This window comes from Rattus rattus, chromosome 11, assembly GCF_011064425.1.
Source record: "Rattus rattus isolate New Zealand chromosome 11, Rrattus_CSIRO_v1, whole genome shotgun sequence".
Taxonomy (NCBI): domain Eukaryota; kingdom Metazoa; phylum Chordata; class Mammalia; order Rodentia; family Muridae; genus Rattus; species Rattus rattus.
This window is the reverse complement of record NC_046164.1, coordinates 10,899,965-10,971,812: the sequence shown is the minus strand read 5'-3', so window position 1 is coordinate 10,971,812 and position 71,848 is coordinate 10,899,965. Positions and strand designations below refer to the sequence as shown.

General features: G+C 46.8%; 1 protein-coding gene and 1 pseudogene across 1 annotated transcript; both read left to right on the top strand.

Annotated features, from left to right (window-relative positions):
* The first annotated feature begins 26,685 nt into the window (after nt 1–26,685).
* On the top strand, nt 26,686–66,718 carry Hpse (heparanase). The gene is made up of 12 exons (XM_032916734.1): nt 26,686–26,999; nt 35,633–35,778; nt 38,634–38,759; nt 49,183–49,356; nt 51,618–51,786; nt 52,751–52,798; nt 54,198–54,291; nt 54,676–54,782; nt 57,437–57,551; nt 60,271–60,389; nt 62,357–62,503; nt 66,532–66,718. Exons 1-12 carry the CDS (start codon nt 26,794–26,796, stop codon nt 66,689–66,691), a joined length of 1,611 nt encoding a protein of 536 aa, XP_032772625.1. The 5' UTR covers nt 26,686–26,793; the 3' UTR covers nt 66,692–66,718.
* Nucleotides 47,414–48,683, top strand: LOC116912610 (annotated as a pseudogene).
* Nucleotides 66,719–71,848: the final 5,130 nt, after the last annotated feature.

The window sequence follows — 71,848 nt, the reverse complement described above, 5'->3', positions numbered from 1 at the left end:
TGCTGTCCCAGCTGAGGTGCATAAAAGGGGCAATGAGCCACACCATCTGTATCCTGCATTCTTAAAACAGTCACGAGAAACCCAGAAGGTCCAAGGTTTGTGCTGAGCCATCTCTGCTCTCATCTGGTGTCCCCTGTGATCTAGGGAAGACAGGGAGATGACAGATGTGACCACAATGCTGGCAGAACCATCTGGAGATTAAGTTCATAACCTCAGCCTTCTTAGCTCTGTGGAATGTCTAAATGTATGCACCCCTCCGTCAGGGGTAAAGCTGGACGATAGCTACGACACTGTGTGAACCATTTAGGTAACCAGGCTAACCCACTGCGAGGGCCAATGAAAACAGCAGGGCTTGCTTCCCTGAGGGCAGGGGACTGAGGACAAGGTAGGGACAAGTGGAGGCTTGGGCACGGACTGGTGTGCTGACCGGTGCTTGCTTGCTTGGAGCAGAAGCAAACTTGTCAGAGCCTTTTGGCTTGACAGGAGGTGACTGAGCAAGCTGGAGGCAGATGCTGACAGCTGGGAGGAGTTAGTTCCTGAATGTCAGCATTTCTAAGAGACTCTGAAATCCTAAAGGCAACAGACGAGAGACTCTGTGCATGCGTGTGGGAGAGAGTGCATATATGAGTATGTGTGAGCAAGTGTATGTGTGTATGTATTATGTGTGTGAGTATGTGTGAGTGAATATGTGTATATGTGTGTCAGTGTATGTGGGTGTATATGGGTGTGAGTATGTGTATGTGTGTGAGTGTGTGTATATGAGTAAATGTGTGTATTTGTGTGTGTCAGTCAATGTGTGTATGGGGGTATGTATGTGGGTGTGTGTATGTTTGTGAGTCTGCGTGTGTGAGTATATGTGTATATGTATGTGTCAGTGAATATGTGTCGGTGTGTGTATGTGGGTGTATGTTTGTGAGTCTGTGTGTGTGAGTATATATGCGAGTGTGTGTATGAGCGAATGTGTGTGAGTATGTATGTGTGTGTATATGAATGAATGTGTATGTATATGTGTATGTCAGTGAGTGTATGTGTATGTGAATGTGTGTATGTGTGTGACTCTGTATATGTGTGTGTATTTGTGTGTGTGTATGTTTAGGTGTATATGTGAGTGTGTATAGTGTGTGGCTCTGTATATGTGTGTGTATTTGTGTGTATGTGTACGTTCATGTGTATATGTGAGTGTCTATGTGTGTGAGTGTGTGTGAATGTGGTGTGTCGATGTGGTGTGTAAGTGTGTGAGTGTAAATGTGTGTGTGTGTGTGTGTGTGCGTGTGTGCGTGTGTTAGAAGATCAGCGGAGTGGAAGAAAGGGGCTGGTCAGCAGCCCAGCTCTCTAAAGGAACCATCCTAGGTTTATCTCTCAGCAGATTTGGCTGGAACAGAATCCCAGCGAAGCTCTGAGCTTCACCACACAGGCATTTTAAGAGGAGCTGGGTTTATCTGCGAAGCAGCGGCGTGCGCCGTTAGGCGCTGTGCCGACTTTTAGTGAATGGCAAAATCATTCATCACTTTCAGACCGAAGCTGGGAGCCTCTGTCCAAAGTTTCGTCAAGGGAGTCTTTGCTCTCTTCCAATCTGAATGCCGAGTGTTCTGCTTAGATCACTGTTTAAAATGACATCACTAAGACCCACGCTGCCTTCTCTATCACAAGCCTGGGTATCCACCTCAGCGTCTGCTCTTCTCTCTTGTACAGTCACGGGGAAAACGGGGACGTTTGGCAACTGTTCTAGCAGCCGGCATAGCTCTTCGGTTCCACTTTCAAGAGTTCTGCAGCAGCCTCTAGAAGCCGGGTGACCTTGAAAAGCTTCCTGTGCACATCGCTTGGGCCTGAGCAGGTGCAGTTTGGAATGACCTCAAGAGGACTGAACTTTTATAGACAACAGCCTGCATTTAGCTGGCCCTGCCTGTGCGGACTTACTAAATCAAAATTAAATGTTAATGCCGGCGGTATCTGTGCCCCTCTGCTGGGGAAATGCAGAGAGAGGAGACTCTAACAGCTGTCAGTAATCGGGTCACTGCCTCCTCTGAGCCTGGGCTGTTAGGATTCACACCAACACCTAATAATCACCCAGCTCTGTGAAATACTCCCCTCTGTCACCATGTCTGACTGGACGAGTGCGTTCTTCAGAGGCTGAGGGTCCTTGAGAGAAGCGCGGAGGAAGGGACAGATGTGAATAGAAAACAGACTTAAAACAGCAGAGCGGTCCTCCGCCCCTCACAATGGTGTCACTCCCAGGAAGCCCTCAAGCTGCCTTGCAGCACCGTGAGGAGCACATTCTCCAGGGCTGCCGGCTTCCCCACAGGCCTAGAAGATGTGCTTTCTGTGTCTTTTCCTACAAAACGAGAACATCCTATCATTCTGCAAAAACGTTCTCGTCAGTGGAACCCTGAGAGATTCTTGTCCCTCATTTATCCTGAATGTATGATCGCAGGCTATGGACCCCCACAAAGGACTCAAGGCTCCATTCACAAATAACGGCTGGCTGGATTCCAGTGTCTGTTGTAGGCCACCGAGGAGTGGATTTCAGTGACATATGGCGAGTGAGGAGTGTGGGTCCCGGCCTTGGGGACAGCCCTGGATCTTCTGCGTGACTGTTTCACTGGTAACTCAAGTGGCCCTGAGACATGAACTCCAGCCCAGGTCTCTTAAATCAACAAGGGAATTTTACCGGGGTCAGTAGAGTTCTCATGGATTTAAAAAGAGGAAAAGAAAGAGGGGAGGGTGGAGAGGGCGGAGGAAGAGGAGAAAGGAAAGAGGAAGCGGCAGCAGCTGTGCTTGCTTCTGAGGCAGTGCTGTCCGCTCAGCTGATGGAATAGAGCGGGGCCAGGAGCGAACAGTGGGGTTTGTTCTGTGCAGCTCCCGTTCCTTCAACCCAGGATACTTGTAAGAGGCCTGTGGAAAACGGTCATACGTGACTACCGGAAAGGACACGGACTAGGCGTGGTGGCCTGCAAGTTTGAGTTAGCTCCATCCACATAGCAAGTCCTAGGCCAGGCAGGGCTACACGGTGGGACCCTGCCTAAAACAACACAAGCTTAACTCTTTACTGCCTGGAAGGATGCTTCAGGGATTGAGAGGACTTGCTGCTCTTAAAGAGAACCCGACCGAGTTCAGTTCCTACCCATCACATCCAGAGGCTCACGACGATCCATAACTCCAGCTCGAGGCTGCCCAGTGTCCTCTTCTGGGCTCTATGCTCACCCTCGCTCATGTGTACATAGCCACAAACATACCACACCACACACATACACACACACACCACACCATACACACACACCACACCATACACACACACACCACACACACACACCACACACACACATACACACACACCACACACACACACCAAACACACATACACACACACACCACACATACACTCACACACATAACATATGCACTCACATTCTCACATATACCATACACACACCATATACAGACACCACACCACACACACACACCACTCACACACTCACACATACATACCACATACACACAAATAGACACGCGCGCGCACACACACACACACACACACACACACACACACACACTACACACACACACACACACATACACACACACTACACACCCACATACACACACACCACACATACACATATACCACATAAACACCACACATACACACCACATACACACCACACACACACAAATACACACACACACCCCACACACCACACGACACACACACACATACACACACACCACACCACACACACACAGACATATACACCACACACATACCACACACACACACACACACACACACCACAGTGCACACACACACCACAGCACACACACACACCACAGCACACACACACACACACACATACCACACACACCACACACACCACACACACACCACACCACACACACACACACACACACACGCACACACACTCATGCATACATGTACACACATAATAATAAACCTCAGAACCCTGGTGTTTGGGGCCATGCTGGGTCTCAGAGATTGGTCCTCCCAGAACATCTGTGGAGGGCGTTGCTAAGTGACTTGCTCTAAAGGAAAGGACAAGGTCCTCAGAGCAGCAAAGAATGGAGGTCCTTCTGATCCTGCCTTGCTCCTCCCTCACGAGCTAGGAGATGCTCTTTGGAATTCCCTCAAGTTCTGCATTAAGGCTGGGCCGCACAGGAGAACACACCGCCTGCACCCCAACCATCCAGCCATCTCAGTCTGGTTCAGAAAAGAAGGCAGACAGACGGAGTCACCTGGGATGGACCTCACCCACGAAGTAATGTCTGCCCCTTAAACTCATTCAGATTGCAACGAGGAGCATCTCGCAAGCGCTGCCTCTGATGACCTTCACCTCACCCTCACCCACAGGCCCTCCACACTGTCCACATCTCCCACTCGCCCTCCCTGAGGGAGCAGGGACGCAAACTCATGAGGCATTGTGCTGCAGGTCCTACACTGCCATCGCCTTTCTGCGAATAAAACAAAAAAGGTAGGGTCCTTGTTCCAGTCAATCTTTGTCATTTCGCTGAAATTCTACATCAGAGAAGAAAATTAAGGTTACGTTAGGGGCAGGAGAGGAGTCTGTCTGTAGGGCTGGACTGTACATGGTCTTCTGTGTCGTCTGTGAAAAGCCACACTAAGGCCGTGGCCACCAAGTATTCCCACAACACACCTCAGTCAGGCCGGGCTATGGTGAAATTTTAGACAGATTGGCCTTCCAGACCTCGCTGGGGCCCAACCTGTCTGTGCGTCTTGGTGACTGTCTCCCATGAGCCAGTGGGGTCAGGTCCTCTGGAGTTAGAGGTGCCACTTATATACGCGCTGAGAACTTGACCTCAGTCCTCCTGGAGAACATCCTGTGTTTTTAACCATTGAGACATCTCTCCAGCCCTAGACCTCACTGCTGCTGTGACCTATCCCTCGGGTTCACTCACTTTTCTCCTTAACCGCCCACTCTTCCTCAGACCTCTCTCTGCACAAAAGCTCACACTTAACCCCGTTTCTCTGGGCTTTCACTTTCTGAAGGCTCACATGTCCCATAAAACTGCTCAAATGAGCTGTCGTGCTTCTCTCTTATTACTTTGTTTGTCCTAGGCGCGTGAGGCATGGGCATTGTGACATTGAGGGGAAGATGCTACTGTTTCTCCCTTACGTCTCTCTACTAATTGCATAGTTTGGATCTTAAATGGCCCCCAAAGGCCCACGTATTAAAGTCTTAGTCTCCGGCATGTTGCTATTAGGAGGTAATGGAGTGGTACCTCGTTGTGAGGTGTTTGGGTAATTAAAGGTATGCCTTAAAGGAAATCGTAGGACTCAGGCCTCTCTCTCTCTCTCTCTCTCTCTCTCTCTCTCTCTCTCTCTCTCTCTCTCTCTCTCTCTCTTTCCAGCCTCGAGATGAGCAACTTTACTATACTACAAGCCCCCACCATGACAGGGTGGACAGGATGGTATACAACAGGACCAAAAGGAGCAGATCCAGTCATTCGAGGACCAAATGTTCCAAAACCACAAATCAAAACAAACCTTGGCCAGGCACAGTGGGGTATGCCTACTTAGGAGGACAAGGCCAAGAGTCCTTGGCCTTAGGAGGACAAGTCCCAGACCAGCCTCTACCTCGGAGTGAGGCCTCCCATCTCAGACAGCAAGAAAGGCAGGGCCAAGTCAGCAAGACAGTATGTTCCCGGCACATGGGAGACTCCAAGCTCAGTAGCAAGCTCTGACACACGCGAATCCCATCATCTTTCTAAACTGATTGTCTAAGTCGATTTACTACAGTGATGGAAAACTAACACAACCCCCAACACACATGTACGCACACAGGCACACACACATACTTTTTTAAAATAAAAATGTTCATCTTTTTTTTAAAATATTTTATTTATTTATTATATATGAGTACACTGTAGCTGTCTTCAGACACACCAGAAGACGGTATCAGATCTCATTACAGATGGTTGTGAGCCACCATGTGGTTGCTGGGATTTGAACTCAGGACCTCAGGAAGAGCAGTCGGTGCTCTTAACCGCTGAGCCATCTCTCCAGCCCATGTTCATCTTTTATTAGCAGGAGGTTTGCTTAAAAAATAATTCCCATGGCTACAAAAGGTAGCAATTAACTGTTCAGCTGCAAAACAAGTCAAGAAAAATGAGCTGGGGGTGGGAGGTGGGGGGGGGGGCAAATGCCGCCCCTTGCAGAGACCGCGGAACTCCAAGCAAAGGCCTTTCATCCTGTTCGCTCACACCGGTCAGAGAACAGGAACGCTGCCTAACCGTCAGCGCTCACACAGTGGTGCAAATTCGGACTAAAGGTATGAGAACAAGACAAGAAGTAGTGGCTAACTGGGGTGACCCAGAACAGGTCTTGCCTATCTTACACCATTAATGTCCCTTGTCATTTACTTAGTGTGATTGTGCGAGAAAAGCTCTGCTATGTGGAGAAAACAAAGTCGCCCATTAAAAATTTAGAACACGGAGAACATTTAAAAATTTCCCCCATCCAGAAATAATTCATGCTGACGCCAGCACTCGGTCATTCTGGTTTGCTTCAAACATACACACTTTTACAGTGTGCTCGACTGTCCTCCTAATTATTGGTCCTGCGTGAGGGAATGGGGTCACGGTGGCATCTTAGAGTGCGACAGTTGCCACAAGTTTATGAGAGCACCAATGTCACACCTCTCGGGTGACATCCTCCACCTTCAGATAATGGCGGTCTGGGGTGGCGTTTGTACACAGCAAACCTGTTATGCTGATGTGAAAAAACCAGAAAGAGGAAACCTCTGCCTCAGTGGGGAAAAAGGTGGGTGCCTCCCAAGGACTGACACGTGAAGTTGATCTGTGATCTCCACAGGCAGAGTGCATGCTTGCACACGTGTGCACACACAGACACAGGCACAGACACACAGGCACACACATACATGTACATACATACATGCACATGCATACACACATGCACACATATATAGCACACAGACTCACAAGCACAAATGCACATACATATATGCACATAATACACATATGCATGCACACACACAGATACACATACATACAAGTGCACACACAAGAAGACATGTTGGACTGGGCCATGTGCACATACAATACACACATGAGTATGCATACACACACGAGTATGCATGCACACACACACACGCACACGCACACGCACACGCACACGCACTCACATAAAAGACATGTTGGACTGGCCCAAGCTGGTCAGATATGTGCTCAAGGCAGGCCAGTCAGCTCCCCTTTCTGAGCCTAAGCTAACCAATCCAAAATGAGGGGAGAGGGGCCGATCTCAGGTGTGCTGGTTTGAAAGAGAATGTCCCCACAGGCTTGTAGATTTGAATGCTTGGTCACCAGGGCTATTTGAAAAGATTAGGAGGCGTGCCCTTGTTGGAGGAAGTGTGTCACTGGGGTAGGCTTTGAGGTTTCAAAAGTCCTGGCCACTTCAAGTGCCTCCCTCTCTTTCTGCTGCCTGCTGACCCAGATGTAGGACTCTCAGCTCCGTCCCCAGCACCACGTCTGCCTACATGCCACATGGTGACGATGGACTAATCTGAACCTGTAAGCTAGTCCCAATTAAATGGGGTTTTTATATGGGTTGCCGTGGTCATGATGTGTCTTCACAGTGACAGAACACTAAGACGCAAGGCCGTAAAAACACTTCAAGTTAAAAAAAAAAAAAAATAATAAAAAAAAAAAAAAAAACACTTCAAGTTCCAAGCCCTGCAGGGAAGTGGATTTCCCAGATGCCCTTCCCATGGGAGTCTCCCCTTCTCTCCTCTCCTCTCCTCTCCCTCCTCTCCTCTCCTCTCCTCTCCTCTTCTCTCTCTCTCTCTCCCCCCTCTCTTCCTCCGTGTGTGTGTGTGTGCGCGCGCGCGCGCGCGTGCGCACGTGCTCGCGCAGAAGAAGCGGATGTGTGCACAAGTGTACTACCTCACTTTTAATGATTATTTACCTGTCGCTGCCTTCTATGGGAGAGATTTGAGATTTTCCATGCCTTTTAATTATTTAATAGTTGGAGAAAAAGAACCTAGTCAGGACCCCTAGATAGAAATAGTTTTGTGACTCCCCTTAGTAGAATGCATGGTCAGCATGCACCAGGACTTGGGTTCCTCCTTTCAACACACACACACACACACACACACACACACACACACACACACACGAATGCACACATACATGTGTATTCAAGCAGAAAGAATGTCACATACAACGGCAGAGGCAGAGGTAGGAAGGGTGGGTCTATAATCCAAGATGGCCTCTTTGACCCTTGGACTTTGGTCTCTGAGTCCCCAGAATATGTTCTTGTTGTTTGAAACCATGCAGGTCAAAGCACTTTCTTACAGCTCTTCTAGGCTATAACTCCCCAGCGTCACTTTAGGGGGTGAGGATGCTCCTGCCGCCTTCTTCAGTCTGGTCTCCCCTCTGGGTCCTGAGACATCCTGCAGTCTCCATAACCTCACCTCTCTCCGTCTCTTCTCACCCTTTGCCCAGATCTCTCTTCCACCTGGCTCTGGGGTCTCCTGTTTGGCTTTGCCATGCTACGTGTGATAGCTTTCCAGAGAAGTAGAGCCTGGGACAGTATCTGAGGCCATCTTCTCTGAGGCCCCTCTCAGATGTATCCACCTGTGTATTTTTGTCAGTTTTTTTTTTTTTCCTTTTTTCGGAGCTGAGGACCGAACCCAGGGCCTTTCACCAAGCGCTCTACCACTGAGCTAAATCCCCAACCCCGTGTATTTTAAAATGCCTGATTTACAACTTCACTCTCCTACCATAAAGCTTCATGAAGCTGCCTCTAGGTCGGAACATGGAACCCGGGGTAACCCGGCTCCCTGTTTCCAAGGCTGTGGCCACTCAAATTTGCCTCCAGAATAAACTATCTCTGTAAGAAACAGTAAAAACTTTTCTATCGGATATTATAAAACCTGTTAATTAATTCAGATATGTTTATCATCCTCTCTTTGTTACCCCCCCACACACACACACTCACTCAATAAGACGTTTGTTCATACAGAGGCCCCACTACGTTCTCAGGTAAAGTGGCTTATCTCCCCCTGCTTTTCTTCCTTTGCCCCGATTCTTTTAAAACTAACAGCCTGTGAGGTCAGCCCCAGCCAAGGGGAAACACAGTCAACCACCTGCATGGTTAGAATAAAAACCCATGACTTCCTGTCTCTGCAGGCCCCCCCTTCCGAATGCATCCTCTGGATCAAGACTAAAGGTTTGTGGTCAGTTGAGTGGTGATCTCTTTTCTGCACCCCAAACTTATCCTTAACCCCTTTGCTGTGCGAGCTCTGAGAGCCCTTGCAAAAGAGGTGACGGTGATTTCGCTCCTAAAATATGAAGGAAATGGACAAACAGACGTCCATGGAGCTTGTGATCAGCACTTAGGGTTGTTCGCTTGTTTGGAAAGCATTCTTTTTAATTAATTAATTTATTTATTTTATAATCATAGATTTCCGTTCCCCTAGCCTATATGTCTGTGTGAAGGCATTGGAATCCCCTGGAACTGGAGTTACAGATTGTTGTGAGCCACCATGTGGGTGCTGGGAATTGACCCAGGTCCTCTGGAAGAGCAGCCAGTGCTCTTAACCCCTGAGCCCAAAGAAAGCATTTCTTGTTGTGCCGAAAATCAGTGAAGCTGAAACTTTAACATTTATGTTAACCATGTGACTTCTATCCACACAATAAAAGCAGACAACAAGCTAATTTCAGCCTCTGTCTTTTTCTCTTCTTCATTACTGGGTTTGTTTGTTTTTGTTTTTCGTTTGTTTGCCCTTGAACTTGTGTAGGTGAGATCGCCTTGGGCTCCGGACGCCCTGCCTTGACTCTCAGGAGGAGATCACAGGGCTGTACGCGTCTTGGGCCTTCGTTATCCAGATGGGAGTGTGTACCAGCTACAATCCAGACCCCGTGAACTGCTGTGATAGGGCTCTGTGGTGAACTTATCTTAGGGCAGCAGATGGCACGCAGATTAGACTCTGACCGCTGGCTTTCGCTGTGGCAACCCAGCCCTGCAGCTGCCGCTAGTGGGTGGATAGGGCGGACAACCACACGGCCATGAGCAGAGCCTCGCGTGCTTAAAAAAGAAAAAAAAAAAAGCCATGAAAACCGAAACCCCCTACTTCAAGGCTGGGCATGATGGTACACACCTTTAATTCCAGTATTTGGGAAGCAGAGGCAGGAGGATTTCTGTGAGTTCTTTGAGGCCAGCCAGGGAGACACAGGGAGACCCTGTCTTAAAACAATAATAACAAAATCAACGCTGTTTATAGCTAGGTCTCACTTCCACCCAGGGGATGCAGTCCCTTCTACTGTTTTATTCCCGTGTGACTTTCCGATTACTCTCCTGCCTCAGCTTCCTTGTCTGTACAATGAAGTTAATAACTGAACACAAAGATGAATAAAGGGGGTGGGGAGGGAACGACCACACCTAAAGTATGGAGAAGAGTTTTATTGTAGATGTGAGAGAGAAAGCAGGCTGAGGGAAACTTTCAGACTGAATATGGCCAGAAGACTAAACCGGAGAAGAGCAGGGGAGGGTGGGCAAGAGAGGAGCTACCAAGCAAGAGACCGGGTCCAAGAGGTCAAGGGAACAGAAGAGCCAAAATGGCTGAGTTATGTAGGGATCAGGCTGGAGGATGGGAAGCGGAAGCCCCGCCCCGGAATGGGTTTGGAGTAGGGGTTGGGGTAAGAAGTGCTGGGAGGAGCCACGGGTACTGAGGGATGCTGGGAGAGCTGGCGGGCATCAGCTTTATATGTTTATAGGCACCTCAGTTAGCAATAACAGCATGTGCCTCGCTTATATAAGAGCCAAGCCAGTTATACAATCCTTTTGCCAGGTAAGTGGTATCCGTAAGCCTTAGCTTTATTAGAGTCTCTCTCGACGACGTCGCTGTGTTCTACAGTGGGCGTGAGGAAGAGGCCATCTTCCCAGTGAGACTGACCTTCTGGCAAGAGCTGGGACAATTCTCCAGGGGGCCGAGTCTGCCTTGTTCTTAGGAATCATTCCAGAGGGCTGGCTTTGAGCCTATTTTCTAGCTCCCTGAGCAACTTTGAAAGTGACTAATTACCTCGATAAAAAGCCCCTAGCCGGGCTCGGTGGGTAGGAGCATTTGCTGTGCAGACGTAAAGGACCTGAGTTCAAATCCCCGGGACCCACTGAAAAAAGCCAAATGTGACTGAACCCACTTGTTATTTCTGTGGAGCTTGCTGGCTTGTCAGCCTGAGAATACAGTGGAAAGGGGCAGGGCAGGACACTTGATGTCCTCCACACACACACATAGAGTCTCCCTAAGACACATGAGTTGTGCTTGGCTCTTACAAATATACCCTTAGCAACCTGCCTGTGTCCCTGTCTCAGTCACTGATACACTGCCATGAAGAGTCACCGTAACCAAGACAACTTAGGAAGGAAAGCATTTACCTGGGGGCTTGCTTATAGCTTTAGAAGGTGACTCTAGCCCACTGTGGCAGTCGGACAAGCATGGTGCTGGGACAGTAGCTGGACAGACAGAGGCAGACAGGGAGAGACAGAGAGACTGGGCTTGGCGTAGGCACTTGAAAGCCCAGTCTGGCTTCAGCTCTTCCATTGGAGGCAGTGTTTTTTCGTTGTTGGCCCAGTGAATTTACAGGAGGAGACTTAGGTAGAAGTCCGTAAGAGCAGGCATCTTATAAACAACCATCGTTTCCCAGAGCCCTAGAACCTGAGGTTGAGGTCTTGGTCCCCACCGGTTCAGTGCCTGGCGAGGGTGAGCTCTCTGCCTCAGGGGGCGCAGTTCTCTAGGGTTTTGTTCTGGGTCTTAAAGGTGCTTCTGTAAGAAGACTGATTTCATCTGTGAAGACCCTGCCTCTGTGTCCTGTGCATGCCTTCCAAAGCTGCTGTCCCCAGATGCCATCGCTCTGGACTCGAGCATTCAGTTTAAGGTAACGATATTCTCTGTTTGCTGACACGCGCTTTCGATGCCAGAGCCTGTCCTGTACCGCCAAATTACACAGTCTGTCATAGGCTTATCAAATGCCTGAGCTCCTGGCCTCAGGCTATGATGGGATTGATAAAACTCCACTGCAAAGTCAAAGTTTCTGAGATGACCAAGAAGACAATGTAATACGGTGGTTATCTCTAAGCGTGTGCGGTGTAGCATTTTTTTTAAAAGATGTATTTATTTATTCTATATAAGTAGCAGTCTTCAGACACACCAGAAGAAGGCATCAGATCCCATTACCGATGGTTGTGAGCCACCATGTGGTTGCTGGGATTTGAACTCATGACCTCTGGAAGAGCAGTCAGTGCTCTTAACCACTGAGCCATCTCTCCAGACCCTCTTTACTTCATTTTATGCATTCTTAGTTTGCTGTGTGAGAGTTTTTGTCTGTGTGTGTGTGTGTGTGTGTGTGTGTGTGTGTGTGTGTGTGTGTGTGTGTGTGTACCATATGTTACAAGAGGCCAGAAGAGGTCGTTGATCCCCTGGAAACAGAGAGACAGGTGGTTGAGATCTCCCTAATGTGGGCGCTGAGAACTGAACTCAGACCCTCTGCCAAAGCAGCCTTGTGCTCCTAACCAGGGACCAATCTCTCCAGCCACCCCTACCAAGGCCTTTACATCGCTCATTGCCACGGCTGTTTTGGTTGTAATTAGTGAGAGCTAAGCAGTGTAACGGGGGATAAAGCAGAGGCTTCGCAGTGATCCCAGAGTCGCTCATAGTTCCGACCAGCAGGGTTCCTTGGGCCTGGACCAAGGAAGCAGAACGCTGTCTCTCTGCTATGCCCCAGGCTTGATCTACCTTTGCTGGGCATGTCTGCAGAGGGGGTCCTCAGCCACTGTAGATACAATGCTGGGGTGTGGGGGGCTCCTCAGCAGTGACTCCAGCATCTGGCATACGCATAGCAACAGGAGCTCATAGAGCAAATCTACCAACCCAGAGTCACTTCTGTATAAGTGTGTGGGGGAAGGGTGGCGGATACAGCTTTGGGAGGTACGAGACGAGGTAGGCGCTGAGGCATGAAGGTAAGAATACTTCAGGGAACAAGGGCTTTGTCAGTTTAAAGAACTCTCTTTTCATGCAAGTAGAGCTAGTACACTGAGCAGTCTCCCAGCCCTCCCAGCCCTCCCAGCCCTTTTCTCACAAGACTTTGCCATGTGATGGCTGTGTCCGCATATAAGAACATGGTGGCCTTCACATTTAAAACAGATACTCGTATCCCCAATGTAGCCTTCTGAAATAGCTCAAGGCTGAAGCTCCGTGTTAGAGTCTTCCTTATCCAAAAATACCATCTGGTGAGTCTGAGAAGTTATCGGAGTAAGTACAAAGATAATAATGAGAAAAATAAAAATAGAACTCTGGAAGTGGTCCAACGGCCAAGTCGTGCTCGGGATGCAATTAGGCAGTTGGAGCGGGGCATCCATTTACCCGAGCCACTGGGGCACCATTGACGAGATCCTTACGCCAGTAAATGAGGGTAAATGAGCCTCTAGTGACAGGGAAACTTGAGGCTGTTTTCAAAAGTTCTGATTTGCACCCAGGGAGTACCGGGAAGAATCTGGGTGGAATAAATAACCAGATAAATAATGCAAGAGCAGAGGCTGGGCCAAGATGGAAGCCGGAACTGTGATAGCAGGTGCTGGCGGACGTGCGTTTCAAAGGGTATGTATGTCACAGGAAGGTGATCACAGCACATTGATCGGCTTTGACACCGGGGTGTCGCAAGGGCAAGGGTGCGCACGGATTCTCTTATATATTCCAACCTGAAGTCAGGGCCGAGCTGAGGACAGAGACCGGCGCCAAGAGAAGCATGAGGCCCAGAGGCGAGTAGCGGGTGCCTCCTGGAGCCCCTGCGTCACACCGGCTTTCCTCGGCAGACCCAACGCCGTCCCCTGAGGAGCTTACAGTGTCAAGAACTTCTCTGTGTCTTCGTGGGTCGTCCATTTGTTATTTTCACTTTAGAAGTTAGTACTTGGGGCACAGTGAGGAGCCTCGGTGGATAAAAGCACTGGCTACCCAATCCGAGTTTGAGCCTCCAGTGAGAGGCAGAGAAGGCAGTACCGGAAGTTGTCCTCCAACCTCCACTCATGTGGCGTGGTGGCCCACGCTCACACACAGATCACGCACTACACTAATAAATAAAATTGAACGGTAAATGATGTCAACATTTTAAAGAGTTTTTAGTTAAGTAAGTAAGTCCCGTTGGCTATTTCCAGATAGACTAATACATTCACCATATTTTTATTGCTTCATCATTACTATGTAAACAAACACGACGTTCCCATGTTCTTGGATATCTTAAAACCTAACAAACCGTTAACATGTCAACTGAAAAATACCAGTTGTTGCCTGGCAGTGGTGGTGCACGCCCTTAATCCCAGCCCTCAAGCTGACGAGCAGGCGACTCTCTGAGTTCAAGGCCAGCCTGGTCTACAGAGTGAGTTCCAGGACAGCCAGGGCTACACAGAGAAGCCCTGTCTCAAAAAAAGCAAAAGAAAACGAAAGCAAAAATGAGCTGTCACTTGCTCAAGAGCTCAGATAATCTGGATATTACTCTGATAGGCCAAGTTATTTTAAGCATATCAAAAATGGACAGTTCAGGCGCTAGAGAGGTGCCTTGACAGTTAAGAGCACTGGTCCAAATTCTCAGCACCCCAAGGTAGCTAGTAACTTCTGTGTCCCAGGGGGTCCAATGCCCTCTTCTGGTCCCTGCAGGCATGAGGCATGCATGTGGTGCATAGACAGACTTGCAGGCAAATGCTCATTCACATAAAATAAAAATAAGCAGACCTTTAGAAAATCTACTGCTTCGTTAGCCTGAAATGTTTGTGTCTGGATGTGGTTTTCCTCAATGACTCTACCTTTAATGTATTCTAAGAGTATGAAATTTACCTCAAGGATGAGAAAACATGTTCTCCCTCCTCCAGAGGCTAATGCTCTGATGGTTGAGGGTCCAAGAAGCACCCAGAGAGTCTTGAGGTCCCTAATGGGTCCTCAGGAGCAGCCTCTAGAACGGCTCCGCTCTCAGCCTCAGCTTAAGTCGAGTTCTCTCTTTTAACTACCGCAACCTTTAGAGTTTGGGGTGTTTGGCTTTGTAGGTGCTGAGGAGTGAATCCAAGGCGTTTTACCGGCTCAGCGAGTGCTTTGCTACTGTATGCTACTTCTATGTGGCTGGAAAAGGACAGCTCTGTGTCCCAGTTGCAGGAGAGCCTGCTCACTTACAGGTAAGTTACGCCTGATGTGTGCAATGCCTGGGAGGTTGGCAAACATGTTTTCATTTCTTTTAAATTAGAGGGGAAAGCTCAACCCAGTCGTATAGTAGTAAGGATGAATACCAAATTCATAGGTTTTTGTTTTGTTTTTGAGGAATTGTCTCCTGTGGCCCAAACTGGCTTCCAAGTCACTGAGTAGCTGAGGACGACCTTGAACTTCTGGTCCTCGTGCGTCCACCTAAGATCACAGGTGTGCACTCCCAGGAATTGTTGAATGCAGGGTCTGAGGTGGAATCTAGGAATTCTCGGGCATGCAAGGCAAATATTCCACCATCTAAGTTCCGTCCCCAGCCCTCAGCTGGGAAGGTATCATTTATATAGCAGTGCAGTGGTGAACTATGACCTCTAATGGTGAACTATGACCTCCAACGCTTTTCATGGTGGGGCTGGGAAAGTCAACTGTGTCACTGATCACCTAGCACACATCCCAGAGCCTAAGTCTTTTTTTTTTTTTTAAGATTTTAAAAACCTTTTTATTGGAGTGTGTGTGTGTGTCTGTGTGTGTATGTATGTGTGTATGTGTATGTGTGTGTGTGTGTATGTGTGTGTGTGTGTGTGTGTATGCGTGTGTGTATGTGTGTGTGTGTGTGTGTGTCTATGTGTGTGTATGTATGTGTGTGTGTGCATATGTGTGTGTGTCTGTGTATGTATGTGTGTGTGTGTGTATGCATGTGTGTGCGTGTGTGTATGTGTGTATGTATGTATGTGTATATATGTGTGTGTATGTGTGTGCATGTGTGTGTGTGTGTGTGTGTGTGTGTGTGTGTGTGTGTGTGTATGTGTGTGTGTGTGTGTGTGTGTGTGTGTGTGTGTGTGTGTGTGTGTGTGCATGTGTGTGTGTGTGTATGTATGTGTGTGTGTGTGTGTGTATGTGTGTGTGTGTATATGTGTGTGTGTGTGTGTGTGTGTGTGTGTGTGTGAACTTCCGTCATGTACCGCAGTCCCACTCATTATCCCTCCCCTCGTACCTGTCCTCCACTCTTGCAAACTCCCCTAGAACAGAGGAAAAAAATCTCATGGAAGCTGTGGTATGTCACAGCGTGTCCCACAGTATTCCATTTTGTCCACACGTCTTTGCTTGCAAATATTCATTTTGATGACTCATTGGTCTGGCATGAGGCCTCTCAGAGCCTGAGTCTTATGAGAACCTACCTTGGCCTTCCTTTTCTTTATTTCCCTCCACCTCTCTTTCCTCTTCCTCATTTCTTTTTCTTTTATAGTTCTGGAGATGGAACTCAGGGATTTAGGCTAGGCTAGCCCTCTAGCACTGAGCTACAACCCCAGTCTAGTTTATGGAGACAAGGTCTCATTAGGCAGCTCAGAATGGCCTTGAGGAGCTCTTGCTTTAGCCTCTAGAACGTTAGCGTCATCAGCAAGTGTCAGCACCCATCGCTGGGACCCAATTCTTAAGTCAGCTCACAGGGCCCTGACAGACACCTAGAATGAGTCACCAAGCCCATATAGTTTGCACTTTCTTGTCTCTTTTTACACATCTGAATTCACAGAATTTAGGGGTCTTTTTTCTATCCTGAAGGATGTATAATCCTTCCACACATTAAAATGCTGTCCAATGAGCAAAAAAATTGAATAGTCATGCATTCTATAAAGGAACCATTCAGATGGTAAATAAGTGCATAGAAACCATCATTAGTCAGCAGCGAGATGGGGATTAGGACCGTAGTGAGGTAGGCTCACACGCCCGCCACCAGAATACCTAAAATGTTTTAAACTAACAAAACACAAAATGGTAATGCTTTAAAAAATTGTTTTGGACCAACTCAAAATTTGTCCTGCCTACAAGATGTGCAGGAATAAAGATAGAACAGAGACTGAGGGGTCAGCCAACCAGTGATTGCCCCAATTTGAGACCCATCCCGTGGGAGAGAGCCAACCCCTGACACTATTGATGATTTTCTGCTAATGCTTGCAGACAGAGCCCGGCATAACTGTATCCTGAGAGGCTTCAAATGGCAGCAGATGGAGTTAGATGCAGAGACCCATAGCCAAACAGTAGATTGGACACAGGGAGTCCTGTGGAAGAGTCCGGGAATAGGGTTGAATGAGGATCAAGGACACCAGGAGATCTGCAGAGTCAACTAACTTGGGCCCGTGGGGGCTCACAGAGACTGAACCACGGACCAAAGGGGATATAGGGGCTGGACCTAGGCCCCCGACACATTTGTAGTAAATGTGCAGTTTGGTCTTCTTCATGTGGGTCCCCAAACAAATGGAACAGGGGGGCTGCCTTGGACTCTGTTGCCTGCCATTGGATTCCCTTCCCTACTTGGACTGCCTGGTTGGGCCTCAGCGGGAGAGGACGTGCCTTGTCCTGCTGGAACTAGATGTCCCAGGATGGGATGGAACCCAAGGGGGCTTCCCCTTGTCCTCAGAGACAGGGAGAGAGTAATGGGGGAGAGATTTGTAAGGGCAGGACTGGGAGGAGGGGGAAGTCATGATTGGGACGTAAAATGGATATAGAAAAAATAAATTATTGAAAACAAGTGTTTTGGCGCTGGTTGTATCGATGCAATGCCTTTAATCCCAGCACTGAGGGCGCAGAGACGGGTGGAATCCGTGACTTCAAGGCCAGCCTGGTTGACAGAGTGAATTCCAGGACAGCCAGGGGTTAAGTAGGGAAACCCTGTCTCAAACCATCAACAAGAAAACATTGTTTTGGCAGTTTCACAGCAATTCTTTGCCCATCAGTAACTCCTATTTACTCCAGAGGAAACGTGACAGTGGTGTAGCCTTGCTGGAGAAAGCGATCGCTGGGGTTGGGCTTCAGTGGTCTACAGCTCCGTCCCACTTCCGCCTTGCTCTCGCTGTTTCCTGTGTGTGGCTCCGGTCTTCTCGCTCAGCTTCCTGTTCCCAGGCCTCCTGTGGCCCTGCCTTTCCCCTACCCTTATGGATCTCGAGCCCTCTGGAACCGCAAACTAAAATGAACTCTGATAAATTGCTGTTGGTCATGGTGATTTATCACGGCAACGGAAGCACAACCGATAGGAGTCTGAACAAATTGTTTGCTGTTCTCCTGTAGGTATGCTTCATATCTGCTTAAGTCTCGGGTGCCCGTGAGATAGTTGGAGACCACCATAGACCACCATAGACCAGGGATGGATAAAGTTCTAGGCTTTGATCCATAACGTGTTGTTACCCACTCAAAAGCAACAGTGTGACTTGTCCTTATCCTGCCTTGTCTTTTTACTCATCTATGAAATGTTCTCTTCCCCGCACTGCTACCTTGACGCAGGGTTGCACTGCGATGTCTCCAGGAATAAACCAGCCTTCATAACCATAACCACAAAAGGTGGTCTTTTATCCCAGCACTAAGGAGGCAGAGGCAGGTAGATCTATATAAGCCAAACTGGTCGTGAGTTCCAGGACAGCCAGCGATGCCTAGTTTGGGCTCTGTTTGAAAAACAAACAAAGAAAATTCTGAATGAAATACTCCTGACCAGACTCCAGCCCACGCCTACAACCCTAGAAAGGGCCTGATGATTCTTCCACTTGCCGGCTAAATAGTGCTTGGCCGACACTGCTCTCCTAGTCACGGGAAGTCTGCTATAAAGCTTTGTGATGCTTCCAGCCCCTTTGGCTTGCACAGCAAATGCCCATGTTCAACATCACAGCCAAGGAACCTAAGAACACAGAAAGCTTTCATAGTGGCTGCAGTAACAAGTGTTGGAGAAAACATGGAGAAACGGATCCTTCACACCCCTCTGGTAGAAATGAATTTAGTAATGGTCACCACAGAAAACAGCTTGTTCAAGGTCCCTCCAAAAGTTACATGTGGTGTTATCACGGGACCTGCCAATTCCTCACCTCACAAAAATATATTTCTACACAAAATTTGCATAGAAATGTCTATAAGAACATTTTACATAAGAGCTGGGAAAGGTAGACATCACAAATGTCTGTCAGTGGATGAACAGGCAACACGTGTGGAGTGTCCAAGGGGATTTTGTTTCTTGAGTTTTGGTTTGGGAAGCTGGGATTGAACCCAGGGCATGCTTGGTCCAGTGTAGCATATTACATAGAAGGGAATATTACTCAGACATAAAAAGACACAGACTACAAATGCATGCTACAATCCATGGGAGACTAACAGCAGTAAGAAAACAGTGCAGGAACCCAGACACAAAGAACACTTAGATGACCGGTGCCTCCTCAGGCTTGCTACGCAGCCGAGGATGACTTTGAACCTCTGATCCTCTCGCTTCCGTCTCCTAGGTGCTGGGATTACGGGGCACACCATAACCTCAGTTTCTTGCAGCGCTCACACCCAGAGCTGCTTAACAAATGAGCTACTGTATGTACGTTTCCTGCTCTAGTCATCTGAGATCCTAGAGTTTACCTGCGAATACTCCAGCAGAGAGCTCTAAAAGTCAAGGATCCTTGAAAAATAACCACAAGGCCAACACCCTCCCCTCTAAAATTAATGTCATTCATTTTGGTTTACCTGTTCCTGGTTGCATCGTAGGTTTTCTTTTTTTTTAAATAAATAATTTATGTAACTTTATTTTATACACATTCATGTTTTGTCTGCATGCACATCTGTGTGAGGGTGTCAGATCCCCTAGAACTGCAGCTACAGACAGTTGTGAGAGGCCATGTGTGTGTGCTGAGAATTGAACCTGGGTCCTTTGGAAGAGCAGCCAGTACTTTTAACCAATGAGCCATCTCTCCAGCCCCCTTTTTTGTCCTTTGATAGTAGTCACTCACGTGTCCAGGTGGTTCTGACTCACTGGGTAGCTAAGGCTGGCCTTGAACTCCAGATCCTCCTGCCTCAGTGCTGGGATTCTAAAAGTGTGCCCCACGTTCTGCCTGTTTCCCGAGAGGTGGTTTCTCTCGGGGGTGAACGCACATTTGACTTAGGAGGGCCCAGGGACTGAACCCAGATTTCCAGGTCTGCATGGCTTTTGCCCACTCAGCCATCACGCCATCCCGAAAGCTGACTTATCTCAGGCATTTGTTAAAGATACAGAAAGCCAATGCCGATTTAAGGGAGAAAAGAAGCCAGCTCTATCTGCATCATAATGACTTCCACCTGGCTGCGGATGAAGCACGCTAATGACTTGTTTCTGACCAATAGTGGTTCCCATTTTCTAGTCACCGCGTGAAGTGATGACAGTCTGTTACAATATTCAATTGACTCCATGCTCGTGACAACCCTTAGTCTTTTTGTGCTGCTCTAACAGAATATCCGTGACGGTGATTCATAATGGACGGAAATGTATTTCAAGCTGTTCCACAGGCTGGGGTTGAGCAGACCTCAACAGGCAAAAGCCTCCTTACTGCAGTTATCTCCCAGTGGATGGTTCAAGCAGGGGCGGGGTGGGAGTCCCTTTATATAGAATCCATGTCCGGCATATTAAACTCCTATAATGTCACCAATGCTTCCCTGTGTGTTTGTGCATGTATGGACACATATATGCAAATGCATTCACGCACAGTTGTGTGCATAGGTCAGAAGATAGGTCAGTGCGGTACCTCAAGAACCTTCTATTTATACTTTGTTGCCAGGCTGACACTCTGCCAAGTACTCTAAGGTGGTTGGCCAACAAGCCATCTTCCCACCTTGCTACGCATTTTTTTTTATTTTATCCTATTGATTGATTGATTGATTGATTGATTGAGACAGGGTTTCTCTGTGTAGTCCCTGCTGTCCTGGAACTCACTCTGTAGACCAGGCTGGCCTCGAGCTCACAGAGGTCCCCCTGCCTCTGCCTCCCGAGAGCTAGGGCTTGTACTTTGGCTTTTGTAAAGTGAGCTCTGGGGCTTAGCCTCAGACTCTCATACTGGAACCATCCCCCCACTCCTGCACAGCCACCCCTTACAGAGCCTACCTCTTCATAATGTTGGAATGACCAGTGAGCTTCAGCAGGCCTGGGAGTGACTCAGTGCTCAGTGGGTAAAGCACTCAGCACTCAAGAATGAGGTCAGAGGTCAGATCTCCAGAACTCAGGTAAGACCGGGTGTGAGGCAGAGAAAGGAGAATCCTGGGAGCTCTTGAGCCATCTAACCTGAGGTTATCCTCTGAGCTCCACATGTGCACAATGATACATTCATGCGCTCTCTCTCTCTCTCTCTCTCTCTCTCTCTCTCTCTCTCTCTCTCTCTCTCTTCTCCCCCACTCTCTTACATACAAACACACATACATGCACACAAATAATTTAAAAAGTTTAACAGCATGTGAAGTGTGATGGTGAACACCTTTGATCCCAACACTCAGGAGGCAGAGGCAGGTAGATCTCTGTGAGTTCGAGGCCAGTATGGTCTACAGAGTGAGTACCAGGACAGCCAGGGCTACACAGAGAGGCCCTGTCTCAAAATAATACATATATAAATATGTTTAAAAAGTAAATATGGGCTGGAGAGACAGCTCAGTGGTTAAGAGCACTGACTGTTCTTCCAAAGGTCCTGAGTTCAATTCCCAGCAACCAAATGGTGGCTCACAACCATCTGTAATGGAATCTGATGCCCTCTTCTAGTATGTCTGAAGACAGCATCAATGTACTCACATACATAAAATAAATCTTTAAAAAATAAAATAAAAATAAACATCATCCTAAGTCTTTGTGGTACACACTAAAACCACGGTATAGTACCTGTAACACATATGTAACTACCTGACCACTCGGTGACCACTCTCCAGCATTCACTCCAGGCAAACATGCAGAGCAAACATCAGTCAGTACAAGACCTTAGTCACAGGAGTTTCTACAGCCAAGTCCAAACACCATAACCAAAAAGCAAGTTGGTACCAGGAGTGGGGTATTGCTGTGACAGACCTGACCATATTTGGGGGTATGATCATGGAAGAACTTTGGCACTTTGGGCTGGAAGAGCCCTTGAGTATTGAGAGCTCAGTGGGAAGTTCTGTGGGAGCCTGGGAGATGAGAATGTTGAGAGCAGCACAGAGCTTGCCTGGCTTGTGAGGTTCCAAAGGGAAGTTTGAAACCACACACACACACACCCAGGACCATCTGTTATTTTGAATTAAGATGCTGTGGTTCTGGTTAGCTGGGACTGAAGAATCAGCTGTGAGTAACAAGACGCCAGAACTGCTAAAGGAAACCTTTGCTTTGCTGGGATACCTGGTGCTCATCAGCTGGTGATAAGAAATTAGTGGAGATTAAGAAGAGACCAGCGTCACTGAGGTGAAATCCTCTGGGAAGTGTTTCCTGAGAGCACAGAGAAGCTGTGTTCCAGAGGCAGCCATGGTTGTACCTAGTGTTGGCAGCCAGACTTAGTAAGGTGTGAGAGACACCCACGGGGACTGGTTTTGAAGGCACGAAGGGGTCATGGAAAGCAGCTGAGGCTTGGCACTGAGAGAGGCCAAGAGAGGCCATTGGTGAAGGTGCAGCCTCAGTGGCAGTTGAAGGCCCAGGAATGAAGGGGTCATGCAAAGAAGTTGAGGGTTGGCACCAGAAGGGGAGCCTATGAGAGGCTATTGGTGAAAGTGCAGTCCAGCTGCAGCAGAAGACCCCAGGGTTTGGGAGATGCTCGTACCATGGGATCATCACTGAGAACAGCGGCAGCAGTGGAGTGAAGTCAGCTGGAGCCTGGAAGACTAGCGGTGTGTGGTACTGAGGGCGGGGCCAGAGACGCGACCCAAGCCCTTTGGAGTTGTCCAGATCATGAGTAGATCCCAGACATTGGACTGTTGGAGTTTGATATTGCTTTGATTTGATTGTGACTCCACCCTGATTTTCCCCTCTTGAAGTAGGGAAGTATTTTACCAGAAGAGCCCACAGTAGAGAGACTTTGAATTTTAAAAGAGATCAGCTATTTTAAAGGGACTGATGTTTTAATGTGCCTTAATTTGTAAAGACGGTGGGACTTTTAAAGTTACTTACGTTTTTGGTGTGAGGTCTTGGGGATGAATAGGAAGGGAAGGCTTGTGGACTAATAGTGATATGTTTGTATGTCAATTTGACAAGGGGTCAGTTGTCCTGGCTGGTTTTGTGAGTCAACTTTACACACGCCAGCGTCATCAGAGAGAAAGGAACCCCTAGTTGAGTAATGCCTCCATGAGATGCAGCTATAAGGCATTTTCTCAATTAGTGATCAAGGTGGAAGGGCCCAGCCCATTGTGGGTGGGGCCGTCCTTGGGCTGGTGATCCTGGTTCTATAGGAAAGCAGGCTGAGCAAGCCAGGGGAAGCAAGCCAATAAGTAACACCCTCCGTGGCCTTGCATCAGCTCCTGACCCAGGTTCCTTACCCTGCCTGAGTTCCTGTCCTGAATTCCTTTGGTGAAGTGTAAGCCGAATAAACCCTTTCCTCCCCACCTGGCTCTTTTTGGTTATGTGGTTTTGTCACAGCCACAGAAAGCATAACTGAGACACAGACAAGTGAGTTCCATCATACAGACTTAGGGCAGAGGCTTCCTCCTCAAGTAACTCAGAACTGAAACAAGCAAACCAGGAGATCTTTTTGCCCATCTTCAAAGTAGATTTCTTTATTCCTTTTATCCTTCCCTCCCTCCCTTCCTCTTCCTCTTCCTCTTCTTCTCCCCCCCCCCTCTCTCGCTCTCGATCTCGCTCTTGCTCTCTCGCTCTCTCTCCAGCTACCATGAATCAAAACCAGGACCCTGCACATTCGGTTTTTCACGTATGTCTACCCAAAGCTAACTTACTGTGAGCTAAAAGTCTAGAACATAGTAGAGAGCCCAGACTAAATACACCATCAGGTGAGGCCGCTCTCTCGCAGACCCTGTATTCCCACCTGTCTGACACACTCGATCGGCACGCTTCTGTGATCTCCGCACTCCAGGACAGAGGGAGGAACATCACTACAGGTTCAAGGTCAGCCTCGGCTGGCAGGCAAAACCCTTGTTTTCCTGCAAAGTCAAAATGAATCAATAAGGCGATGGCATTGAATTCTTTCACCTGAAGATATATTTCAGGTTTCACATGGAGCCTGGTGTGTCTTGTACGCTAAATAAGTAAAAGGAAAAAAGAACTGTGAACTGTGCCTGGGTACCTCCATCTGTCAAATGAACTTCAGGCTTTTCAAAACACTTTATGTCTAAGGCCGAGCAGAGCAGAGCAAGCCCTGAGTCCGGCACTCAGGAGGCAGAAGCAGGCAGATCTGTGAATCCCAGGCCAACCTCATCAGGTACTGAGCTTCAGGCCAACCAGGATAGCACAGCAAAACTATGTATGTCTCAAAACAAAGGTAATTAATTGCCAGGTGATGGCCCGTGCCTGACCAGGCCTCACAGAGTCAGTTCTAGGACAGTCAGGGTCGCACAGAGAATCCTTATCTTGAAAAACCAACCAAACAAACAAACAAAAATGGTTAACAACTGCTCCAAGACTTCAAATCCTACTGAAGGCAAGCAAGGGACTTTATCAAAATCCAGGCCACAACCCTTCCGCACGCATGTCCTACTCTAACGTGTCTGAGGTGACGATTTCTCTGAATACGGCCATATCTCTCTCCTTGCTCTGTATCTATATCATCTCTGACACAATAGGACAAAGCAACTTAGAGTGTGGAGCCAGAACTTAGATCTGCCCAAGAATTCATCTTGAGTCAGCATGGCCTCTGCTTCCTGTCTGTGTCCCGGCCCTACAGTAGCAACTCACCCATCTAGCAGTAGGTCACAGATGTGAAAACATGGAAAGTTTGCAGTCGACTTCCTTTCCAAAACACCCAAATTCTCCCTAGGAACTGGTATGGCTTCACCCCATGACCTCAGGAGGGAGGTGACAGGTGAAATTCATGTCACAACACAGACGGGAAAAGACCCCGTCTTCTGCTTCCCCTTCTGCCGGATTATACACTCTGGTATATCTGTTTTATCTGGTGTAACAGTTTTCTGTTACCATGACGTTTCTCCTTCTGAATCTCGTGGCTCTGGCATACCAGCTCAACGCAGGTCAAAGCATCAATTATGTATGTAATTTTTAAACCACCTACAGACAGACAGACGGGTACAAACTAGATACACATTCCATAAAAAATCCATTATTATTCATTGCTTTATGGTCAGTGCAATCTAAACAGAAAAACCTAAGGGAGTCATCAGCTTACTCGGCAATTAACGAATGGATTACCTACTACAGGCCAGGCACAGTACCATGCAGGAGCACTTCGTGGGTACCACAATCCCCCCATCTTTGTTTTTGAGAACTTTATAAGGCCAGAGATGAGCACTGAGCAACATCCCAAGTGCTGGCACACGTGGTCAGTTCTAACACGGAGCACACTATGAAATGTGTGTGCAGCGTGAAACGTGTGGTGATGCCTCACTCTGGGGAGCCTCTGGTGCCTGGAAGCTCAGGAAAGCTTCTTCAAGGAGTCTGCAAGGCAGAAAGAGATAGGCTGCCATCTGCTTGGCCTTGTACACCTGTGTTCACGTAGCACTGGTGCTGGAACAGGTGTGTGCGTGCGTGCGTGCGTGCTCATGCAAAGAAGAAAATTAGCAGTTGGTAAGTATGCTGTGGAAATGAGAACTAGCAAGGATAAAGCTTCTCTCATGAGCACACACACAGACACATGCACATGCGCACGCACACGCACGCACGCACACACACGCACACACGTGCACACATGCATACGCACACACATGCACGCACACACGTGCGCACACATATACACGCATGCACACGTGCGCACATGCACATATACACACACACACACACACACACACACACACACACACACTCAAGCTTCCGCACTTGTTGTTTGCCATAATTATACACCAGTGTAAATGTCAAGGGAAAACTAAAGAAAAGTTGAGGCAACCGCATAAGATAAATGCATGGGATTGGGGGAGGGGCGGCTCCGGATTCCGGGGTTGTTTGGGGGCTTCTTGCTGGGTTTTAGCGATCGACCTCGCCTCGGAGCATCTAATAACTCTTAGGATCTCCCAAGTACTGTTTTCATAAGTTGTTTGGAAAAACAGACTTTTGTTTTTGCGAGGACCGATTTCTAGCTGCATTTTAGCCAATGCTCGACTCAGGTTTTTCAAGCGACAAAGGGATACCTGAGAAGCAGATCCCGGGCAGAGGACGTCTTAGCTCAGTCAGCTTTTGGCAGGCTCAAGTGACCAGTGTCTTAAGGCAGAAGGGAGTCCGGGTAGGGGCTGGCTGAACCCTCAACCGGGGCTTTTAATTCAGGGTCTAGTCCTGACGCCAAGTAGACAGGACCTAGAAAAGGTGACCGAGTGTGCAGGACACCAGGAAGCTGGTCCCTTTCCAGCGCGGCTCCGGGGCGTTCCCTCCCCAGGCCTCCGAGGATCTTGGATTCTGGCCACCTCCGCACCCTTCGAATGGGTGTGGATGATTTCAAAAGTGGACGTGACCGCCGCGGAGGGGGAAGCCAGCACGGAAATGAGAGAGAGCGCGGAGGGGAGGGCGGGGAGAAGAGGGCGCTAGGGAGGGACGCAGGGGAGGGGTGGGAGGGATGGAGCGCTGTGGGAGGGTACGGAGCCCTGGCGCCGGAGGCAAAGCAGGACCCGGTGCTGGGAGCTTGAGCCAGCGCGCCGGCTGCCCCAGCTCTCACGGCCGCGGGCGGTCCAGCCAGGTAGGATGCTGCGGCGGCTGCTGCTGCTGTGGCTCTGGGGGCGGCTCGGTGCCCTGACCCAGGGCACTCCGGCGGGGACCGCGCCGACCAAGGACGTGGTGGACTTGGAGTTTTACACCAAGCGGCTATTCCAAAGCGTGAGTCCCTCGTTCCTGTCCATCACCATCGACGCCAGCCTGGCCACCGACCCTCGGTTCCTCACCTTCCTGGGGTAAGTGCAGCCCCCAGGTCCTGTTCCCTTGTCGCGAGGGCCAGCCATTCTCTTTGCTCAAACAACTTTGTGTTTGCTCTCTGGAGCCCTCACCCTCAAAAGCTTTTTCCTGATTCATTTACTCAGCGCGTGTTGCCTGGGCACCAGCCAGGCTCAGTTATTAAGAGGAGATTTGGAGGGGAAAAAAAACAAAAACAAAAAACGAAAACAAGGCTGTCACGAGCCCCAGCACTCCGTCTGGAACCTTTGAATTTTGCTTCAGTGTAGGACCAGTAAGTCAATGTCCTTTAAACTCTGTTAGGAAGTTTTGATTTAAAAGAAGGAAGAAAAGTCATGTAGAAATAACCTCAGCGAAGAAGAACCATTGTTCATCCTCCCACCGTTTAAGCATGTAAATGTTACTGAGCTGGGCATGATACATTCAGTTAATGGACTGACTGTGTCTCACTCCTAAGCAGGAAGACCTGGGTTCCAATCCCCAGGGCCCTGTAATCCAGGGTGTGGGCACACACTTGCAATCCAGCACTGGGGACGCATAGCAAGTTTGAGGCCAGACTGAATTGAATGGGAGTGGAGGGGGGGGGAGAGAGACCTGGAGAGAGGAGAGAGACTGAGTCTAATTGGGAAGGTGATAGGGGTCAGTGGGAAGGATGGGGGAGAATATGATCAAAATACATTGTATACACCTTAGAAAATATCGTGATGAAACCCCATTATTATATATAATTAATATATGCTAATAAAAAAAACTCTTTAAAAGCATGTCTCTCCAAGATGAGGGTGCAGACTGCCGGCTGCCTCGTCAGCTGCAGGAACCAACCACATCTATGGCTCCTGCCTCATAAGTGCACACTATCCCCAAGATGAAAGGCTCGGGGCACAGTCATAGGCCATCTAAATCTGGGAGCCTCCAGAGATGACCCCTCCGTTTGCTGTTTTGACATTGGGTAACCATCAGTACAGGCTAGCCTTGAACTTGTCATCTCCCTGCCTCGGTCTCTTGAGGGCCACCACACTCAGGTGACTGTCTTCACCAGCCCTCCCTGTCACCATTGTCAAAGGCCTAGACATCGATGGCGTGTCCGAGCCCACACTATTGGGTGTCACTGTGGATCTCACGGATTCCCATGGCTGAGACTCTGGTAGTCCGACCACCCTGCTTTCTCCAATCTGACTCACTGGATTTCTGTGATGGCTTGCTGAGGTAGTAGGCACTTCCTACAAAGCTTGAAGGTTAAGCTAGTGATTTCTTCTTGCCCAGCATACCCAAAATCCTGGGTTCAATCCTCAACATTTGGTAAAACGAGGCATGGTGGCTTATGACCTCTTATTCTATCACTCAGGAGCCAAAGGGATAAGGATCAGAAGTTCAAGGCTAGCCTCGGCTACATAGCAAGGCCAGCCTGGGCTACATCAGACTTTATCTTAAAAAAAAAAAAAAAAAGAAAGAAAGGAATGTAAAGGCTGGTTGTGATGGTGAACATTTTTAACCCCAGCATCTGGGAGGCATCAATGAAGAAATTGAGCTTGTGGGAAATTAAATAACTCATCCGTGGTCGATCAGCTAGTAAATAGTCGTGTAGTATTTGAAGCCAGACCCTGATCACAAAAATAAAGGCATACAGAAAGAAAACAAGCCAATTATTATTTTTAAAGGAACTGGGGCAGAGTGTGTTTCTTTAAAAAAAAAAAAAAAGGTTATCTAGAAACAAATTAATAGACTGATTTTTAAAAAACAACAACTTCCATTAACATTCAGATAGGAGAGTTGGGCCCAGGCCTCTGACGTGCCTCCAGGAGGTGTTATCAGAGGACTCAGGTGGTCCAAGGTTGTTACAAGCACTAGATGAATGGAAACAGGTCTCTCTCACATTTGTAACCAGAGAACAAACAATACGCAAAATTTAAATGTTAATCATAGAAGACTCTAGAATTGAAAAGGGAACATCTGTTAAATTTCTCTTCCCTGGGGAAATTAGTCAAAATATATCCCCAGCCTGGATTAGTGCAGAATACCAAGGAGACCCAGTCCTAGACACCACGTGAAGCAGAATTGGGATGTGAGGCTCATTTGTCAGACACACATGGAATTTGAAAACTTTTCAGTAGACACATTTTACAAAGGGCAGAGAGGCCAATCATGATCACTAGCTATAATCCTAGCACTTAGAGACAAAGGGATCATACATTTGAGGCTAGCCTGGGCTACATAGTGAGGCCCTGTCTCAAGAAACAAAATAGCAAAAAGGAAACAGAAACAGTAAAGAGAAATGTGTGAACTCTAAGATTGGGCAGTGATCGAGCCTGAGTCCAGGGTCCTACACACTAACCAGTCTGCTTTGCCACAGAACTGTATCCCCCCCCCCCCCCGCCGCTGTCAACGCAGTATGAGATAGCTCACATTCCCTTTCTGGAATGACGCATCTCAAATCTTGTGGTTTTCGCTCGTCAGTTCTCAGTTCAGTTAAGCCCGACTACATTTCAAGTGTCCAGCTGCTATGCCTGCTATATTAGAGGGCGTCTCTATCTGAAGTAAGACACATGTACACAGGGCCATGGCTTCCTCGTTCGGATGACACATTGTTTCAGATGTGTCAGAATGCAGTGTTGAGGAGTGGTTGAAATCCTAAGTTCTTCAAGACAAAAGAGACATTGAATGACAAAGCAAAAAAAAATGCAGCCTTTGCTTGCTTCATACTCTGATCTGCTTCTTTTCTTTCCAGGAAACTTTTTTTTTTCTTTTTGCCATTTCATTATAATTTTAATAGTTAAGCTCCCATGTCGTCATTAACAGCTGCATCCCGTGAATGGAGAATTTGTTACCAATATGAAGTGCATGTTTTTATAACTCATTTTACTGGTTACTTTTCTGTCACTGTGATGAAACACCACAACCAAAGGCAACGTAAGGAAGACCCTTTTCTTGGGCTTATGTTTCAGAGAGTCCGTAATGGTGAGGAGGAAGGGCAGTGGATGGCCAGGCCAGGGAGTCAACACAAAGCTAAGAGCTTCTGGAAGTGGGGTGAGGCTAGACGCTCTCAAAGCCTGCCCCTAGCGGCTTCCCCTAGCAAGGTCTTATCCACTAACCCTCCTCAAACAACACCGCTGTCTGGGGGCCATGGGCTCAAATAAGTGTGCCTGTCTTAGCCAGGGTTTCTGTGGCTGTGATGAAACGCTGTGACCAAAAAGCAAGTTGGGGAGGAAAGGGTTTGTTCAGCTTACACTTCCACATTGCTGTTCATTACCAAAGGAAGTCAGGACTGGAACTCAAACAGGGCAGGAACCTGGAGGCAGGAGCTGATATAGAAGCCATGGAGGGTGCTGCTTACTGGCTTGCTTCCCCGGGCTTGCTCAGCTTGCTTTCCTGTAGAACCCAGGACCACCAGCCCAGGGATGGTGCCACTCATAACAGGCTGGGCCCTCCCGCATTGAAGACTAATTGAGAAGATGCCTTACAACTGGATCTCACGGAAGCATTTTCTCAACGGACGCTCCTTCCTCTCTGACGACTCTAGCTTCTGTCAAGTTGATAAAACCAGCCAGTACGGAGCCCGTGTAGGACATCCAAACCACCAGACCCACATTGGAAAGGGCCACAGGACTGAACTGAGAACGGGACCCCTGTTGAAGGAATCAGAGAAAGAACTGGAAGAGCTTGAAGGGGCTCGAGACCCCATATGTACAGCAATGCCAACCAACCAGAGCTTCCAGGGACTAAGCCACTACCCAAAGACTATACATGGACTGACCCTGGACTCTGACCTCGTAGGTTGCAATGAATATCCTAGTAAGAGCACCAGTGGAAGGGGAAGCCCTGGGTCCTGCTAAGACTGAACCCCTAGTGAACTAGACTGTTGGGGAGAGGGCAGCAATGGGGGAGGGTTGGGAGGGGAACACCCATAAGGAAGGGGAGGGGGAGGGGATGTTTGCCCGAAACCGGGAAAGGGAATAACATTCAAATGTATATAAGAAATACTCAAGTTAATAATAAAAAAAAACCAAAGTAGAAACAAGAAAAAAAAAAAAAAAAAAAAAAAAAAAAAAAGAAAGGGCCACAGGTCCCCTGTCTATTATGAGAGAAAGACAAAAGAACTGAGAACAACCCCAGGCCTGATCCCTGAGAAGCTCTGTCCCTGACTGACCTCTTGGTATCCCCTTCCCTCCTAAGCCATTTCACCCCACTCCCTGGAGCCTCGAGCTTGGTGACCCACTATCATTTTCATGGTGTATCCCTTCACCCCCATGCCCTAGCGAATACGAGACAGTCCCTGGAAGCCTCCTCTCCCCTGCGTCCTGTGGAGTACAAGTTGTACATTCTCATACTCCACACCTGTGCCTGCTTCTAGACAATGGCTCCTCAGTTTGGATGCAGGCTGCTGTAGTTTAAATCCCCCAGTCGGTTACCTTCACTGGGTTAGCTCAGTTCCTTTTCGTTTAGGTTCTATATTTATAAAGTGAGGATAATAACAACACCCACGTCATTGTGATTTCAGGAGACCTGAGTGGGAAAAAAAAAATCCTTCCAACCCACCTACAGCGCTGGAGGAAACTGATGTGTATTAAAGACTGTATTAACACTAGCCTAAGGTTCCCCTCCAGCTCCCGTTCAACCCTTGTTGCTTCCCTAGCCTCCATTTGATTAAGGCCTGGCAGTGCTCTCAGTCCCAAGTCCTACCGTCACCTTAGGTGACATCAAGCTTACCCCCGCCCCCCCAAAAAAAACAAAACCAAATCTCTCAATTTCTTCATCCTGGCCCTTCAGATAATTGCTACTCAGTGCTGGCCCAGTTTGCATCACTTGGTCAAATGTGAGCAGTTCTTATCAAGGCCACATTCTACGGCATCACATCAATACCTTGAAAACAGTGACAGTGAGAATATTTACACCACGGAAATCGGCAAGCCCTGAATCAAGGCACTTTTTTCCCCCTGACGGTTTTTCCCCTGACGGTTGTGAGCACACACCCTCCATTCTCCTCCATTTCAATCTGCAAATGTCATGCCCCCGGCTTGACTCCTTGTCTTTACTAACATCATTTCCATCTGTGGAAACTCGAAGCTCCAACTTCCTGCTCTTGGATCACATCTCTGCACCTTCTCAGCTCCCTCATGTAATAGCAAAAGGACATGCTCAGCACCCAGAGCACCATGTCCTCTACCTCCTCCATATTTGAGCTTCTGGATTTCTCACCCGAACCCTTCGGTGATAATAACCTCTGCTTCTGCCTCATTGCTCTTTCTGAAATGCCAACCTATACTTAGTCCAATCCTATTTCTGCGCACACACACCCTTTGGAATCTCTGGGGTGGCCTTTAAGTCCGAAAATGGAAATATAATAGCATTTAGCGCATATCGCCTCTGCTTCTGTGTCAAAGAGAACCCCTGAAAGTAAAACACCAGCAGACTGGTGTGTGTGTGTGTGTGTGTCTGTGTGTCTGTGTGTCTGTGTGTCTGTGTGTGTGTGTGTGTGTATGGTGTGTGTGTGTGTGTCTGTGTGTATGTCTGTGTGAGTGTGTGTATGGTGTGTGTGTGCATGTGTATGTGTGTGTGTATGTGTGTGTCTGTGTGAGTGTGTGTATGGCGTGTGTGTGCATGTGTATGTGTCTACTTGTGTGTCTCTGTGTGTGTTTGTATGTGTGTGTGTCTGTGTGTCCGTGTGTGTGTGTGTGTGTGTGTGTGTCTGTGTGTGTGTGTGTGTGGCGTGTCTGTGTGTGTGTCTGTGTGTGTCTGTATATGTGTGTCTCTGTGTGTGTCTGTGTCTGTATGTGTGTGTGTCTCTGTGTGTGTCTGTGTCTGTATGCGTGTGTCTCTGTGTGGTCTATGTGTATGTGACTGTGTGTGTGTTTGTATGTGTGTGTCTGTGTGTGTGTCTCTGTGTGTGTGTGTGTGTGTGTGTGTGTGTGTGGTCTATGTGTGTGTGCCTGTGTGTGTGTGTGTGTGTGTGTGTCTGTGTGTGTGTCTCTGTGTGTGTGCGTGTGTGTGTCTGTGTGTGTCTGTGTGGTCTATGTGTATGTGCCTGTGTGTGTGTTTGTATGTGTGTGTCTCTGTGTGTGTGTGTCTGTGTGGTCTATGTGTATGTGCCTGTGTGTGTGTTTGTATGTGTGTGTGTCTGTGTGTGTGTGTCTGTGTGTGTGTGTGTGTGTGTGTGTTTCTTGACAGCCTCCTCTGGAAAAAGAACAGCTGCAGCTGCCTTACCCGTTCCTTTATTATTTCCTTGACACCGTGGTAGACGGTGTTTCCCCTTTCTTTTTCCTGCATATGACTGAAATACTGCACCTTTCATCAATTTTGTTTTGATGGCAAGTTTTGCATCTGTGTTAAATCTGGGGTTTTTTTCCCATCAGAGGGTATTAATATCGTACTCTGAAACCACAAAAGACACTTTACAGAAAAGGAGACAAACAAAAGATCCTTAGTAGCAAGACTGAGATGTGTGACTTGCTTTCTGTGGCGACGGCCATAGCAGTGAGTTTTAATGTCATCTTTTCAAAAACAGCCATCGGCTGGCCTTCCCTTGCCCCTTTCTCGTTCATTCACTTAACGGATATGGGCTAAGCACTGCCTCGTGCCATTCTCCTGGCACTGAGGAGAATCTGACAGAGCAGGCAAGGTCCCTAACCTCAGGAACCAGTACAAGGGCAGCAGCTGAGACAGACAGACCAGTGAGATGCTTGAGGAAGCCGATTTCAGAGCATGGGAAACCCTCTGCAGGACATAAAGCAGGCTAGGTTGATGGAGAGTGACCATGACACTGTAGTCCATACCTCAGGGGACCAGGCCATCATTGGGTGCTACAGCTCCTTGCCCTCTAGGTTCCAAAGGACACCAGTCTGTTGCGTTGTCTCAATTACAGATAGTAGGTACACACCTTGCAGATAGTAGGTACATAAACCTAAACAGATCTCTGTCATCAAAGTCAAAATGCCAAGGGAGGACCAGAACCAGTGCCTGGCCAGAGGCAGTGGATGGTGCAAGGCCTGGTGACTTGCTGAGGAGGACTTCCGTGTGAGCTGTGTATTTGCGTTCGTGGGCTGTGTGATTGACTATGTTCCGTCCTCACTGAGACATTTTTCCTAACCTCTGTTAAGACCCTTGAACACCTTCATAACTGCTACACTGAAATACTTGTTTTACACTTCAGCTAAGTTGCTTTTCTCAGAGCTGAACATAAAAGTGCACTGCTGGTTTCTGGAGGAGGCGTGTTGTTTGGGGGTCTTGTGGTTTTGCTCCAGGACCTAGGCATCTGGGGAATTGACATGCTTCTTTGTATAGATATCTCATCTCACCTTGGCTGAGTGGGTGTTCGGTTCTTTGGTCGCTATTACTCCAATGAAACTAGCGGAATGGTACTTGGTTTTCAGTCTGAGGCCACTCCGGGTTTCTGTGTTCGAACGCTAACCGGTCCCAGATCTGAAGCTCTGGTTGCGACTCTGGGTTCATACTCTGAGCAGTCCCAGATGGGGGAAGAGGGTTGGAGTGGGTGGTAGGCTGTGAGTGGGGGCAAGGGACTGACTCGGGAGATCTTTTAAGTAGGGACTGACGTCTGGCTCCACAGAAGGAGGGAAGAGGCAGGGATGGTTGGCCTTGATGGCTTCGGAGTGGGACTGATGTGGGTACAGTGGCAGGACGAGGGGTACCCTAGAAAGGTTAGAATAGGGGGAAACGAGGGCTGAGGTAGCTACCTGGGTCCCTGCCAAGTGGAGTTCCTAGAAGATATCAAGTTTGCAGTCTGGTGTGAGTGACTGACCCTTGACTATACCGAGGAGTCTACAGGAATTATCCCCAGCCTACGTGCATTTCTTGAGTTCCAGTCACATATGGCCTTCGGACCTGTGGGTTTGGTGCCCGTTTCTGTATTAGTTAGTTTTGCCAACTTCAGTCACAGAATGTCTTGCAAGAGCAGCTTAAGGGTGGAAAGGTTTGGTTCAACATATTGTTCATCACGCCAGGGACGTCACGGTGGCGGGAGCTGCAGGCTCACGTGGTCACGTGGCATCTGCATAGAGAGCAGAGAGACACCGTTCAATTTCTCCTTTTTATTCAGTCTGGGACTCCAGCCCATGAGGTGGTGTCACCAAAATGTAGGGTAGATCGTACCTTCTCTGTTAAACTTGTCTGGAAATTCACTCGTAGGCATACCCAGAGGTGCGCTTCCAAGGTGATTAGAAACACAGGCGAGGAGCCACCACAATTGGCATCTCAGTTTCTACAGATCCTCCTGCTGCTTTCTTCCTCCCGACTTTCCAACTCATGGCCTGTTCCCCATCTCAGCAAATGACCATATGGTCTTCCTAGGCGCCGCCCCCAAACTCACCCTGACTCTTCTAATCTGGATCTTTATTTCTGTGTCACCTCTCCTTGTCCCTTAGAGGCAGATAGCAGCTAGGAGTTAAGGAGTAGGTTCACCAAGAGACAAGGAAATGAAAATGTTTAACTGAAATGTTAACTAAATGTTTAGCACTCTCAGAAAATAACAATTACAAGTCGCAACAATGTTGCACATCTATAAGCCTAGCCTTCCCCGCACAGTGGCAGAGAGACCACAAGTTGGAGGCAAGCATGGGCTACATATTAAGATGTCTCAAAAAAAACTTAAAATAATATTAATTCTTATTATGCTTTCTTGTCACAGCTCTCCACGGCTTCGAGCCCTGGCTAGAGGCTTATCTCCTGCGTACTTGAGATTTGGCGGCACCAAGACTGACTTCCTTATTTTTGATCCCAACAAGGAACCCACCTCTGAAGAAAGAAGTTACTGGCAATCTCAAGACAACCATGGTAAAACTTTAAAAAGGGGGTTGGGGATTTAGCTCAGTGGTAGAGTGCTTGCCTAGCAAGCGCAAGGCTCTGGGTTCGATCCCCAGCTTCGAAAAAAAGAAAGAAAAAAAAAACCTTTAAAAAGAGTATATGTTTTAGTTAGTCTCCATCGGTCATGAGACTGCTTAGTGAAAAGTGTTACTGCTCAGACCTGACCCTTAGACAAGTAGAGAACCCCAGGGGACAGATGAGTCAGTGGACGGCGTCCCTCCTCTGATGTCTTCTTGACTATAGAGCATCCCACATAGAATGTGCTGGGCATAACTGGGGTTATGAACAAACAGTGGTTGTAGCTGGAAAATAGCAGTTTGGAGAGAATACATGGGTAGAAACAGACTGGAGAGTATTTATAGGTAACAATGTAGCAATAGACAGAAACACACAATTATGTGAGGAGAATGGAAGAAAGGCTGAACAAAGAAACAGGGAGGAGAACTTTCAAGATTAGCTTTACTGGGCATTGGTTCTCAACTCTCCCCACTGTCCTGTTGCCCAGGTGAGTCTGAGTGATGGGGTTTCAGGGATCCAACCTTAGATTCTGTGTTTACCAAGCCTATCAGACGGTTCTGATATGGGATGTGTGTGGACCTCGTCTGAGAACCTGTCCTTGCTGGCCCTGAAGATTTGTCCATGACGTGAGGCACCAGACGTCTGGACAGTTTCGAGACGTATTGCGTGCTTCTTCACACCTTAAGAGCTTATGCATTTTGTCTACGGTAGTGAGCTGCATTCAACCAGCTCATGTCTGACAAATTCCTTTCAGCTTACTCTCTCCAGTGAGGAAGTATTCAGTCAGTCAGCCGTTGGTCTCAAACTGAAGAGTGGTAATTACAAAAAGGCAGAAAGAAGGTGTGAGGGCCTCCTTTAATAATAAGTTTCTGGGGCTGGAGAGATGGCTCAGTGGTTAAGAGCACTGACTGCTCTTCCAGAGGTCCTGAGTTCAATCCCAGCAACCACATGGTGGCTCACAACCATCTGTAATGGGATCTGATGCCTCCTTCTGGTGTGTCTGAAGACAGCGACAGTGTACTCATATACATCAAATGAATAAATAAATCTTAAAAAAAAAAGTTAGTGGTTTCTGAGAATTTTCATATAAAAAACAGTAAGTTTCAGATGTTTGCTCAGCCCTTGCCCACCAGCCATAAGCATTCCTGGTTTTCTTTTCTGGATATTTGGCTTTGATGGCGCGGTCATCATTTAAGTTTAGATGGGAAGCCAGTTTTTGCATCTCGCTTTCCTTATCCTGGGCTGATGAGGAGGCTCCCTGGGACCCCCAAAGCTCCCCTGAGAGTCCTTTGTGAGCACTGGGGTAGAAAAGGGACTGTGTCAGCCAGTCACAGGGTAAGAAGTCCCAGAAGGAAGTCATCAGCTGATCACTGGTTCTGCCAGCAGCTCTGGCATCCCTGCTGTCTTGTGATAAGGCCATGCAGGCTTCCTGGGAGGAGAGTTGGGGTGGCTCCAGAAGCTTGGATAGGGCCAGCCGTCAAGGCGGAACAGTCAGTAATTTGCCAAGTTGGGTCCTTTAGCTGTAAGAGGAAGTCACTACAAGGCAAAATAGCAGCTTTCTGTGTGTTTTTTATTTTTTTATGTGTATGTACACTTTGCCTGCATGTATGTATGTTCACCACGTGTGTACCTGGTGCCTGAGGAGTCAGAGAAGGGTTCGATACTCTGGAAGGGAGTTACAGACACTTGTGAGCCATTAAGAGATTTGAACCCAGTGGTGCTCTTAACTGCTGAGACATCTCTCCAACCTTTTCTGGTTTTCTGTTTGTTTGTTTGTTTGTTTGTTTGTTTGTGGTTTGTTTTATGAAAGGTACTACATTTTATTCCTGGACAAACCATACCCCCCAATTTAAACATGATCAAGTCTCCAGGTTAAAAATGTTGAACTCTGGGGCTGGAGAGATGGCTCAGCAGTTAAGAGCACTGACTGCTCTTCTGGGGCCTGAGTTCATTTCCCAGAAACCACATGGTGGCTCACAACCATCTGGAATGGGATCCGATGCCCTCTTCTGGTGTGTCTGAGGACAGCTACAGTGTACTCGTATACATAAAATAAATAAATTTAAAAAAAAAATACTGAGCTTCATCTGGTAGGATTGTTAGGTGACCACGATTCTATATAAAGCCTTGGTTTTCCCATTGTGTGGCTCCTTACAGACCCAGCCCCGTGTTCCTCCAGTGTCCTCTCTTGCAGTTGTGTCTGATTTCGCTCCCAGTTTTCCTCCGAATCCACTGAGGAACAGAACAGTTTTGCTTTTGTTTCTTGGCCAGGAATTGCTTGATTCTGAAAGTCTTGTGAAATTTCATGGAGAGAAGCTGGTCGGGTGTTCTCTTTTGTCTTTAAGACAGGGTCTGGCTACTTAGTCAGAGCTAGCCTCAGACTTATGCCAATCCTCCTGCCACCGCCCGTGGGGACACGCTGAGATGACAAGTGTGTTCCCCCATGGCCAGCTGCATATGAGAAATGAACTTTCGCTTTTGAGCTGAACTCTGACCTCCACATCCAAATCTCTGATCAGTTCAAGCTGGGGAGGGGATATCGGGGTTGAAACCGTGTCCAGTGCTCCATGTCAGTGGACACCCAGTGCTTCTTAGGTTGCTGCCCTTTGGTTGTTTTCTTGGTAGTCCTTAGTTAGCCAATAAATGTGGTCCGTGTAACAATATATGCTTCTCTGATCTTGTATTTAATAACCAGAAACGTAAGTACCGGTGATAGTGGCCACAGAACGGTTGACTAAATATCCAGGTTGGGTTTCAACCTTGTCACTGTGAAAATGGCGTCCCTGAGTTCTCTCTTCTTCCTCCAGATATTTGCGGGTCTGAGCGGGTCTCTGCTGACGTGTTGAGAAAACTCCAGATGGAGTGGCCCTTCCAGGAGCTGCTGCTGCTCCGAGAACAGTACCAAAGAGAATTCAAGAACAGCACCTACTCACGTAAGAGCTGCAGGGCCTGTAGGTGCTCGGAGGGGCTGCACTTGGATGCGATGCCCGCCACAGGATTGTATATTGCTACTCCGCCGTATTCAAACACTGTGGAGGGCTAATGAGAGTCTGGGGGGAATGGGTGAGGTGCCTGCCACACAAGCGTGAGGGTCCCCAGCGTTCACAGAAAAACTCTGGGTGGTTTTTCTGTGAGTTACTCCAGTGCTGGGACAGGTAGGTCCCCTCAGCGAGCTCTAGTTGATTCGTAAGTTTCAAATTCAAAAAACTAAGTGGGGGACTGGCACAGCTAAGAGCGCTGGCTACTCTTCAAGAGAACTGGAGGGACTCCCAACAACCTGTAACTCCAGTTCCCGGGAATCTGGAATCCTCTTTTGCCCTCGTGCACCAGAAGCCCACGGAGTGCACCTGTACACACAGAATAAGTCATTTTCTAAAAGTTATTTGCTGTAATTTGAATAACAGATGAGAGTAATCTTTAAAAAAAAAACTCAAGGGTTGGGGATTTAGCTCAGTGGTAGAGCGCTTGCCTAGGAAGCGCAAGGCCCTGGGTTCGGTCCCCAGCTCCAGAAAAAAAAAGAACCAAAAAAAAAAAAAAAAAAAAAAAAAAACTCAAAGTGGGTAAAAGACAGAAATACCCAATGTCAACCTCTGGCCTCCATACATGTGCAAACACACACATACCTGCACGCATGAACACACATGTGAACATACATGTACACATACAGAGTTGATGACATAGGCTGGCATGAAGCTCTATGGTAGAGCATGCTCTGAGCATGCATGAGACTCTGGCTTCAATAACCGGCATCGAGAAATCGAGAAGAATCTGTGGAAGACCCCACCCCAAGCCTAAAGCTCACACGGCTTCCCCTTGACTTCTGACTTTGGCAGCCCACCAGAGTAGGATTCAGAAACCAACTTCTTACGAAGTTTTTGATCCCTACGGACGTTCTCAGTGAAGAAGGAGACAAAGCTAAAATCCAGAAATGAGAAAAAACGTGAAACATTTGTCTTACTGTGTCTAGGTTACCTCATCCAGAATGATCCCTTCCAGTGACATCCATTTACCTACACATTTCATAATTTCACCTTTTTCTCCTTTTTCCAAGATACAGTTACTCTGTGTAGCCTTGGCTCTCCTGGAACTCATTCTGTAGACCAGGCTGGCCTTGAACTCAGAGATTCGACTGCCTCTGCTTCCCGAGTGCTGGGATTGAAGGTGTACAACACCACTGCCTGGCTCATAACTTCATTCTTTTAAAGATTTATTTATTCATTATATATAAGTGCACTGTAACTACCTTCAGACACACCAGAAGAGGGCATCAGATTCCATTACAGATGGTTGTGAGCCACCACGTGGGTGCTGGGAATTGAACTCAGGACCTCTGGAAAAGCAGTCAGTGCTCTTAACCACTGAGCCATCTCTCCAGCCCTCCTAACTTCATTTTTAACAGCCAAATAATTTCCCATTGTGTAAATGTAGCACATTTTTATTATACTCTTCAGTTGATTGACATCTGAGCTATTTCCTTTTCCTGGCTGTTGAGAGGAGAGCAGCAACGAATTTGACTGAACCGAATATCTATAGTAGGACATAGAGTTCTTCCAACAGAACCCCAAGAGCTGTATAGTTGGATCATGTGGTACTCCGGTTTCTATTCTGAAGCACTGCCCTACTCCTTTCACGATTGCTGTGCCCGATTGCAGTGTCATCCGCTGTGGGACTTATGTGTCCCCTTTCCTCATATCCTCACCAGCACTGATTGTCTTTTTTTTTTTTTTTTTTTTTTTTTGGCTTAACCATTCAGGGATTGTAGGACGGCATTGCCTTCCACGGCTTTAAAGCAAGTGAAGAGAGGCATTCATTCACTATGAAGTGTTCTCGTCCGAACCTTGATGTCGGATGACATTGCCTGGGTTCTGCTGAGATGGCAGTGTGGGCTGCCATGGCCTGATTCCTTTTGTTTGTTCATTCATGTGTTTTGAATCGGGGTCTCTTTGTGTAGTCCTGAACTGGCGCTGACTAGGTGGACGAGGCTGGCCTCGAAGTTAGAGAGATTCTCCTGCCTTTGCCGCCCAAGGGCTGAGACCAAAGGCATGCTCCACCATACCCACCAACCTTTAATGTTCTCGTCGAAATTGTTTTGAGGGACCACAAGCCACATCCAAAGAAGACAATGAATTTAATTGATAAGTATGTGTGCGTGTGTGTGCGTGTGTGCGTGTGTGCGTGTGTGCGTGTGCTGACTGTCCCATCCACTTATTATTTCCTGCCCCTCCTTTCTTGCCCTCCTATTCCCTAGGACACAAACACAGTGCAGTTTGGCTGAGTCATAGCTCACAGTGGCCTCTGATTACTCAAGCAGAAAAAAAACAAGAGTCAGATGCCTCTCATTCTAAGTCCAAAGCTAAACATCGAGGACGGCTTGCGAAAGCTGAGGTAGACAGAACACTCGACCTCTTCACCAAATAATTAGCCACGCTCTGACTGCAAGGGGAAAGTTGCTTAAGGAAACAAAGTTCTACTCCAGTGAGGACACGGTTGCCCGGAAAGCAAAACACCATTATCCATAAGGAGGGAGCTTTAGGGATCGGTATGGAAGATTAAACCACCACAGCCCCTTCGCCCAAAGCCTAATGTAGAGCAAACCCTAGCTCTCCTCAGTCTGTGAAGGGGAGAGAAGTGTGCTGCAGAAGAGGTCAAAGGGGCTCAGAGTACCTCAGGGTACCTCAGGGCAGAGCATGATGTAGCTGCTGCCAATTATCCAGAAGGTCTGGCTAAGATGTTTGGTGAGGAGAGCTGTGCTAACATCAGCATAGGCAAAGCAGCCTTATCCTAGATGATGCCATCCAGGACTTTCATAGCTGGGGAGAAGTCAAGACTGGCTTCAAACCCTCAGAGGGCAGCTGGCTTTCTTGAGGTAACAGACGACTCAGTGAGCAGTGGCTTCAACTTAAAGTCCCCAGCTGTATTATTCAGGTCTGCCATTGAGACCTACTGATGGGGGTGGGGGACGGGGGACGGGGATTGTTTTCAAAAACTTACTGCACACCAGGTCATCCAGAGCTCTTCTGGAGACGTTCCAGAGGCGAACACAGTCTTCATGCCTGTTCCACAAGCACCACGCTACGAACCGCTGGCGACACTCGTGATTTCATAGAAGCACGTGGAACACGAGTTGACTCGAGAGTTTGGACGGAGTTCATTCCGACCCTCAAGGAAGATTTGGGGGGATTCACAACATTCAGTGGAGGAAGTAACTGCAGACTGTAGCTGAAAATAGAAAGAAAAGGCGGCCTGTTTTCACTTTCACAGCAAGACTTGCCACAGCTGAGGAGTTACTGTTTAGCGATGAGCGAAGACAAGATTTCCTGAGATGGGATCGATTCCTAGGGGAGATGCTGTGAGCACAGAGAAGCCCCAGGGTCACACTTAGAATGTTACAGAGCTGACAAGAAACAGCGCAGGAGCCTAGCGTTTGGCTCGCTTTGCAGAAGCTGTGTCTCTAGGTGAGAGGCTGTCAAACGGCATCACGTGGCACTGAGAGCTCACCAGTTGCTAAGACAAACTTCATTCCTGTCTTAAGAAATTGCCTTAAATCTCTCGGCCTTCAATAATCACAACCCCTGTCCGGTAACAGCTGCCCAAATCAAGACCCTCTGTGGCCAGTCAAATGTCACAAGGAGGTGCAATGATTAGTTATAGCAGTAAAGGTTTTTGAAAGATCAGTTTGTTTTGTTTTGTTCTTAGAGACACTGTAGCCCTGGCTGTTCTGGAACACACACACACACACTCTCTCTCTCTCTCTCTCTCTCTCTCTCTCTCTCTCTCTCTCTCTCTCTCTGTAGACCAGGTTGATTCACAGATTTGCCTGAATTTGCCTCCCAAGTGCCAGGATTAAAAGTGTGCACCACCACTGCCCAGCAGATCTATTTATTTTGTGCAGATTGGTGTTTTGCCTGCATGTATGTCTGTACGAGGGGGTCAAATCCAATGGAACTGGAGTTAGAGACAGATCTGAGCTGCTATGTAGGTGCTGGGAATTGAACCCTGGTCCTCTGGAAGAACAGTCATTGCCCTTAACCACTGAGTGATCTCTCCAGTCCCCCCTATCCTTTTAAATTAAGGTGTGTGTGTGTGTGTGTGTGTGTGTGTGTGTGTGTGTGTGTGTGTGTGTGTGTGTGTGTGGTAATACTACTGCATTCTAAATAGACTGTGGTACAGTATAAATATAACTGTCGGTCATGACAGACTTCATTATGATTTCACGTTTTATTGCAATGGTCTGAAACCAAACCGCTCCTAGCCATGTTTATCTGGTACAGAGACTAATTTGCTGCATACCATCTGGATTCCAGTATATCAGACCAATGTTTATTACATGCTATGTATTTTTATATATAAAGGACATGAAAACGTGATAGGTAAGAAACCCAAAATGAGCCAGGCTGGGGCGGCTCACACCTCTAATCCCAGCACTTGGGAGGCAGAGGATCTCTGAATTGCAGGCCAGCATTGTCTACAGAGCAAGTTCCAAGGCAGCCAGGGCTACACGGAGAAACCCTGTCTTGAAAAACAAAAACAAAAACAAAACAAAACAAAACAAAAGAGAAAGAAGAAACCAAAGGTGAATTATATGCTGATGAGTAATACAGTTCCCTAAACTCTGGCGTTATTTATTTATATATTTCTGCATTACATAAAATGTTATTCTGCTTGCATGTGCACACAATATGCATGCAGTACCTACAGAGGCCAGAAGAGGGCATCGGGTGCCCCGGAACCGGAATTAGAGACAGGTATGAGGTGCTTTCTGGGAGCTGGGACTAGAGCCTGGGTCCTCTGAAAAAGCAGCCATTGTTCTTAAATGCTGAGCCATCTCTCCAGCTCTAACTCTGGCCTTCTTAAGTGGAGTCAAGCTACCCAGACATGTTGGTAAGCCTAACTTATTGAGTTAAATTTGGCATGAAGCAGGGCCGTCTCTGATCCCTCTACGGGAATGACAGAAAGTGCTAGAAATCCACAGTGTAAGGTCTTACTTGTAAGAGATCATTGTGTAGGTTAAGTGAGGAGGCTGACCACATGGTATTAGGTAATAAATGATTTCCATTTCCATGGCTTGGTACCGTCGAGACACTGTGTTGGTGATGCTAAAATGTACACAAATAAAATAGAATGAAATAGAACAGGACAGGACAGGACAGGACAGGACAGGACAGGACAGGACAGGACAGGACAGAACAGGCGTCCTAGAAAATATAGGTAAGTTTCCCGGTGCAGGTCCTGTCAGACCTGCTTACGACTCTCAGCCTTCCTAATGCTGCGACCCATTAATACAGTTGCTCATGCTCTGGTGGACCCTAACCGTAAAATTACTTTTGTTGCTCCTTCATAAGTAAGTTTACTATTGTTATGAATCGTAATGTAAATACCTATGTTTCCTGATGGTCTTAGGTGACCCCTGTGAAAGGGTCGGTGGACCGCAAGGGGGTGGAAACCCACAGGCTTAAGTAGAGGACGTAAAAACAAACAAAAAAGCGTTTGCCTTGAGGGCCTGTTTGGGCAGAAAGAAGGAAGGAGCTGCCTTGTTAGGCTGGTCAGATTTGATGAGCTAGCCTCAGCTTCCTTTTCCTACCTTTCTCCTCTCTGCCTCTGTCCCCCTCAAGTGCAGCCCTATGCCGAATGTCTGTCTGCTGATCTATGTTGTAACTGGGAGGAAAGGTTGGTTCTATTTCTTTAATGTGTCACCTGGTTTATATTCATCCCAAAGATCTCTCTGCTTTCTCATTGTGTGTGTGTGCGTGCATGCATGCATGTGTGTGTGTGTGTGTGTGTGTGTGTCTGTGTCTGTGTCTGTGTCCTGTGTGTGTGCACGTGTGCCTGTGTGTGATGTGTGTGTGTCTGGGTGTGTGTCTGTGTGTGATGTGTGTGTGTGTCTGTGTGTGTGTGATGTGTGTGTGTCTGTGTGTGTGTCTGTGTGTGTGTCTGTGTGTGTGTGTCTATATCTATGCCATGTGTGCATGTGTGTGTGTGTCTGTGTGTCTGTGTCATGTGTATGTGCATATGTGTGTGTGCCTGTGTGTCTGTGTGTGTGTCTGTGTGTGTCTGCGTGTCTGTGTGTGTGGTGTGTCTGTGTATGTGTCTGTATGTGTGTGCCTCTGTGTGTGTGTGTGTGTGTGTGTGTGTGTGTGTGCACGTGTGTGTGTATCGTGTGTGAAGGGCAGAGGACAACTGGTGGACGTTGGTTATCTAATTCCACAATATGGATCCTATCGAACCAAACCTTTACTTACTGTGCCACATCACTGGACTCTTATTTTTACTTTTAAGAATATATTTGAACTCAGAAGTATAGTACCTTGGTCCTAGGAGATATTAGTGTTTATCATGTTGTCAGGAGATGTACTGTTAGGAGAAAGACCAACTCCACAGTTATCTAACTAAAGTAAGCTTTATTTAATCCTGGTCAGGTTGGTGGAGACTTTGTAGCCCAGGTTAGCCCCAAACTCTTGATTCTTCTGCCTTAGGCTTCTAAGTCCTAGGACCCCAGTTTATGCCACTGAGCATGTCTCTCGGCCTTGCTCTTTAGAGTAGATGTGTCTGGTTCTCCTTTGGGGCAGTAAATCCACAGCTGTGCCCTGAAGGGTAAACACCCTGTTCCTGCTCTCATCCGTAATTGGCAGGGATGAACCGGTGACTCGGGTTGACAATCCCTGACCCACTTCCCATGTCAGCCTTGCAATAGGCAAGCGATCGTGGGCGTGGCTGCGGCAGCTGAGCTGGTTTGCAGTGGGCTCTGTCGCTAAGTGTAGGTCCCTGGACTTGATCTTTGGGTCTGCATGGATTACGAATGACTGCTGAGGAAGAACCGACACAATCCCAGCATGGAGGCAGGCAAGCACTTGTGCTGTGTAGACCTCACAGCAAAGTGAGTGTGGGGGTTCGGGGTGAGCTCCAGGCTGTCCCAGATGAAGGCTTTAGCACTCAGTGGAATGTTAGGTGGTTTCTCAAATCCCAGTGCATGTCACTCCTTGCTGGCTGGCCACTGTGCTGTGACAGTAGGTGACAGCAGATATCTCGACACCTAAGTGTTGTAGTAAATATTATTGTGGGAGTTTTTACCGCACTTAGACCATATACTTCCCAAGTAAAAGACACAAAACCTAATAAATCTTAAAGCATTAGAGCAGGGCGGATCTCAACCCTCTGTGCCATTTTGTCTACTCCCTGTCAGTAACCTCTGGATATCACTTACCATGTTCCCCCTAGGCCACTCCTACTCGAACAGACCTGCCCTCATTGTCACGTGCTTAGGGTCTACCTACCCCATGGTGACTTCTTCCTTCTTCCTCTTTCCTCCTCCTGGTCTCTGCCCAGGACCCCATAGCCCTGGAACCTTTGCTCCGCCCCCTCTCCTGCTCAGCCCAGGATGCAGGCATCTTTATTAACCAATCAGGGATAACTTGGGGCCCAGGTTTACACAACAAAAGGCTGCTATATGTGAGGATCTCCTCATCTTGGAGCAACCAGATCTTCGGGTCCAGTACATAGCATTTGAATACATATCAGCACCAGACCAACCCTTACACCTAAGGCTGCCCGGACTCTGCGTTGAGTCTGAGACTGCATTGCTGTGATTACAAAGGGGATTCAGGCCAAAGACTTAGAAGCCAAAGAAAGCAAAGGAGAAAGTGTGGACGTTTATCAGATGGAGGGAGGGGTGTGTGTGTGTGTGTGTGTGTGTGTGTGTGTGTGTGTGTGTGTGTGTGTTTAAACTAGAAGGGTTCTTTGAATTTCTGCTGAATAAATGATTTGAGAATTTATATGAAAACCATAGAGACTTATTACATGTATGAGACTCAGTTCAAAGAGCACATTTAAAATCGTGTTGTTGAGGACGAAGAGATACCTCTGTGGCTGCTCTTCCAGAGGACCTGGGCTCAATCCCTAGCACCACACGGCAGTTCACAACATCTGTAACTCCAGTACCAGGAAATCCGATGTCCTTTTCTGGCCTCTGAAGTTCTACATACACATGGAGGAACACAGACATACATGCAGGTATGTGGAGGAACACAGACGTGCATACATACATGTGGAGGTATACAGACATGCATACATACATGTGGAGGAACACAGACATGCATACATACATGTGGAGGTATACAGACATGCATACATACATGTGGAGGTATACAGACATGCATACATACACGTGGAGGAACACAGACATGCATACATACACGTGGAGATACACAGACATGCATACATACATGTGGAGGAACACATGCATGCATACATACATGTGGAGGAACACAGACATGCATACATACACTTGGAGGAACACAGACATGCATGCAGGCATGTGTGAGTGGTCATCCATACACATAAGATAAAAATGAAAGTGTGAAAACCTAAAATTGTGTGGTCGACACTCTCAAATCCTAAGTAGAAAGCTACAGTCGCCAAGGCTTAGGAGATGGAGGCAGAAGGATGAGAAGTGAAAGGCCAAAATGTAGAGGTGCAGTTTGAGTTTGAGCCCCTGTGGCCATGAAAGGCCAAAATGTAGAGGTGCAGTAGAGTCTGAGCCCGTGTCCTGCATGAGGCACTTGTGTCCCACCTTCCAGTTCCTGCGGTGAAGATGTCCCACCCATCCCCAGAAGCCAAGCCTTCCAGTTCCAAGAACCTGAGAGTCCTCTTTGCGTGGACATTGGCAGGGAGCGGGTTGGACGAATTATTTTAGAATTGTTTGTAGATATTGTTCCTAAAACTGCAGAAAATTTTCGTGCACTGCGTACAGGAGAAAAAGGCACTGGACCCACAACAGGAAACCTCTCCATTTTAAAGGATTCCGTTTCCACTGAACTATTAAGAAATTCATGATTCAGGCTGGAGCCTTCTCAAATCGGAATGGGACAGGTGGAGAAAGTATTTATGGTGAAAAACTTGAAGATGAGAATTTTCATTATAAGCAGGACAGGGAGGGTTTGCTGAGCATGGCAAATGCAGGCCCCAATACAAATGGTTCTCAGTTCGTCATCACAACAGGTCCAACTCCTCATGTGGATGGGAAACGTGTGGTATTTGGTCAAGTAATAAAAGGGCTAGGTGTGGCAAGGATGCTTGAAAATGGAGAAGTGAATGGTGAAGAATCTGCCAAATTCTGTTATTGCAGAATGTGGAGAATTGAAGGAAAGGGATGACTGGGAAATATTCCCCAAAGATGGCTCTGGTGTCAGTCATCCAGACTTCCCCGAGGATGCAGATATAGACTTAGAAGATGTAGATAAAATTTTATTAATATCTAAAGACTTAAATAATTGGAAATACTTTTTTCAAGTCTCAGAACTGGGAGATGGCCATTAAAAAATATGCGAAGGTTTTAAGGTACGTGAATATTGAAAGGCTGTTATCGAGAAAGCAGAGCTGTCCAGACTGCGGCCTATAGCCTTAAGTTGTAGGTTCTGGTGACTATTATTTATCAAAGGCTAGTATGAGGTCCTGTCCCTTATGGTTTGTGTTGTAGCAGAAAATGAGAGAACAGGAGATCCTGGAAGACCTCAGCCTGGGAAGGACTATGGAGACCTAAAAGAAGTGGCCTGGCTGAGTTCTAGTTCTCAGTCAGGGACCAGGCGCACGGGTGCTTGTCAATTGAAGATGTCAAATTGGCAGAGGGTAATTGACAGTTGCTTGGAGGGTCTTGAAGTGGACCCTTCAAATACTAAAGCACAGTACGGAAAGCACAAGGATGCAGGATTAACAGAATATGATCAAGCATTGGCTAATCTTAAGGAAGTGCATGAGATAGCCCAGGAGATAAAGCCATTCCAGCAGAATTGCTTAAAGTCAAATAAATGATAAAGGCACAGAAAGATAAAGAGAAGGCAGTGTATGCAAAGATGTTTGCTTAATAAAGATTAAAGTTTCCTTAACTATTGTATGTTACATTGATTGTATAAAGGACAATGTGACAATGTATATTGTATACTATACAATGTATATACAATGTATATTACTGTCTACATGATTCCTGATGTGTCCCTTGATCTTTGTCATTGTTTACATAACAGTGATGACATAGGTTCCTTCTTAATCAAATGTTATGAATTACCAAAGGAAAAAAACAGTGAAAGGCCATCCTCGTCTGGACAGTGGGTCTGAGGCCTGAATGGAATCCTCAGCTTCCCACACATTAGCCAACTACGCTACCATCCGAGCTCCAACCCCAGCTCAGGCTTTCCTTTGCTTTATGCTTGTCCAGTTGTGTCACCGCCTGGGCATAGCAACAGTCATTTATTAGGAATAGGGTTCCTTCGACTGAACAATATAAAGAAAACTCGTGAAGAGCAAGCTGGGAGGAAGTCTTCACTGCGGCATCAACGTCACTAAACGCCACCATTTGTCTTTTAGGAAGCTCGGTGGACATGCTCTACAGTTTTGCTAAGTGCTCGAGGTTAGACCTGATCTTTGGTCTAAATGCGTTACTAAGAACCCCAGACTTGCGGTGGAACAGCTCCAACGCCCAGCTTCTCCTCAACTACTGCTCTTCCAAAGGTTATAACATCTCCTGGGAACTGGGCAACGGTATGTATCCGGGAACATTTCATTCATAAATGCATTTTCTGTTTTTATATTCCATCAGTCCCCACCTTATTTTTTGAGGCAGTTTTTTGCTGTTGTTTTTTGTTTGTTTGTTTATTTGTTTGTTTGGCTACTGAGCCCTGGGATTTCTGTCTGTCCCTCCCAGCCGTTGCTGGGTTACAGGCACACTACTACACCAAGCATTTCATGTGGGTCCTAGGAATATGAACTAAGGCCTTCTTGCTTTCTACAACAAGCACTTTGTTAACTGCTACCCTAAATGCTGGTGGTGTTGGTTATGTGTCTGTCTGTCTGTCTGCCTTTTCTTTCTTCCTTTCTTTTTTCAAATGTGCATCATCATCATCACATCATCATCATCGTCGTCATATATGTGATATATGTGATAGGGGAAGGTCGCATGCCATAGAAGACCCATGAATAGGTCAGAGGACAGTTTCTCGAGGTTGGTTCTGTCCTTCCGGCTCTGTGTGTTCTCTGAAATGCTTCACCAGCCAGACTATCTCATTGGCACACCTTCATGTAGTCACGAGATGAGAAAACATACAGGAGCCATCGCTCCAGGCTTCCTCCCACATTCCCATAAGCACTGCAGTCCTTTAAACCTCTCGTGCTTAGCACCCTGGACTTGTTTGAACGGTGAGGTTGGCAGTTTGATTTTCCCCCTCCCTTGCATTTGTTTTTCAGTCTGTCACGCAATCTCCACATGAGAAATGAGAAATGTCCCCGTAGGCTGGGGTATACGCAGACTGGGTCTTTTACTGGAAGAAGGGTTGGGGGAGGTAGTGTGGCCTTGCTAGCTAGAGGAAGTGTTTACTGTGAGCTGGATTTGAGGGTTTATAGCATCATCTCTCTCTCTCTCTCTCTCTCTCTCTCTCTCTCTCTCTCTCTCTCTCTCTCTCTCTCTCTGTCTCAGCTTCCTGAGTTGGTCACTATAAAACATACCCTCTAAAACAATAAGCAATATAAATTATTTCCTCCACAAGCTGCTTTCAGTCATTGCAACAGAAAGTACTTACTACACTCCCGACCACATTCCAACTTCCACTTCATGCTCAAGCTGTCTAGAACTTTCCAGCGTAGATTATAGAGAGTTGTGAGCCACCAGGCGGGTCCAGGCCAAATGAAAGAACAGCCTATGTTCTTCACCGTGGAGCTATCTCTCCAGCCCCAAGGAACGTATAAGTTCTACCTAACACGTTAATGATTAGTCAGATTTATTCAAAAATATTTGTAGAAGAATTTCCCATGCATCAGTCGAAAAGCTAAATGTGAGGCCCAAAGACAAAAACGCCATCATCTGATGATGAACACATGCTGTTCGGACAGACACTGTTCTACACATAATAGTTTTCTCCCTGCCTGTTCTTTTCATTTCTTGTTCTTTCTCTCTCTCTCTCTCTCTCTCTCTCTCTCTCTCTCTCTCTCTCTCTCTCTCTCTCTCTCTCTCTGTGTGTGTGTGTGTGTTTACATGCTTGTCTGCTATGCTTATATGGATGAACATGCAAAGGCCAGAGAACACCCTAAAGTGTCATTCCTTGGGTGTGACCAAGCTGTGGTCTCTCACTCACCTTGGAACTCACCTTGTAGACTAGGCTGGCGGGAGAGCACGCCACAGAGGTCCTCTTGCCTCTGCCTCTCCAGTGCTAGGTTTACAAATGAGCCACCATGTCTGGCTTTTTTACATGGAGTCTGGGGGTTCAAATTCAGGACCCCTACTTGCAAGGCTGGTATTTTACCAATTGCACTATGTCCCCAGCCCTCGTTTTTCTCTTGTTCTTTGTAAGGGAATAAATAAAAATCAGGCTACTAAATCCTGGAGGTAACCTACTTTCCAAATGCTTAACATCTCTACTAGTAACTTGAATTTGTTTACCCCACCCTCATGCTGTGACCCAAACGTTGGTTTCCAAGCTCTTGTCTTTTTTTTTTAATTTATTTATTTATCATATATATGAGTACACTTTAACTGTCTTCAGACACACCAGTAGAGGGCCTCAGATCTCATTACAGATGGTCATGAACCACCATGTGATTGCTGGGATTTGAACTCAGGACCTTTGGAAGAGCAGTCAGTCCTCTTAATCACCGAGCCATCTCTCCAGCCCCAAGCTCTTGTCTTTAATAACTCTTCTTGACTTTTGATTCTAGGTTTTGTAGTTTGAAAAACGTTTTGTTGCTGTAGGCTTGTGTTGAAAGAAAGAATGTTCAGGTGAGAGGTGAGTGTGAGACTTGCTGTCTTTCAGAGCCCAACAGTTTCTGGAAGAAAGCTCAGATTTCCATCGATGGGTTGCAGCTAGGAGAAGACTTTGTGGAGTTGCATAAACTTCTACAAAAGTCAGCTTTCCAAAACGCAAAACTCTATGGTCCTGACATTGGTCAGCCTCGAGGGAAGACAGTTAAGCTGCTGAGAAGGTAGGAACTGGGGGTGTACAACTAATTTCTTCTTCTTCTTCTTCTTCTTCTTCTTCTTCTTCTTCTTCTTCTTCTTCTTCTTCTTCTTCTTCTTCTTCTTCTTCTTCTTCTTCTTCTTCTTCTTCTTCTTCTTCTTCTTCTTCTTCTTCTTCTTCTTCTTCTTCTTCTCTCTTCTTCTTCTCCTTCTCCTTTCTCCTTCTCCTTCTCCTCCTTCTCCTCCTCCTTCTTCCTCTTCTCCTCTTCATCTTCCTCCTCCTCCTCCACTTCCTGCTCCTCCACTTCCTCCTTCTCCACTTCCTCCTTCTCCTCCTTTTCTCTTGGTTTTTCAAGATAGAGTTCCAGGCTGTCCTGGAACTGGTTATATAGACCAGGATGGCTTAGAACTCAGAGATTCACCTGTCTCTGCCTCCTGGATTCTGGGATTAAAGGTGTATACCATCACCACCTGAAGCCTTCTTATTTTATTTTTAATGCTTAAATTAATGTGTACTTAAACTTAGCCCGCTGAACTGAGATTAGATGGTCCCAAATTTGTTGACAATAGCCAAAGTGTCCTAGGAAGAGGCAGTCAAGCATGTGCCTTCTGTCAGGTGTGAGCAGGATATTGCTATGGGCTGTATGGATGTCTTAGAGTCTCCTCTCAGCCTGTTTGGTCTGACTCTGGCTTCAGCTCTGAGGGACAGGGGTTTCCTTCTTAGCTTTCGCTGCTCTCTCGGCAAGAAAGCGGAACCCCTTTCCTCCGGTGGAGACGCCCCAGTAGTCCACATGTTGGTAAACAGCTTGCTGCTTAATTATATGGTTTACCAAAATAGAAAATATTCAAGGATTCTGGAGCAAATGCCAAGTATGATTAAGATATTTGTGCTGCCTGAGACTCATAGTCGGCCATCCCCAGGGGATGAAGCTCTTCTGAGGCACTCATTTGTTTGAGGGTAAGTGACCCAACACGGGACTTTTCTTCTAGCTTCCTGAAGGCTGGTGGAGAAGTGATCGACTCTCTCACCTGGCATCAGTAAGTACTCACAGCTCAGTGTTCCATTACTAATGTCGGTTTGTTTGACGCCCTCCCCCAGGCCCTCATGAGGCAATCACAGTTACATTACAAATGGCAGCTCACAGGCTGGAGAGCTGGCTCGGCACTTAAAAGCACCACTTGCTCTTCTTACAGAGGACCTGGGTTTGGTTCCCAGGTCACGACCACCGGTAACCCCATCTCTAAGAGATCCAATACCCTTTTCTGGCCTCCAAGGGCACGACACACGCATGTGCGTGTAACTCTTACAGGTGCACATTTACACACACACACAAATTAAAAAGAAGTTGGGTGTGGTGGTGCACATCCTATCACTCAGGAGATCTCTGTGAGTTCAAGTCCAGCCTGGTCTACATATTGAGTTCCAACCAAGGCTACAGGCTGAGACTGTGTCTCTAAATAAACAATTTTTTTTTTAAATAGAGATTCTTTTTCTGACGGTTTGGTTTTTGTTTTGATTTTTTTTTTTTTTTTTGAGACAAAGTCTCTGTGCCACACCTCCCTCCGCCCCTTTCTTTTTGGTTTTTTGAGACAGGGTTTCTGTGTGCAGCCCTGTCTGTCCTAGAATTCTCTCTGTGGTCCAGGCTGACCTCAGACTCAGAGATCCGGCTTGCCTCTGCCTCCTAAGTGCTGGCCTTAAAGGTGTGCACCACCACCTCCAGCCAAAAGAATAAGAATTCTTTTTTTTTTTCTTTTTTCTTTTTTTCGGGACTGGGGACTGAACCCAGGGCCTTGCGCTTGCTAGGCAAGTGCTCTACCACTGAGCTAAATCCCCAACCCAAGAATAAGAATTCTTAATGCTGAAAAAATAATTCCAGTTGTATTTATTGTTGTTTTTGCCTGAGTGGGGATTGACTTTTAAAAGTTCAATAAACAGGTGGCATCTCAAATGCCATTATACAAACATTTTAATATTAATTAAACAAAAATGTAATGTTTTAAATAATGTGGTGGTTCTTACAAAGATCGAGGCACACAGCCAACTGAGCCATGAGCTACAGAAGCAGGAAAACCAGTTGCTTGCCGGAGTGAGTGACCCCGAGTACCTGTAATGGGCCTGTCTCTTAAGGCGGAAGAACTGATACATAGTTATTTGATAAAGTAGTCCCATCTGATACATAGTTATTTGATAAAGTAGTCCCTTCTGATACATAGTTATTTGATAAAGTAGTCCCTTCTGATACATAGTTATTTGATAAAGTAGTCCCTTCTGATACATAGTTATTTGGATAAAGGAGTCCCTTCCCCGTGTTCCTTTCTCTCTGGAAGAACTGCCATTTTAAAAGTAATAATGACGAGAAAGGGTATGAAGAGGAACAAGGTTCACAACTGACTGAACAGCAGGGAGTAAATTGTCATTTTTTTCTGAATAATTTAGCTACTACTTGAATGGACGAGTTGCGACCAAAGAAGATTTTCTGAGCTCTGATGTCCTGGACACTTTTATCCTATCTGTGCAAAAAATTCTGAAGGTAATAGTCTTTCTCAGTTTTTCATGCCACACCAGTCTCTACGATACGGTCTGATGATGTCTATGGATATACGTATTGTCATATTCTATTCCCGATTTTAAAGAGTGAGCACCGTGTCTCCTTCCTTGGTTTCCTCCTCAGCATTGGATCTTATTTCGTTGTGATGGCTAGAAATTGAAATCCTTCTAATGGCCTTTCAGTGGCGTTGACGATCATAGACCATGTTTATTTCTCTTCCTTCTGTACCTTAGTAGGCCCATAAAAGAGAATGGCGAAGGCTTGCGTGATTACCGATGGATTTATACCTAACAGGACAGATGAGCCCGGAGACACGACACTCTGCACTGAGGTGGTTGACTTGTTTGCAATGGCCTTGTTCCTCAGGTGACTAAGGAGATGACGCCTGGCAAGAAGGTCTGGTTGGGAGAGACGAGCTCTGCCTACGGCGGCGGAGCGCCCTTGCTGTCCAACACCTTTGCAGCTGGCTTTATGTGAGTGACACTGTGTGGCCTTCGGGCTCAGGTTCCAGCTCTTCTACATCCACTAATGGCAGCCAAAACCCGCATCCAGTACAGTTTCCGAGTAGAGCCCTAAAATTGTGTGCCAGGGACTTAGAAAAAAAGTGGTTTCCAGGCTGGAGAGATAGCTCAGTGGTTAGGAACGCTGGCTGTATGTATAGGACTGGGGTTCAAGTCCCAGCACCTACATAGTAACTCCAGTTTTAGGAGATTCAGTGCTATCATACAGTTTCCATGGGCACCAGGTATGCATAGGCTGCACAGACATACGTGCAGGCGAGAACACATACACGTTTATGTAAGGTTTGCTAAACTATGTCGGACATCTTTAATTGGTGTCCCCAGACAACCATCGTAAGCAAGTATAAAATTTCTTTTATCAAGTTTGGCCAGGCATGAGGACATGCATTTGTCACTCTAGCTACTTAGGAAGCTGGGGCAGGAGGATTGCACGTTCAAGACCTGATTGGACTACAGAGTGAGTTCAAGGCCAGGCTGGACAACTAAGGGGTCTTGTCTCAAAATAAAAACAGGAAATGAGGCCTGAAGATATGTCAGCGGTAGAGAGCTCACTAGAGGGTTCACGGGCCCCAAGCTCCACCCACAGTGTGCCAATGGTAACGATGATGACAGTGGTGATGATGATGGTGGTGATGATGATGGTGATGATGGTGTTAACGGTGATGATGATGGTGGTGATGATGATGGTGATGATGAAGAAGAAGAAGATGGTGGTGGTAGTATGGTGATGAAGATGATGACAGTGATGATAGTGGTAATGGTGATGGTGATGAGGAAAAGGAGGAGGAGGAAGAAGAGGAGGAGGAAGAGGAAGAGGAGGAGGAGGAAGAGGAGGAGGAGGGGGAGGAGGAGGAGGAAGAGGAGGGGAAGGAGGAGGAAGAAGAGGAGGAGGAGGAGGAAGGGAAGAAAGAAACAATTGTGTTTGAAAAATAGGCCAAAGAATTTGTGTAATCTTTCTGTCACTGTGGAAAAATACCGGAGATAAGCATGTAAGAAAGGAAAGGTTTATTTGGCTCACTATTGGAGGCTTCAGCCCCAGATCGCTTGGTCCTGTTGCCTTTGGGTCTATGAAGCAGACTGTTAATGGCGGACGCATGTGGTAGTGAAACTGCTCACCTCATGGATGTGATCAGAAGCAAAAGAGAAGGAGCCAGGAGGACCGGGTACCCCTTCCCCCAAGGATCTACGTCCTCCAGCTAGGCCTTCTTGCCTCACAAAAGCACCGTAAGCTGAGGCCTTTGGAGACCATTTAAGGTCCAAGCCATGAGAGTCCTTTCTCTAAGGAAGCTTGCTGTTTTCCAAGAGGCCACAGCTCCCTCATGAACCCCTGTGGGAAAAGAAAGGAGGTAAACAAGGGGAGGAAAGGAGGGTGGGGAGGGGAGGGACAAGGATAAAAGTCCTCCCAGAGTTTGGGCTCTGAGGACACTTAGTGCGTATGCAGCTTCCTTGCAGAGTCTCAAGCTTAGCCCTAAAACACTTACGTCGCACTCAGAGGGTGACCTGTGCACCTCAGGGCTGGCTGTGACGGCTCGGTGACCACTGCATACATTTGGTGGCTTTGGAGCTGGGGTGGTGTTGCAGTTTGTTGCAGTTTCCTCTCCAACCCGAATCGGCCCATACAAAGAAAACGCAACTTGATTAACATGAAAACAATCTAGCGTCTAGATTGGGCAGATCCACCCTACACTGTCCTATTCCTAGCTCCCAAATCCCTCATCCCTTGCACCTTTTATTTGCCAGGTCTCCAGCTTCTCCTTCTCCCAGGACAACTCTCTCCTCGCTTCTTTCCTTTCTCCTCCCCTGACTCCTCCCCCTCCCGACTCCTCCCCCTCATGACTCCTCCCCTCATGACTCCTCCCCTCATGACTCCTCCCCCTCGCTCCCGACTCCTCCCTCTGCCCAAATCTTGAGCTCTTGCCTTTATTTTACAAATTCAGAGAGAACTCCAAGGCAAACCACAACAGGGTGGCTTCCAGTTGGCATCTGGCTGCCTGGTCTTCATCCTGGAGCCCACTGAGGCTCCCCACTTCCGTTCTGACTCCTTTGTCCCCACCATCTTCCATGTTATGAGGCAGAATCAAACATGAGCCTTCAGTGTTTTGCAAGGGCACACAGAACTGAGAAGAAGACAGAAGAGTTTGCCATTCGCCGAAGGTGTCGGGGAGAGAGGAGATGATCCTACCGTTTTGGTTGTGGTTGTGTGTGGCTGACATTGGAGTCACTGTTGACAGCGTTCTTCTCTCTCTCTCTCTCTCTCTCTCTCTCTCTCTCTCTCTCTCTCTCTCTCTCTCTCTCTGTGTATGTGTGTGTTTGGGGTAGAGGATTGAGACCACTGGATAAAGAACTGTCTATTTAATTCTGCTCTGTAGACGTTGTCTTGCCCTCCAGAAAACTCCTCCGGCCTATGAACGTCACTCTAGGCAAGCGTGTGGTGTGGGAGAGCGGGTGCGTCCATCACCGTCTCATTTGAATGACTTATTCTCAATTAACGCCATTCCTACCGTTTCCTGTCAACTCCTCCCACCTAGATGAACAAATCCATGTGTAATTAGAATGGGATGGCTTTGTTTTCCAACCTAAAGAGAGCTCTTGTCACTCTGTCCCAGGTGGCTGGATAAATTGGGCCTGTCAGCCCAGCTGGGGATAGAAGTCGTGATGAGGCAGGTGTTCTTCGGAGCAGGCAACTACCACTTAGTGGACGAAAACTTCGAGCCCTTGCCCGTAAGTGACCTTATTCTCCTGGGTCTGAGAGTAGAGGGAAGTCTGCCCCCAGCCCTGCTCTAACCTCCTGGGGACAGTCAGAGCCCTCAGTAACAAGCCATGTGTGGCTGGGAGAAGAACCCTTTCGGATCTTTCTTTTCTTTCTTTTTCTTTTCTTTTTTCTTTCTTTCTTTTTCTTTTCTTTTTTCTTTTTTTCCTTTCTTTTCTTTTCTTTTCTTATCTTTTTTTTTTTGTGACTCAAGAACAGAAACTAAGAATCGGGAATTATTTTTAAAATATTGTCCAAAAAAAAAAAAGCTGGGTGGTGGTAATCCCAGCCCTCAGGAAGCAGAGGCAGGGGAATCTCTGTGAGTTCAAGTCCAACCTGGTATACAGAGTGAGTTCCAGGACATTGAGGACTATACCTGCTTTGAAAAACAAGAAACAAAAAACCAAACAAACAAACAAAAGCTAAAATTGTTATTCCAGGACTGGAAGATGGCTCGGTGTGGGGAGGCACTAATTGCATTTTGATTTGTGTTTTGTTTTGTTTTTTGAGATAAGAACTCTCTACTCTATAGCTCAGGCTGTCCTAGAACTCACTGTGTACCTCAGGCTGGCCATTGTCTCACAGAGATCCCCCTGCCTCTGCCTCCCTAGAGCTGGGATTAAAGGACACTTGGCCACACTTGGCCCTTTTATTGCACTTTGAATGCTCAGGGACTGTGAGAAACCTGGTGCAGCCGTGTCCTCTGTGATCCCAGGGCTTGTATGAGGAGATGGGACGTGGACTCAGGAGTCCCAGAAGTTTTGAGGCCAGATATTCTGGTGAATCTAGCGACAAGCAGAGAGAGCAACAAGAAAGGTTGTTCACACTGACTTACAAACTATCGAAAACATGTGCCTGCACACGCACACACACACACACACACACACACACACACACACACACACGGGGCAGGGGAGGGAGAGGGAGAGAGAGGGAGTGGGAAATGCTATCCTAGTTACTAGCAAAGGGCCACAGCTTTTTATGATATCCAGGTGTGGTGACTCCTGCCAATAATCCCACTTGAGAGGCCAAGGCAGGAGAATCACCATGAGTTCAAGGCCATCCAGGTCACACAGAATGTTTCAAGCCAGCCTAGGCAGCAGAGTAACCCCATGTCTCAACAACAAGGACAACAAATTATGTTATAACATTATAAAGTTTGTCCAACTCTTACAGCATGCCAGGGTTGTGTATTTGTTTTAGAAGACACCATTCAAATAATTAACTACTTTACCCATAATCTTCACGACTTGAACCAGGTGTGGCGGGGCATGTCTTTAATACCAGCCGGCTGCAGCCAGCCAGTCTATAGTGAGTTCTAATCCAGTAAAGAGCTACACAGTGAAATCCCGTCTCAAAAAATTGTATGTATGTATGTACATATATAATCTTCAAGGTATTATGAATAAAATTTTATTTTTGCCCATCTCGTACTATATTTGATGCTAAATGAGGAAATTTAACCTTTTATCCAACGTTCTACCTTGTGTATGTGTGAGTTCTGTGAGAGAGTGTGTTATGACTGGGGTGTGTGTGTATGTGTGAGTGTGTGTTTATGTGTGAGTGTGTGTATGTGTGAGAGTGTATGTGTATGTCTGTGTGTGTGTATGTGTGAGTGTGTGTATGTCTATGTGTGAGTGTGTGTATGTGTTAGTGTGTGTAAATGTGTGTGTGGATGTGTGAGTGTGTGTATTCTGTGTGTGTGAGTGTGTGTGTATGTATGTGTGTATGTCTGTGTGTGTATCTGTGAGAGTGTGTGTGTATGTCTGTATGTGTGAATGTGTGTGTGTGTATGTCTATGTGTGTGTATGTATGTGTGTGTGTGTGAGTGTGTGTGTATGTGTGAGAGTGTGTGTATATCTGTATGTGTGAGTGTGTGTATGTCTGTGAGTGTGTGTATGTCTGTGTGTATGTGTGACTGTGTATGAATGTCTGTGTGTGAGTGTGTGTGTGTGTATGTGTGTATGTCTGTGTGTATGTATGACTGTGTATGTATGTCTGTGTGTGTGAGTGTGTGTGTGTGTGTGTGTGTGTGTGTGTGTGTGTGAGTAAACCATAAGGTATGATGACCATTACCCTAAGAAGCGTGACATTGACCTTTTACTCTATATCAATGGAAGCCAAGTGTGGGTGTCCTATCTTTCAAAACCGGAAAGTAACTGAGCAAACATATAAAACAACATTTGAAGATCTGTTTTCTAAGGATATTTTAATGGTATAGTTTTTAAAAATGTTTTTAAATTTTTATTTTATATGTCTGGGTGTTTTGCCTGCATTTATGTGTGGGCCAACTTTCATACCCAGTGAACTCAGAGGCCAGGAGAAGGCATTGCTTTCCCGGAAAGTGAGTTACAAGCAGTTCTGCACCACTGTGTAGGGTCTAAGATCTGAACCTTCGTCCTGCGGAAGAGCAGCCGCTGCTCCTAACTGCTGAGCCATGTCCCCAGCCCTTCTAAGAATGACTCCTAAGAGAATGACTTGAATGTATTTAGCCAATGTTTCAGTTTCCTTGTTGGAGATAGTGTGGTGGTTGATTTATTCTGCTCAGGGCTTATCCCATTTACTGTGGTCATGGAAATCCCTGGGGTAATTGTCATCCTCATACGATAGCTGTGCTTGTTATGACACAAATTAGAAAATAACCAGAGACCTGTTTTCTGTTCCATCCCTACCCTCTGCCCCATGAACTAGGATTACTGGCTCTCTCTCCTGTTCAAGAAACTGGTAGGTCCCAAGGTGTTAATGTCAAGAGTGAAAGGCCCAGACAGAAGCAAACTCCGAGTGTACCTCCACTGCACGAACGTCTATCAGTACGTATGGGACACATCCTTCTCCCAACAGCAGTCTGATGGGGGAGGCGCAGAACTTCCTTCTGGATTGCAGTCTGATGGGGGAGGCACAGAACTTCCTTCTGGATTGGGGAGGCCCAGCACTCTGGTTGCCCCCCAGCTCTGATGAATAGGACTCCTGTTCTTCTTTATCCTTTCCTGTTTGTCTTCATGATAGCAGGATCTGACTTCAAAAATCGCTAGCAGGCTGGAGAGACTGCTCCAGAGGGGACATGTTCCCTGGAAGCATGGAGACCTGCGTTAACATCCAGCATCCGGGTAGAAAAAGCCTGATGTGGCCATCATGAACACCTGTAGTCACAGCACATTTGCATATGTGTGCATGTGCACAGGAACACACACACACACACACACACACACACACACACTTGCTGAAATAGGGGCTGAAGAGATTGCTCCGCAGTTAAGAGCAGCAGCTGAAGACCCAGGTTCAATTTCCAGTACCAGAACCCACACAAGCAACTTAAGCTGTTTGTAACTCTGTTTAGGGCATTCGATGCTCTGGCTTCAGCAGACACGCAGGCAGAACACTCATACACATTAAGAATACATTTAAAAAAAAAATGCCAGGCTGTGGTTTTTTGTTTTGGTTTGTTTGTTTGTTTGTTTGTTTGTTTTTTTCCGGAGCTGGGAACCAAACCCAGGGCCTTTCGCTTTCTAGGCAAGCGCTCTTCCACTGAGCTAAATCCCCAACCCCAGGCTGTGGTTTTAATCACACCTTTAATCCCAGCACTTGAGAAACAGAGGCAGGATTCTTTTTTTCTTTTTAAGATTTATTTATTTATTATATATGAGTACACTGTAGCTGTCCTCAGACACACCAGAAGAGGGCATCAGATCCCATTACAGATGATTGAGAACCACCATGTGGTTGCTGGGAATTGAACTCAGGACCTCTGGAAGAGCAGTCGGTGCTCTTAACCACTGAGCCGTCTCTCCAACCCTTTAATTATCTTTTTTATTTTGTGTGATTATTATATTTTGTATGTTCTTGTATATGGGCATGTTCATATGTGTGCATATACATACATGTGGTGCATATAGAAGCCAACATTCTTTGGGGTCCTTCCTCAGGGCCTTTTTCTTTTCTTTTTTTTTTTTTTTTTTTTTTTTTTTTTTTTTGGAGCTGGGGACCAAAACCTAGGGCCTTGCGCTTGCTAGGCAAGTGCTCTCCCACTGAGCTAAATCCCCAACCCCATCTACCTTTTATTAGAGAAGGAAGGCTCAAAGGCTTGGAACTTTGCCAGGTTTGTTAGGCTAGTGGGGCCAGCAAGCTCGAGGGTGTCACGTCTTTACCTCCCTCTTCCCACCATCGCTAGAACTACAAGCAGTGAGCCACCGTGTCCAGCTTTTTACATGGTTTCTGGAGATTAAGCAAGCATTTAACAGCTTACCCATCTCCCCAGCCTGTCTCCGTCTTTTTTTTTTTTAAATTAATTTATTTATTTTTCAAGGACATGGTATTTTTTTCTTTCTTTCTTTTTTTTTTTTCAGAGCTGGGGACTGCTCTTGCTAGGCAAGTGCTCTACCACTGAGCTAAATCCCCAACCCCCTCAGCTCAGCCTTTTGATAAGACTAGGGATAGCTCTTGTTTATATAGTTTGCAGCGAAGTCACATGAATAGATCTTATTCTTATTAAACCTTCCAATATATATGAACATATGCCCTGGCCATGGGCTTCTGGGCCCCCGTGTAACAAAGGAGCAGAGAGTCCTATCCCGGGAGGTGGTGGTGTGGAGAGCAGTACTTTTCTCGTTTACAAAATAGGGCCACACGATTGCTCCAACGTCATCCCAGGAAAGGATGCTCGTAGGTCCCGCCACCGTTGTGAATACGGGCACTCAGTGTGTCCGATCGCATGCACGTTTAAATTCTTTATCACTGGCATCGGACACATTAGTGACTGGATTAACCCGTTTGCGTTTAGCCCAAGGTATCGGGAAGGAGATTTAACTCTGTACGTCCTGAACCTCCATAATGTCACCAAGCACTTGAAGCTGCCGCCTCCGATGTTCAGCAGACCGGTGGATAAGTACCTGCTGAAGCCTTTCGGTTCTGACGGACTGCTTTCCAAGTGAGTAAATGTTCCGGTTGGTTGCAAACTTTATGTAAGCTTATTGGCATTTATCACAATGGAGACTTTTTTTTTTTTTTTATGGAGGGGAAGAAAGGGGTAAGCGTCGCGTTCCAATATTTTTCTTTTAAGTTTCAGAAATCCCATATGTGAATACTTATTCATATAAGTGTAACTCCAGTGTAGAAGGGTATGGATGCCAACTAATAGCCATCCTAGGACAAAATCTGTAACCCCAAATTTCTTCACGTATCAAGATCCACTCGGTCTATTTAATCCTTTTTTTTTTAATTTTTAAAAACGACTCTTAAATTTAAATATATTTTGATCATATCCCGCCCTCCCTCAAGTCCTTCCAGACCCTTCCTCCCTCCCTACCCACTCAGCTTTAAGTTCTTTCTCAAAACAAAAGCAAAAAAACAGTACAACAACAAAAGCCCTCCAAGAAAACAAAATGAAACAATGCCCAAAACGGTGTCTGTTGTTTCCTGCTCCCCACCCGGGGAGACTGGGTGTGCCTCTCTACTGGAGAAAACCGTTCCCTAGCGGCTACGTTTTCATGCATGCATTCATTTATTCATTCTTTAAACTATAACGAAATAAAATATAAGCAGGAACTATCGCATCAAAGTTGAGAGAAGACAAACCAACGGAAGGAAAAGAATCCCCCCACAAAGCACAAGAATCAGAGACCCACTCCCTCTCGCACTCAGGAGGCCCGGGAGCCACTAAATTGGAAGCTGTATTCTGTCCTGGGGAGGACCTGGCCCACATCTGCGCAGGCCCCGTGCAGCCTGTGGGTTCAGATAAGCTTTGTTCAGGGATGGCGTCCTCCAACCCCCCCCCCCCGACCCTTAGAGTCTTTCTGCAAGTTTCCTGGCTCTGACGGGAGGGATTTGAGGGAGACGTCCTCTTCAGGGCTGAGTGTTCCCAGGCCTCTCACTCTCACACACTGTCTGGCTGTGGTCTCTGTACGTGTTCCCGTCTGCCGCAGGCAGAAGCTTCTCCGATGATGGGCAAACATGACGCTGATCTGTGAATATAGCAGAGTAGCATCCAGTTGTCTGATCGCCACGTCTTTGTTTGTTGTGTTAGGCCAGTATTATTTGGCTTTACCCTCGGTCCCTGGGCTATCTAGTCTCAGGCTCTTGGTCACCACTGCAGTGTCAGGAGTGGGTTCCACCTCATGGAGTGGGCCTTAAATCAGATCGGTTATTGGTTGGTTACTCCCACGCACTCTGTGCCGCCATTGCCTTAACATATCTTGTAGGCAGCGCACCGTTGTAGACAAAGGACTTGTGGCTGGCTTGATGTTTATGGTGTGCAGAATACCTTTCAAATTAAGATTATTTGTTCTGAAAAGATACCCCTCTTGGTGACGGACAGCCACAGGGGCTGAAGCACAGTCTGATCTAGTAAGGGCATGTGTGTGGAACAAAACACCACACACAGGGCTGGGTGGGGGGGGGTCTCCTGTAGCATCAAAGCAGCTTCTCTCTCTCTCTCTCTCTGTCTCTCTCTCTCTCTCTCTCTCTCCTTTCCTTCCTTCTTCCTTTTTTTGACTAGAGTAAGAAAGTTCATAAGTGTGTTTCTAGATAAATCACATTTATTTATTTATTTATTTATTTATTTATTTATTTATTTATTTATTTATTATAAGTACACCGTCACTGTCTTCAGACACACCAGAAGAAGGTGTCAGATCTCTTTACAGATGGTTGTGAGCCACCATGTGGTTGCTGGGATTTGAGCCCAGAACCTCTGGAAGAGCAGTCAGTGCTCTTAACCACTGAGCCATCCCTCCAGCCTGATAAGTCCCTTGAATTGTTTCTAAATACATGTGGTGTGTGTATTCCTGAGCACAGGGGTCAAAGGATAGCATGTGGAGGTCAGCTCTGTGCTCCCACCTTGTGGCTCTGGGAACTCAGATCCGGGCTGTTAGGTCCGGCAGGAATTGCCTGGGGATCCTCTGCTCTGCCAAACCTACTGGTGAATAATTCCCTGAACCTGCATCTCACGGGCAGCTTAACAGACTTTTCACCTCTTCCTCCCGTTTTGATTTAGCTCAGTGGTAGAGCGCTTGCCTAGCAAGCGCAAGGCCCTGGGTTCTGTCCTCAGCTCCGGGGGAAAAAAAATAAAATAAAAACAAAAATAACAAAAAGGCTTAAAAAAAAACAAGGTAACCATCTTCAAAACACACAAGAAGTTACTTCCCTCAGAGAACCCCCCCCTCCTCAATGCTGAACAGCTTAAACATACATCCTCACAACAGGTTTGTAAGTGCAGCTGATTAAATGCCTCAGCCTGAGGACCTCTCTGCCTTCGTGTCTTACACAGCACTATTAATTCACAGGAATCAGATTTGCCTTCGAGCTGAGGTACAGAAGCTCTCAAATCGCTCGGACTTAGATAGGCCTTGCGCTCTCTTAACTACCACCATGCAGAGAAACTTTTCAAGACCCATTTTTTGCTTGTGGCTTCCTGACCTCCCCGCCTCATCTAAAGTTTGATGTGAGATGTGTGTAAAAACGAAGCCAAGGCCTGCGGACCTCGCTATAGACTTGGCAGCCTGGCACAATCAGGTCATGTTGTTCATAGGTCCCGAGCTGCGGGTCTCAGAGTTGAGCGTCTAACAAAGGTTTACAAAGGTGGAAGCTGGTTTCTTTCTACCCACTGATCCCAGTAAGGATGGGAGGTGTGACTGGGCATGGTGGTGCACACCTTTAATCCTACCACTCAGGAGGCAGAGAGAGGCGGATCTCCGTGAGTTCAAAGCCAGTCTCGTCTGCAAAATGAGTTCTAGGACAGCCCAAGCTACATAGTGAGATCCAGCCTTAGGCAAGAAATGAGATAAAAAATGCTTGAAGAGCAAACAATACAAGCCAGGCTCTCGTCATAGTGCACACCTGTAATCCCAGTCAGTGCCCGAGAGGCAGAAACAGGAGGAGGTTGGACCATAGGTTAGGAGCCTGCCTAGGCTACATAGTGAATTCCAGGTCAGCTAGGTCTGCATAGAGAGACCCTGTCGAAAGAAAGAAAAGAAAGAAAAACCCAGGATACTTGGAAATAAAATATCTCAAAGTAGAGGATTAAGTAAAGCACTAATGAACTCATAGAACCCTGTGTGTCCGTCAAACCGGCGCGGTGGATGAATGCTGTAAGATGTGGATAAACATTAGGCTGTATTAAATGAAAAACAGTTTTTAGAAGGTATGCAAAACACACCATTTTTGTTCATGTAAAACGTGTTTATATGCTTAGAAAGGCAGAATAAATATGTCAAGATGTTACAAGGAGGATGGGTAATAGGTTACTTCCGTTAGGTTTAGCTTCGTTTTAGGGGTTTTTGCGATGGGGTCTCCTGTACCCATGAATATGCTGTTTATTCTGAGCTGACTTTGAACTCCTGACCCCAGCCCCTGAGAGCTAGGATCACAGGCCTGGCCTGGTGCACTTATTTGTATGAAAAGTGGTGATATGTAATATTTTCACAATGCTTACTGTGTACAGGCACTGTGATGAGTGTTGTACATGTGACACATGAATTCCATAGATGGCATAAAAGTAACTCATCTCGTCAGTTTTTAGCAGTAACAAAAAAGAAAGAAAGAAAGAAAGAAAGAAAGAAAGAAAGAAAGAAAGAAAGAAAGTCAGTCAGTCCTTGAGTACAGTGGACTTGGGAAGACTGCTAGAAGTCTGAGGCTAGCCTGGGTTACATAGTAAGTTCCAGCCTGAGCTACAGTGTGTGATGCTGTTTCAGAAAACAGGATAAAATAGGTACCGGATCTGTGCACGTTTCCGTAAAAGGCCACACATACTCTCGGCTAGTGCAGTTACATCCTCTCCCACTGCCATTTTAAGTTTGTCTCTGTCAAACACCTAAGCTCACCTCCCGCTGAAACACGAATTATAGAATCCAAGCGGCCACAAAACTCCCCCTTGATGGTCTAAAATGATCTCACAGGTTTGGTAGGAGCCACCATGCATGCGCAACCTGCCTAACTCAAGCGTGTCTTTCCTTCCTGTAGATCCGTCCAACTGAACGGTCAAACCCTGAAGATGGTGGATGAGCAGACCCTGCCAGCTCTAACAGAAAAACCTCTCCCCGCAGGAAGCTCACTAAGCGTGCCCGCCTTTTCCTATGGGTTTTTTGTCATAAGAAATGCCAAAATCGCTGCTTGTATATGAAAATAAAAGGCATTACAGTACCCCTGAGACGAAAGCGGTCAGGGGTGTCATTCATAAGAATAAAGCAAAACCCCAGCGGTAGGGAGCGGACTCCTTAACAAGCTCCAGAGCCTCGGGAGGGCGGGGCATGCTCCAGTGCTGGATCCAGAGCCTCGAGGGGTGGGGCAAGCTTCAATGCTGGATCCAGAGCCTCGGGAGGGCGGGGCAAGCTTCAATGCTAGATCCGGAGCCTCGGGAGGGCGGGGCAAGCTTCAGTGCTGGATCCAGAGCCTCAGGAGGGCGGGGCACGCTTCAGTGTTAACATCCAGTGCAGTGTTCTCTAAGTAGACCACTGCAGGTGGTGACAGTTAATGGCACCATGTGGCAAATGACGCTTAGCACTTTGCATGCACTATTTTGAGGGTTATTAAAAATGAATACAAATGTCTCCAATATGACCAAGAGGCAAATAAGTGAAGGATATGTCCTGATTTAAAAAAAAAAAAAAACAAACTTTGTTTTTATTTTATTGTTATTATTTTGTTAGGAAGATTGTCAAATACGACCTTCAGTAGCCTCTCTGTAGCTCCAGTGGGGAAAGGCCCACTGCCTTAACGCCACACTGGCTGTAAGAAGACACCTGCTCACTCTGAGAGGAACTAAAACAGAGAAACAGCCCCTGTGCCTCTCTTCGTTCTTCTTGATTCTGTGAAAGGACAGGTGGCTGGGTGGAGTAGTTGAGAGGGAAGGGAAATGACTGTAAAGGAGATGGTTGGTTGCTAGGGAGCTGTTTCCGGGAACACCTGACATGCCATCATTGGGGTTTATGGTTTCTACACCTGTAGTTCTTGCTTTGCTGGGAAAGCTTTGGCCTGTGAGTAACAGAAATCTTTAAATGAGGACATTTGTAACCCCACATAAGTTGTTGAAGTGAGGTAGAGCCTGACAGCTGGGCACATCAGCAAGACACATCATCATCAGGAGTCTACCTTCTTTCTCCCTCTCCGTCCTGCTGTCTGTAGTGCTGGCTCCCTTCTGGGCCTGGTCATGTGATGGCTGTGACTGATCTACAGATCCATTGAGATCTGGCAGTGAGCAGAGGAAGAGATGAGTGGTTTCTTCACAGACCTGAAGAGCTCTTTCTTGGAGGCTCTCCCAGCAAGCCTTTCCTCAAGTCTCAAGTCTTACTGGCTAGGAATAGGTCTGTGGTCATTTCTCAATGCCCATAACTGTCTTCACACAGTACTCCTTTGGGGAAGAGAGGTTTGGTGGAGTCCACAGCCCTAGACATTTGCTTTCGGTCTGTGCTTTTGATCAAGCAACAAAATGTAATTCTTCCCCCCACCCCGGGATTCTAATATTAAGGATCGCAATTCTCTATGTTTGTGCCTGCTGTGAATATTATCTCGAGTGAATTTAGCACGCCGATGAAGCTAGAACGTAAAGTTTGTATGCCTCAATATTTTCAATTTTTATGCAAGTAGGTTTTATATTTTCACATTCGAAATAAACTAATTTTATAGCCTCGATTTGTGGTGTTCTAATAAATCTAAAGTTTACAGGATCTTACATTTGAAAGTCCGGTTTTGATGGGTCAGAGCTGTGGCTCACTGGAAAAAATGTTAGCCTAGCACAGACCAAAGGCCCTGCGTTTGATCCTCACCACCTCAGAATGAACGAATGCCTGACTGAATGAGGCTTCTTGTTCCTTCGCCATTTTCTGTAAACCTCCTACCTGCATGTGTTTATCCTCCCCAGCATCAGAGTGCTGAGTCTGCAGAAGAGGAACAATCAGGCATAAATATAATTTCCTACCTCAGTCACAACATCTTGACTTATCTATTTTCCTTGTCCCCCTTCCACGGAATAAACTCAATGCCTAATTTTTCACTTGCATGACTGTAGCAAACATCTGAGTTGTTCATTCACCCTGACTTTGCTTCTAACTCCTTCAAGATTTATTTTTTATTATTTCAACGGGGGGGGGGGTAGGGGCTGGCGCACGTGGGTGCACCAGCCCTCAGAGGGCAAACGCATCACATCCCCTTCGAGTTGGAGTTATAAATGATTGCGAGTTGTGCTGGGAACTGAACTCGGGTCTTTTGCAACAGCAGTTAACTGCTCTTAAACACTAAGCCATCCATTCTCCATGCCCTGTTTGAACCACCCACGTGGCTTCCCATTCCTTATAGGGCCATTAGGTCCTTCGGTAACTGGCACCTGCGTTTCATGGACCTTAACCTTAGACACCTCGTCCATTCTGTTCTCTCTGCACACAAGGAGATCTGAGCAGCGTGTGCCTGTGCCCTTTTTTCCTTCCCACTCTTTTTTTTTTTTCTTCTTTTCTTTTTGTCAGAGATGGGGACCGAACCCAGGGCCTTGCACTTGCTAGGCAAGCACTCTACCACTGAGCTAAATCCCCAACCCCTCCTTCCCACTCTTATGTGTGTGCTTTCCCTCCAGCTGCTCTAGCCCAATTCTCACAAATGTCCGAGTTTAGAAGGTCCATTCAGACATTAACTTCAATACCTCCTCGCAGCATCCAAGTGACTTAACATTGCTTGACTCTTTCCACAGAACCTTCCCTGACACTCACAAGCTATTTCAGCCACTTTCATCCCGTCTCATGTGAAGCTTACAAGTGGACACGGGATCTTAACCATTTTTGCACTGCCCGTGATTGTCATACCGTCACAAATATCTTTCTTTTTTTTTAAAGATTTATTTATTATATTTATTATATAGAAGTACACTGTAGCTGTCTTCAGACACCAGAAGAGAGCATCAGATCTCCTTACAGATGGTTATGAGCCACCATGTGGTTGCTGGGATTTGAACTCAGGACCTCTGGAAGAGCAGTCAATGCTCTCAACCACTGAGCCATCTCTCCAGCCCCCCACAAATATCTTTCTAATGACATAAAATAGCTCGCCTTACGGGCAACCTAAGTTCCATCCCTGGGACCTGTGTAACGTTTCATGGAGAGAACTGACCCCACAAAGAGCTGACCTTCTCCACACATGCAGGGTGGCACGTGCGCCTCCCCCACCCCACACACAAATAACAAAAAATAGATTGAGGTATTTTGATTTCGAATGTTCAAAAAATATGATATTCAGAACCTGAGAAGATATTGCCTGTATAAATTTAAATTCTTATTTTTAAAAAAGCTAGAGTTATGTTGTAGATTCTATCCAACTTATTAATTAGAACTTCACGATTGTGCAGAGCTGGAATGTTATGGACCCAGAACCAAAATTACCTTGGACTATCCTTTGTTCCCTTACCAATCATTCATTGCTAACCTCTGTCTCTGAACTAGCATCCTCCCAACATCACTTGAAACCTTTCAATGTATTCACTTAGTCTACCAACCTCAAACTAAACACCACAGGATTTATTCCTTCCTTTGGGTGTACATTATTATTTCTACATTGGAACATTGTTTGGGGATAATCTGAAACCCGGTTCTTGAGCCACAGTCACTCATGTGGCTCAGAATAAACTCACATTCCCTCTAAAGTAAGAGGTGTGGTTCTGTGTTGATGTATGTTACCTATTTAAAAATATTTGTAAATTTACTTTACTATTTTGTTAGACATTGCTCATTGTGTAAAGGTGCTTGTCACCAAGACTGATGATCTGGGTTCAATCCCTGGGATCCATGTATGTGACTTCCCACACACATGGTCACATACACTCACATATGAACACATGCACACACATGTGGACACACTCACACACATGGACACATGCACACAATGGACACAGGCACACACACATGGTCACACATACATGTGGACACATGCACATACATGGACACACTCTCACATAGATACACACTTACACACATATAGACATACGCGTGGACACACATACACTCACACATACATGCATCATTACGCCCAGATGAAAATCATTTTAAAATCATTAAGGAATCTGGGCATAGTGACACATGCCTTTCTTTAATCACAGCACTTGGAACAGGCAGATCTCTGAGTTTGAGTTTAGCCTGGTCTACATAGAGAGTTCCTAGCCAACCAGAGCTACAAAGCCCAACCTGGCGTCAAAAAAAGAAACAAAAAGGAAAAAGGAAGAGGGGAGGGAGGGAGGGAGGGAAGCAAGGAAGGAAGGAAGGAAGGAAGGAAGGAAGGAAGGAAGGGTGGGTGGGTCAAAGTAGTTTAGAGGCATGTGCAATAAGAGGCATACGCAATACAAATTACATGGCTGCATGAAGCCCAGTGCTCAGTTACATTACTGAATATTAAATGTAATAGCATTGAAGTTTCCTTAAGATTCCTTAGGGGAAATGCTTGTCTGCCTCGTTAGTGAGACTTTTAAGCTCACGCGCCTGTTAGATTTTAATCTGCACACACCTTATCTTACTGCTCCAGTGATTCATTTCACTCTTGTGGTTCTCAACCTACACACACACACACACACACACACACACACACACACACACACAAACACACATTTACTCTTATTCCATGTATCTAGTTATTCTGTGTGTGTGTGTGTGTGTGTGTGTGTGTGTGTGTGTGTGTGTCCCATGGAAAGTCATGAACATCATGTCACAAAAGCAAAAAGGTTGCTATTAACCTTCTGCAGGGGGGCTGGAGAGATGGCTCAGCGGTTAGGAGCACTGGCTGCTCTTCCTGAGGTCCTGAGTTCAATTCCCAGCAACCACATGGTGGCTCACAACCATCTGTAATGGGATCTGATGCCCTCTTCTGGTGTATCTGAGGACAGCGACAGTGTGCTCATATACATAAAATAAATAAATCTTTAAAAAAAAAAAAAAAACCTTCTGCAGGGTTAACAGAACAGGGCAGAGAGCTGTGGGTCCTGAGCCCCTGCTTCCTGCTAATAACAATTCTTTGGACACCGGCTAGTCTTCCCTCTTCTGCCTTTGATAACATTCTACTACCACTGCTGGGCAAGTTGATTGAAATGGGCTTGAGAATCAAAAAGTTGATGGACTTTAAAAAAAACAATTTTCAAATAAAAAATAAAGCAAATTTTAAAAATAGCTTTATCATCCTTTCCCTCTACAATGGGAAGCATTCGCAATGACTTTTTGCAATTTTAAATATTGTAATAGGAACTCCAGGCAAAAGGAAATAGCGTGCACGTGTGAAACATCTTGCATTTAGCATGGCGGCCCCTCTGCTACCT

Coding starts and splice junctions, on each gene's coding strand:
- Hpse (XM_032916734.1), top strand. CDS start 26,794: ATGCTGCGGCGGCTGCTGCTGCTGTGGCTCTGGGGGCGGCTCGGTGCC. Junction 35,779..38,633: donor GCAATCTCAAGACAACCATG/GTAAAACTTTAA, acceptor TTCTTCCTCCAG/ATATTTGCGGGTCTGAGCGG. Junction 60,390..62,356: donor CACTGCACGAACGTCTATCA/GTACGTATGGGA, acceptor GTTTGCGTTTAG/CCCAAGGTATCGGGAAGGAG.